This window comes from Geotrypetes seraphini, chromosome 10 (assembly GCF_902459505.1).
Source record: "Geotrypetes seraphini chromosome 10, aGeoSer1.1, whole genome shotgun sequence".
In the NCBI taxonomy this organism is placed as follows: domain Eukaryota; kingdom Metazoa; phylum Chordata; class Amphibia; order Gymnophiona; family Dermophiidae; genus Geotrypetes; species Geotrypetes seraphini.
Window position 1 is genome coordinate 121765211 of NC_047093.1, and position 54089 is coordinate 121819299.

General features: G+C 45.1%; 1 protein-coding gene across 5 annotated transcripts; it reads right to left on the reverse strand.

Annotated features, from left to right (window-relative positions):
* Positions 1 to 515: 515 nt before the first annotated feature.
* Positions 516 to 31727, reverse strand: LOC117368213 (sodium-dependent neutral amino acid transporter B(0)AT2-like). 5 transcript variants are annotated; one of them, XM_033961624.1, is made up of 12 exons: positions 31518 to 31727; positions 20119 to 20371; positions 18412 to 18569; positions 18205 to 18331; positions 17306 to 17481; positions 16358 to 16468; positions 15706 to 15947; positions 14542 to 14716; positions 14000 to 14201; positions 13736 to 13895; positions 11106 to 11268; positions 516 to 1626 (listed from the first exon to the last, which is right to left on the reverse strand). In XM_033961624.1, exons 2-12 carry the CDS (start codon positions 20309 to 20311, stop codon positions 1288 to 1290), a joined length of 2046 nt encoding a protein of 681 aa, XP_033817515.1. In that variant the 5' UTR covers positions 20312 to 20371; positions 31518 to 31727; the 3' UTR covers positions 516 to 1287. The 5 variants fall into 5 exon arrangements, with proteins under 5 accessions (XP_033817515.1, XP_033817513.1, XP_033817514.1 ...); XM_033961622.1 differs by lacking the exon at positions 31518 to 31727 and adding an exon at positions 23503 to 23799; XM_033961623.1 differs by lacking the exon at positions 31518 to 31727 and adding an exon at positions 22869 to 23064.
* Positions 31728 to 54089: the final 22362 nt, after the last annotated feature.

A 54089-nucleotide genomic window follows, 5' to 3' on the forward strand; every position in this document is an offset into this window, starting at 1 on the left:
GGTAGGGGGGTCTTCCTGGGCAGGAGGGGTTGGGCTCCCTCCTGCCCGATCGTGTAGGGGGGTGGGGGTGAGAGGCCAAGAGGGCTTGGGCTCCCTCCTGGCCTGATCGTAATCGGGGGGTGCCGCGGGGCAAAAGGGCTTGGGCTCCCTCTTGCCCCGATGTTGTGTGTGTGTGTGTGGGGGGGGTGATGTATCACGGTAGGAGAGATGCCTCATCTCCCCTAACGCGATGCCATCACTCCTCTACCCGAACTGCCGCGATCATTGCTGTAGGGGGTAGGCAGGTTGTTGGGGCCGCTGAGCCAGCATCAGCTCAGCAGCCCCTTTTTCGGCACTTAGACCTGTTTTGACTTTGTCTAAGTCAAAACGTATAAGTGCTGACTAGGCAACCTGCCTAAGGTTTTGGTTATACCTGCTGCACGCCTAGGTGTAGGTCGGCCCACCTCCCGCCCACCGCCCGCCCTTTCCCCTCCTCTAAACACGCCTCTTTTCTCTCTGTGCATTTAGTGGCAGGGGAAAGGCCTAAGCTGGTTTTAGATACGTCTAAAACCAGCTTGGTTATGGGTACTTGGATGATCAAGCTTTTTGATCATCCAAGTAGCCATTTAGGACACTTTTTAGATGTTTTTTTTTATTATGAATCCCTCATTGTGCCTGAATGGTCACTCCTTGCTAGACACTCTTTGTGCCTGAGCGGTCACTCCTCCCCACTAGACACTCTTTGTGTCTGAGTGGTCACTCCTTCCTGTTAGATGCTCTTTGTGCCTGAGTGGTCACTCTTCCCCACTATATACTCTTTATGTCTGAACGGTCACTCCTTCCCGCTAGACACTTTGTGCCTGAGTGGTTACTCCTCCACCACTAGACACTCTCTGTGCCTGAGAGGCATCTCAAGGCTCTGCTCTGTATGGGTTGAGCACATACTCCTGCTGGGCACAGCAGGGGTAATGAGGACAAGCTTATTATGGCTTTGGAGTTTGGCATTTTTTCACAGTCTGTTGTAGTTGGCAGAGAGCAGAAAGTGCTGTAGTACCTGTACCATGGCCAGTGTTCATTTACTGCCCTTTAGAAATCAGTCTGGAATGAGGGATGAGGATAACCCCTTTGATGCACAGGAGGACCAGATCTGTGCATTTTAAGTGCCCTTCAATGCAATGCCACCATCCTGAAGCAAACTTTCTTTTCTCCTAAGTGGACACAAAGCCAGCTTGGAATGGACCAGAGTCTCAGGCGGGGTTTCCTCCCACTATCCATCCAGATCAGAAAGCCTGCTTCCCTTGATCTGACTTAGCCAAACAATGTATCTTTGTCCTCTTCCACCTGTTCTCTGTTGTCTTCCGTAAGCAGCTTTCCCTTCTCTGCCAGTTCTTCAGTATCTGCTGGCACAGAGTCATTGGCTTGGCACTGAGAGTCTGCTGGACTTTGCCCCATGGGCACACACATGTCGTCAGTGGTTTCTCCTTGATGGTAGCTGCATTGTGCGAAAGTTTCCATGCTCTTCCCTTGCCAACGTTCCTTCAGGACCTGCTTGAAGAAGAGGACTGGGATGGGCAAGGAAGCCACAATGATAAGGCCTATGAGCAGTGCCAGGGCCCAGGGTGGGTACTCCAGATACATCTCCATAGCCTAGAGAACAAAAACAGAGAAGTCAGGGAGACACTGGTGCGGCCATTTCTACATCTGTATCCCCATCCATCCATCCCTCTTCTTACAGACACCTCTCTCTCTCTCTCTCATCACATTACATGTCACCTGTTAGGTAGGGTTACAGACATTCAGATATACCCGGACATGTCCTCTTTATGGAGGACCTGTCTGGGCGTCTGGACGGCTTTTCAAAACCTGGCACTTTGGGTTTTGAAAAGCTTCCAGCTTGGGACCACTTCGGGAGGACATCTGCACATGTGCGGATACAACGTGGTGACATCACTAGCATGCACATATGGGTGTGATGTCACATCACACCACACCTGTGCAAGCGCAGATGCCCTCCCAATCCCAATCCTGCCAATCTAACCTAATCAGCTTTTTCGACTGGGTTACTAGACAATTGGATGCCGGAGAGTCATTGGATGTGGTATATCTAGACTTCAGTAAAGCTTTTGATAGCGTCCCACACAGAAGGTTATTGAACAAGCTGAAGTCGATAGGATTAGGGGACACTCTAACTACATGGATTGAAGATTGGCTGAGTGGTAGACTTCAGAGGGTGGTGGTAAACGGTACCCCGTCCAAAATGTCAGGCGTGATCAGTGGAGTGCCGCAGGGGTCGGTCTTGGGCCCGATTCTATTCAACCTATTCATAAGAGATATGACCCAAGGACTTAGAGGAAGGGTATCACTGTTCGCCGACGACGCAAAACTTTGCAACATAGTAGGTAAAAACACCATGCCTGATAATATGACACAGGATCTACTGCTGCTGGAACGGTGGTCAGCAACATGGCAGCTAGGCTTCAATGCTAAAAAGTGTAAGGTAATGCACCTGGGAAAGAAAAACCCGCACAGAACTTACATACTAAATGGTGAGACCTTGGCCAGGACCACGACGGAACGAGATCTAGGGGTGATCATTAGTGATAACATGAAGGTTGCAAATCAAGTGGAGAAAGCTACCTCCAAGGCAAGGCAAATGATGGGTTGTATTCGTAGAGGTTTTGTCAGCAGGAGACCTGAAGTTATGATGCCGCTGTACAGGACCATGGTGAGGCCTCACTTGGAGTACTGCGTTCAATTCTGGAGACCTCACTACCGGAAGGATGTGCAGAGAATCGAGTCGGTTCAGCGAATGGCCACAAAGATGGTCTGGGGGCTCAAAGATATCACGTATGAAGAAAGACTGAATAAACTGAGGCTGTACTCACTTGAGGAACGAAGAGAGAGGAGTGATATGATTGAAACGTTTAAGTACATCACGGGCCGTATCGAGTCGGAAGAAGATATCTTCTACCTCATGGGACCCTCGAACACCAGGGGGCATCCGCTAAAAATCAGGGGAGGGAAGTTCCATAGCGACTCCAGAAAATACTTCTTCACTGAAAGAGTGGTGGATCATTGGAACAAACTCCCACTGCAGGTGATTGAGGCCAACAGCGTGTCGGACTTTAAGAGAAGGTGGGATATTCACAGGGGATCCCTAGGGGAGTGAAATCAGAGGGCGGGTATTTGGAGTGGGCAGACTTGGTGGGCTATAGCCCTTTTCTGCCGTCTTTTTCTATGTTTCTATGTTTCTATGTTAATGTGAATGAGGGGTTGGGGCGAGGCTAGGGCATGACGAGTGGAACAGGGCAGGCCTGGGGCGAAGCCATGGGTCCAGATTTTACAATAGGGCATGATGCATTAAGCAAGTTGCATACCCTTTCTGTGTTTACTATGAGTCTGTGAGCGCGATTGACAGAGAGGCCAAGTTACCCAGTTCCAAACTGGAGATTTTGGGACAATCCTGAATCTGAGCTTCTATCCCAAAACAGTGGGATTTGTAGTGTCTGATCCTGCTTATTGAAATCAGTGCTGTAAGTCCCATAATGCACCAGGGTGGGATGCTTGGAAATCCAGGACTGTCACAAAATCTCCAGCATGGAACTGGGAAAACTTGGCATTAGAGGCGGCCAATCAAAGGAGAAATTAGGTTCTTACCTGCTAATTTACTTTCTTTTAGCTTCTCCAGACCAGTAGAGGTTAACTTTACGAATGGGTATATATCTAATCATGACCAGCAGGTGGAGACTGAAAACAAAACTTTGGGACAGTATATCCTAGCCCCTCCTCTCTATTTCCCTCAGTCTGCCGAATAGCCAAGCAGAACCAAGAACTGGAAAACAACAGAGAGAAAAAACAATACTCCGAAAGGAGTAACAAATAACATACCCAAAAATGCTGTTGGAAAATGCAGAGGAGAAATTCCCGAAGGAAGAAGGTCCCCACAGCTCGCCAGCTAAGCCAGCCGAGCCACAGCCGCTGTTCTTCAATTCTCCCCGGCCCTAGAAAAATACTAGAACCCGCAGCAAAAACCAAAAAACTGCCCGCGCAACAGCCCCAACAACAACAACAACAGACAGGGTGGGGACCTCTACTGGTCTGGAGAAGCTAAAAGAAAGTAAATTAGCAGGTAAGAACCTAATTTCTCCTTCTTTAGCACTCTCCAGACCAGTAGAGGTTAACTTTACGAATGGGACGTACCAAAGCAGTCCCTCTCACGGGCGGGACCCCCGAAGGGCCGATACCAGAACACGCTCACCGAACACCGCGTCCCGACGCGCCTGAACATCTACCCGATAATGCCGAACAAATGAATGCAAGGAGGACCAGACCGCAGCCTTACAAATATCCACCGGAGGCACGAGCGACGACTCAGCCCAAGAAGCCGCCTGACCCCTAGTGGAATGAGCCTTGAGAAACTCCGGAACCGGCTTCTGACTCAAAAGATAAGCGGAAGCAATTGTCTCCTTGATCCAGCGCGCAATAGTAGCCTTAGAAGCGCCAGCCCCCCGACGAGGACCCGCCAGGAGCACAAAGAGATGATCGGAGCTCCGAAAATCCCGGGTCCGCTGCACATAAGCATGGAGGACCCGACCGACATCCAACTTGCGCAGCTGTCGTTGCTCAGAAGAACCCTCCCGACTACCCAAGACCGGGAGGACCACCGATTGATTGACATGAAAAGGAGAAACTACCTTCGGCAGAAAGGAAGGAACAGGCCGCAAAACAACCCGCTCCTTCGAAAACTCCAGGAAGGGAGCCCTACAAGAGAAAGCCTGTAGCTCAGACACCCGTCTAGCGGAAGTAATGGCCACCAAAAAGACCGACTTCAGCGTAAGGTCCTTCAACGAACAGCCATCCAACGGCTCGAAAGGAGGGCGCACTAGAACAGAGAGAACCAGATTGAGATCCCAAGAGGGAATCGAGGGCCTAATGGGAGGCCTGATCAACTTGGCCGCTCTAAGAAAGCGAATCACATCAGGAATGGCTGACAAACGCTGACCTGTCACCAGCCCCCGAAAAGCCGACAGGGCCGCCAGATGAACCCGGAGAGAAGACCAGGCCAGGCCCCTATCCAGGCCATCCTGCAAAAACTCTAGAATGTGAGGCAGAGAAGCGCGAAAAGAGACCACTCCCCGCGCTCGGCACCATTCCTCAAAAAGACGCCAAACCCGTACATAAGCCCGAGAGGTAGAGAGCCTCCGGGACCCCAAAAGTGTAGAGATCACCTTGTCGGAATATCCCTTCTTACTCAGGCGGCCCCTTTCAAGAGCCAAGCCGTAAGACAAAAGGGAGACGGGTCGAACATGGGAATGGGACCCTGCGTCAGAAGATCGCACTCGAGAGGCAGAGGAAGAGGATCCGCCACCAGATGCCTCACCAGATCCGCATACCACGGACGACGAGGCCAATCCGGAGCCACCAAGACCACCAGCCCCGGATGGCGAACAATGCGAAGCAGTACTCTGCCCACTAATGGCCAAGGAGGGAACACATACAACAGCCCCTCCGTTGGCCACGGTTGGACCAGAGCATCCAGACCCTCGGCCAGCCCGTCCCTGCGACGACTGAAGAAGCGGGGTACTTTGGCGTTGCCACTTGTAGCCATCAGATCCATCAGGGGCTGCCCCCAAGCACGCACTAGCAACTGAAACGCCTCGGCGCCGAGACACCACTCTCCCGGATCCAAGAAGTGACGACTGAGGAAGTCCACCTGAACGTTTTCTACCCCGGCAATGTGAGAGGCCGAGAGGTCCAGAAGATGCGACTCCGCCCAAACCATGAGCCGAGCCGCCTCCTGCGCCACCAGAGTGCTCTTGGTGCCCCCCTGACGATTGACATAAGCCACCGCCGTGGCATTGTCCGACAGGACTCTGACCGACTTGCCCAACAAAAGGGAGTGGAAAGCCAACAGCGCCAGCCGGACCGCCCTGGTCTCCAACACGTTGATCGACCAGGAGGCCTCCTCCGTGGACCAGGTTCCCTGAGCAGAGTGACCCAGACACTGGGCCCCCCAACCCAGGAGACTCGCATCCGTAAGGAGCACCGTCCACTGCGGAAGATCCAGACCCACCCCCTGAACAAGGTGAGGGGTCCGGAGCCACCAACGCAGACTGCAGCGCGCCAAGCCTCGCAGGGGAACCGGAACATCCATCCCGTGCCTTTGGGGAGACCACCTCCGGAGCAGAGCATACTGGAGAGGACGCATGTGGGCCCGCGCCCACCTCACCACGTCCAGGGACGCCGCCATCGACCCCAGGACCTGGAGGAAATCTCGCGCCCGAGGACACCGGGACGCCAAAAGCAGGCGAATCTGAGACTGCAATTTGCTCACCCGGGCCTCTGGGAGGAAGACCCTCCCCAAGGAGGTGTCGAACAGCACCCCGAGGTACTCCAGACGCTGAGCCGGAACCAACCGACTCTTGGAAAGGTTGACCACCCAGCCCAGCGACCGGAGAAACTCCACCACCCGAGCCGTAACCCGGGAGCTTTCCTGCAACGACTTGGCCCGAATTAACCAGTCGTCCAGGTAGGGGTGTACCAGAATGCCCTCCGACCGCAAGGCTGCCGCGACGACCACCATCACCTTGGTGAACGTCCGGGGAGCCGTGGCCAGCCCAAAGGGAAGCGCACAGAACTGATAGTGCCGACCCAAGATCGCAAAGCGCAGGAAACGCTGATGAGAGGTCCGAATAGGAACATGCAAGTAGGCCTCCGTCAGATCGAGAGAAGTGAGAAACTCCCCCGGCTGAACCGCCAGAATGACCGACCGCAGCGTTTCCATACGGAAAGAGGGAACCTTGAGAGCCCTGTTGACCCCTTTCAAATCGAGGATGGGCCGAAAAGTCCCCTCCTTCTTGGGCACCACAAAGTAAATGGAGTACCTGCCCGTGCCCCACTCCGAGGGGGGCACTGGAACCACTGCCCTGAGATCTAGCAAGCGCTGAAGGGTCTGGCGAAAAGCCTGCGTCTTCCCCGGAGTCTGACACGGAGAAGCGAGGAAAAAATCCGGCAGAGAGCGGGCGAACTCCAGGGCATAACCGTCCCGCACCACCTCCAGGACCCACTGATCGGACGTGATCTCGGCCCATTTGGGAAAAAAGTCGCGCAGCCGGGCCCCCACCGGAACCAAGGGGGGCGCCGGCAAGGCGTCATTGTGCAGGACGGGAAGCGGGGGAACCGGCGGAGGGGTTCCCTGCCCCCCGACGGGCCCCCCGAAAGGGCTGCATGCGCTGGAAGAACCGACCCCGGGAAAACCCCGGAGACTGGAAAGAAGCAGCCCCACGCCCAGGGCGATACTTGCGAAATTCCCGCAAACGCCCCCGGGCCGCACCACCCCGAGACGCCGGGCGGGCACGGTCCTCCGGCAAACGGGGAACTTTCGAGTCTGACAGAGTCTGAATCAGCTTATCCAAGTCCTCTCCAAATAAAAACGACCCCCGAAAGGGAAATTTAGTAAGCTTAGCTTTGGACGCAGCATCCGCCGCCCAAGCGCGCAGCCACAACACACGCCTTGCGGCCACGCCAAAAGCCATGGACTTAGCCGAGATCCGCACCAAGTCATACAGAGCATCCGAGAGGAATGAGGCAGCCATCTCAATCTTCGCTACCTCCTGATCCACCAGAGACTAGTCGTCAGACTCTCGATCCAAGACCCGCTCCGCCCACCGAAACACGGCGCGAGCGACCAGTCCCCCACAAATAGCCGCCTGGACCCCAAAGGCAGAGACTTGAAAATTTTGCTTAAGGATGGTCTCCAATTTGCGCTCCTCAGAGTCCCGCAAGGCAGAACCGCCCTCAACAGGCACGGTATGCCGCTTGGAAATAGCCGAGACCACCGCATCCACGACTGGCGAAGCTAACGTAGCCCGATCCCCTTCAGGAATGGGATACAGGCGAGCCATGCTGCGCGCCAGCCGAAACGGCGTCTCCGGCGTTTTCCACTGCTCAAGAATAATATCCCGAATATCCTGATGCATAGGAAAAGAGCGGGAAACGGAACGGATCCCTCGTAACAGAGGGTCCCCCACACGCGGAGTCTCCGGCGGCGCGTCCTCAAAACGCAAAGCCGAAGAAACCTGTTGAATAAGGTCAGGCAGCTCATCTCTCTGAAAAAGGCGCACCACGGACGCCTCGTCACTGGAGAACGGGAAACCCGACAACCCGCCGCCAGCTTCCGTCCCCTCCAGAGGGTCCTGGAATTCCTCAGAAGGGTCCAGGTCCTCCTCCAGACCGACACGTTCCTCCGACCACAAATCCTCGTCCCACGACACCCGCGGACGCTTGGACAAGAGAGGCGGCGGAGGGGACGTCACGTCAGACGAGAGAGGCACAGCCGCAGGGAGCGCGGAGGAAACCCCACCCCCCGAGACCCCCTGGGCGCAACCGGGACCCCCAGCCGCCTGAAAATAGGCTTTGCATAAAGAAAAGAAAAAATCAGGGGAAAAACCCCCCGAGGGTCCCAAGGGACTCCCTGCCACAGCAGGGGACCCAGCAGAAACCTGCCCCTGCTTAGACAAAACAGGGGGAAGGTCACCTGAGGTGGAAGACAAAATGGAGGGGCCAGACAGAGAAGATGGCGTCTTTCCCGCCAAAAAAGCTCCCTCCACAGCCTGCAGCGGCTGAGAGACCTGAATAGTCTCAGCCGCTAAAACAGGCAAGCCGGCATCAGCTGTCAAAATATCAGCTGAGAGGGAATCCTCTAAAACCCGACCGTCGGCGGCTCGGGGAATCCCTCCGTGGGCGGACGGAGAAGACCGGGCTTCTCCACCGTTCCCTGCCGACTCGCGAGGCACCATCGGCGGGGAGCTCTGGGCGCCTGCAGCCGCTGCCGACGGAGCTCCTCCACCGCACCGGCCTGAACACCGCTTGCACAGGCCGGCCGCGAGTGCCTCGCGTCTGGAGCACAATGAGCACTTTTTCCCTTTAGAAGTGCTCATTGCTCCATACGCGACCTAGCTGTAAAAAAGTGCCGGTTAGTTGAAAAAATACAGTAAAATACAGTTTTCTTAAAGGGATACAACCCTCCAGACCAGCACTACCTCAGGATTTTTTTTTTTTTTTTTTTTTACAGAACAGACTCCACAGGCTCTCGAAGCAATATGCCTTGCTTGATTTAGGGGGCAAGGCTTACTGCTGAGGCTCCTCTAAAAAAATATGGGGAGGTGGAGGAAGTGGGGGGAGGGACCCCGCTCGTGACCCGCCGGGTTTGACACCCCCGAGGTCGGACGAACCCCCAAACAGAGTCCGTCCAAGCTCCGTCCGGCTAAAAACAGGGACAATAAACCTCTAAACAAATTCCAACAGCCCTACCAAGGGAGATGGGTACAGATCACTCAACACCTGCTGGAGACTGAAAGAAGACTGAGGGAAATAGAGAGGAGGGGCTAGGATATACTGTCCCAAAGTTTTGTTTTCAGTCTCCACCTGCTGGTCATGATTAGATATATACCCATTCGTAAAGTTAACCTCTACTGGTCTGGAGAGTGCTAAAGAAACTGCTTTTTTTTCAGTTTTGGTCAAAACCAAAATTGACTAACCACTTTCGGCCAAAACTGCAGCCTAAACATATCACATGGTTTTGACTGAAACCAAAACCTAAAGTCTGGTTGCTTGAGTGGCCCACTGGAGATCATCAGAGCTTGCAGTCCTCTGCTAAATCCACAGGAGATTACCACCCTCCAGTCCCAGGAACTACAAATACAGGCTGAGAGCTAGGAGAAACATTTGAACAAAGAATTCTCAACAAGTCTGGCATGTTTAGGTTCCCAAGTCAATGCAGATGTCATTAAATATCCTGATAGGCAGGAACTTTGTGAGAACATGTGAAAAAAAATCATGATTACCAGCTTTTTATGCTTATTCAAACTGTTCACAAGTAACAAAAGAAAATAGCACTGACATGTTTCCCATTTTGTATTTAATCAAAGGAGAAGCATGATATAGATTCGTACAGACACTATACCAGCCTGATGAGCAATCCAGAATTAAAAAGCACATTGATATGTGAGGACTTATATGCTTTGAAAAATGACAAAGAGCAATACATATCTCACATAATGTTATAATATATAAATGTCATTTAATTGTAGTATTATTTCCCTAGTAACACTATAAGCTGACCAGTACTTGTGCTTGAAAACCAAATCCTCAGATTCCTTTCTCATAGAGTCTAGCTTCTTCATGCCACAAGTAGTGTGATGAAAACATTGCCTCTTCATCACGCCCAACAGAGCCTGGAAATTCTTTGGAATTTCCCAGCATTCAAGCCAGAATATATGTGCTAATTTCAATAGTGAAAACCATAGTTTACCTCTAAGCAAAATATCCTCTGCACACATGGACCTCGGTTAATGAAAACTGGAACTAAAAGCCACAGGGCTTTTGCAATGACTGACTTTACGCCATATTTAGAATGGACAGCTGATGTCAAAACTCCACTGAGAGGCTAATTCCTAAGGAACTTATCATCACAAAAGAATGCAAAGAGTAGCTTTCTTCCTCACCCAAACTAGCTTACAATCTCTTGTGGTCTAGTGGTGTAGTCAAGTCAAGAGTGATCCCCCAATGCTCTTGCCCATATCAGCTCTATTCTCAAAATGGCTGCCATGACCTCTTGTTGCAGTTTCACAACATTACCACTAGAAGTCACGGCAACCATTTTGAGAGCAATGCCCACACGGGCAGGAGTGCCTGGGGATCAGTGCTACTTTGACTACAGCCCTAGACTGCCTGAGATTGTAAGATAGACCTGATGCTCTTATGTTGTTTTTGATATTGTTTGCATCAATAAAAATTGTTTGAATCTAGACCTGACGGGGGAGAAGGAGGAAGACAAACAGGACAAAGCACAAATGTTTGACTCCCACTGAAAACACTCAGTCAGTTTCAGCCAAAACTGAAACCGTGGCCGTAGTGTTTTGGCCACAACCAAAACTAGGCAGAAAAAGGATTATGGGCCAGTTTTGGCACTGTAACCAAAACTGAAATTCATTTGGCATCTCTGGCTTGAGCCTTGCTCCTCTCTCTTGCACAAGGCACAGTAAGTGTTAGACAGGGTGGGGAGTTCCTCCTTCCCATACAGGACATAACATTGGGCGATGAGGACACAGTGAGAGAGGTCATACCTTTTCCATATTCCAGGCCCGGTAAGTGGGATATTTAATGCAAATGCGGATTAGACTGGCCAGCAGAAGTGTCAGCATACCTAGCAGACTGACATATTTCCATGTGTACTTGTAAATCAGCCAGGGGCGCCAGCCCAGCATCTCCTCTATGTCGTCCATGAACCTTCAGAACAGGGAAAGACACAAGCACAAGTGTCATCTGACAAATCCCAACACAGTAGATTACAGTAAAAAAGAGAGTGAGTGGTGCAGCCTGTCTGTCCAGTTATTCCTGTCCAAAGGCAGAGTGAGACAAGCCCAGGTGGTTGGTCAGCAGCACAGGGCACAGGCACTACCAACCTCACTTACTTCCTGCCAGCTCTGTTTTTCTATTATTACAGCTCCTCATTCACCCACCCCTTCCTAGAACATTCTTGTCACTGAACAAGGTTCATTTCTCATGTCTAATTCATACCTTGAGAGAGCAATTTGCACATTACATGGAAGGAGGCCTTACAGTTCTGCATATGCACCTTCTCAATGATAACATAAGAACATAAGAAACGCCTTCACCGGATCAGACCAAGGTCCATCTAGTCCGGCGATCCGCACACGCGGAGGCCCATTTAGATGCTCCTTTTTGGAGACCCAGTTTTCCCGTATCCCTCAATATGATCTGCAAGAAGGTGTCCACCCTCTTCCACCGCACCTTCCCCATCTCTTTCAGCTCCTTTGTTCCCTCTATGGGACCATGAGAGAAGGAGTACCCTCTGAAATTAAGGCCAGCTGCGGAAACAAGTTTGAATCTCAGCGGATTTATTTGCATACTCTGAGCTAGCCCTGCTCCTTTTTCTATAGAATGAAAGTAATCCTTATTGTAATGGGAGTTTTATTTAGGTAAAAGTTCGTCAACTATTCCATCAAGATCATTTTGCAGTATTGGTTTAAACCATTATCTTGGCATGGCTGGATTACTGTAATTTCATTTATGTGGGATTAAGCAAAGGAAATGAGAAACAGCTGCAATTGATTCAAAATGCTGCAGCTAGACTGATTTTTGAAAAGAAAAAAATTTGATCATGTGTTACCTCTGCTGAGGAAATTACATTGGCTTCCGTTTCAATTCAGAGTTTAATTTAAATGTGCCTGTACAGTCTTTACAATTTTACAGGGACTATTTGTTCCTTTGATGTCTTTATCTCTAAACACCATGAGATCTTCGGGCACGAGAACAACTCATATGTATAAGCTCTCTTTTTCATCATTAAGAGGAATCAAGTCCATTAGTAAAATTTCACGTATCAAAAAAAAAAACGTGAAATTTTACTAATGGACTTGATTCCTCTTAATGATGGAAAAGAGAGCTTATACATATGAGTTGTTCTCGTATATATTAAATGATTTACATATTATCTAAAACATTATAAAAATATGAATATAAATATGATATATTGTACTTAAAGTATTCATGAAGGAAAATCAAGTGTGTGTTTATAAGATTATATGTATTTTTCTGATACACTTGTTGTAATATGAAAAAATGAATAAAGAAATTTAAAAAAAAATAAAAAAATTTTCACGTATCACTAGATTTTTATGTAGTAGATATCAAAGTGCTATTGTGTAATAACTTGTTGAAATATATTATTTTGTGCACTTATTGTCAAATTTGAAAATGAATAAAGAAGGAGGAAAAAATAAAAATTTCACACTCCTTTCCATACTTACTGAGATTTGGAATGGACTACCTCCTCAAATTAGATCGTGTTTATCTCTTCAGATAAAACCACTGTTTCATCACTTTTTAGGCTCTAGCTCCATAATGAATGTTAATGGATCTTTCTTTGTGATCTAATTATGTAAACAAAATTGAGCTCCTATTTTTAGGAGATGATTCGATATATAAGACTAAGACTAAGAATTAAATTAGATTTATTTGTTTAAAATCCTTTGACAATTTCTTTGTGTGGTATTTGGAGGAGTGTGCAGCGCAGTGGTGGGCGCTACAGCCTCAGCACCCTGGGGTTGTGGGTTCAAACCCCACGCTGCTCCTTGTGACCCTGGGCAAGTCACTCAGTCCTCCATAGCCCCAGGTACGTTAGATAAATTATGAGCCCACCAGGACAGAGAGGGAAAAATACTCGAGTACCTGATTGTAAAACTGCTTAGATAACCTTGATAGGTAATAAACTTGAACTTGTATTTGAATGTCTCTATCATATATCTCTGCTGTCTCTCTACTCCTCTGGGAGTTACATGTGTAACTCTTTCAGTCTCATCTTGCATGTTCTTGGATTTTGATACTGTGCCATTTTGATAGCTCTTGTATGGTCTGCAGTTGGCATCAGACTCAGGAAGAGGCATGGTACAGTGATCAAATGGAAAGAAATAAGGGATATGAACTGACCTGCATGGCAGCCAAAGGGTGACAGAAGTTCAACATTGTCCCAAACATCAGGAAGAATCTTAGAGAAGGTAGGAGCAAGAGAGTTGTCCTTGAGATGAGAGAAGTATCACTTACCTACAAGACACTTCTACCAATGACCTACTAGGGTGATACAAGGAGAAAGAAAAAATCCTCAAGTGCCCCCCCACAGCTCTACTAGGCCCCGCACACCACTAACACACAACCTGTCAGCACAAAACAGTACCTGTCAGCTCCGTATATCCAGGCTACTGCCACGTTCTCAAAGATGACCACAATTATGAGCGGCAGCGTGGCCGAGTAGTCATCAAACATGGTCACAAAGTAGTTGCCAGAACGCTGCATGAAAATTAACCCAAGCAAGAATCCAACGATGCAGCAGACCACTGGGAAGGAGGAAAGGGAGAATGAAGTGTGGTTGCAGTGTAGAGCAAGAGAAACCCAGAATGCACTGTGGAGGGAGGGGGAAGGGTCAAGATTTGGGCCTCACCTGTGAAGAACAGCTTCCTCTTGCGTAGAGCGGTGAAGTTGTCTAGCAGCGGGGTGATGATACCTTGCATATTCCCCAGCATTGTGCTCAGCCCCAAGTTCTGGAGCATGAAGAAGAAGAGTACCGACCAAAAAGGCGAGGCCGGAAAAAGTGTCATGGCTTCAGTGAAGATGATAAACGCCAGTCCAGTGCCTTCTACACCCTATGGCAACCATACAGAGGTAAAGCAGAGCAAAATCAGACTTATTCATGTAACACAGGCAGATAGAGGCCAAAAGGCCCCTGGCACACAGCAGGAAAATCGGCTGTACTTCTGCTCCTCCCAGCCTGGCTTCTTCAGAAGGGGCACCCATGAAGAAGCAGAACTGAGGTGCTCTTCTTTCATCAAAGGTAATTAGACCCAGTGTTGGTAGCAGCAGAGACATGCTGCATTGTTCTGAAAACTAGCTCTACAAGAAAGCCATCACCAGAACGGAGACTTAGTCAAATACTCTGTTACTAAGTACAAGCATCTGCCGAGCTGGACCCAGAGAACAACCCACCTTGTTCATCTCATTCTCCACTCTGCAGTCTTCAATCTTGTACTGCTCCAAGGTGCCATTTACATTCATCTGCTGGTACCAGAGACTATAGTCTGTGCTACTCAGGTTCTTTGCTGGGAGGAAATCAGCTGAGAGGCTATCACCATCAATGAGACTTGTCAGCGCCTTCATGTTCCTGATAGCAGAAGGCAGAAGTTAGAAATGGTAAATATATGACTTGTTCATAATCTCTGAGTGCCAAATAATACAACCATGGGCACAAATTTCACAATGTTGTCACAAAGGGAAAAACCCCAGCCAGCCTGTCAGGCAATACAGTCCATCATCTTTCACTGCGATTTTCCCAATCTTCTTGAAAAGTCTGTTATCATGATACCTAAATATTTTATGTCAGTTAATTCCTCCCAACCTCAATCTAACCATTCATCTACTTCATTATCCACCTATCTCTATAGCCTTCTCCTATCCCTTCCATCTATCCATTCATTGACTCTATTATTCAGCCATCTCTGAATCCTTCTCCCCATCCATCGTTACCACCAATCGATTCATCCATTCCACCATTCACCCTTCGCTACACTCTTCTCCCCATCCATTCATCCCACCCTTCCAAACTCAGTCTACCCATTCATCCACTCCACTATTCACTCATTGTGCACCCTTCTTCCCACTCATCTCACCCAACCTCAATCTATTCATTCATCCTCTCCACTCTTCATCCATCTATGCACCATTCTCTCCTCCATCCCTCCCTAACCTTAATCTATCCATTAATCTATCCATTAACTTTACACCCTTTCCCCCGTCCATTTATGCTTCCTTTACAACCCAGTCTACCCATTCATCAACCTCATTATCTACACATCTCTAAATCCTTCTCCCCATCCATTCATCCCAACCCCAACATATGAATTTGTCTACCTATCCACTCCAGCAGTTCATATATCTCTATATCGGTCCACACTAGTATCCTATGATCTGTTCCAACCATCATTCATGCCAAGATGTGATTAAACACATATGATATTGGGGGAAGGGGGATGGAGGATAAGAAACAGAAGTTTAGTTCACACATAGACTGCTGCTAGGCATCCTGCTCCTGTCAGAGTGCTGAAGATGTCAGGAGAGTCAGGTTGGTGGGGATGGGGATGAAGTGGCACTCACTCAATGATGCACTGCTGGGTGATGATGTTTGCTCGGAATCCCAGCACGGCAAAGACAACTAATGTAGCCAGAATGGACGTCATGAAGTTGATGAAGGACACCAAGATGGCATCGAAGTGGCAGTTGTTAGTGCGGCTGTTGTAGCTGGAGTAGGCAATGATGCTGCCGAAGCCCAGGCCCAAGGCAAAGAAGACCTGGGTAGCAGCTTGACGCCACACTTGGACATCCTTCAGGATTTCCAACTATAGAAGCAGAAAGGAAATTTTAATACAGATCTATAAACATCCCAGAACAATCTCCTGAAGCACAGGACATGGGACTGACTGATGAGAGACAGATAGCAAAGCAAAGGTTATTGTACTGGCTGGGTGCACCTGATTCAGACAAGGGAGAGGCTGGTTAGGGGGTGAAATGGAAAAAGAAAAGAAAACCACAGGCAAATATGGGATTTGATAATTGCAAAGATGGTAAATGTTGTATTCGAAAGCCAGATACACAAATGATTCTTCTGCACTTACCATACCCGTGTGAAATCTGGTGCTGGCGTGGAGGAATTTATGGTTAAGATTTTGAAAACGATTCTCTCAACCTTGGGAAAGACATATGGAGAAGCTGTACTAGAGGCTAAGTGCGGAACGATTTTCACTCTTACCTTTGGTGTAAACATAATACGAATTCCATCAACAGCTCCTTCCAGCAAGAGGCCACGGATAAGGAAGCAGAGGAGAACCACATAGGGGAAAATGGAGCTGAAGTACATGACCTATGAAATGACGTGAGAGTTAAATTAGGGAAGGCAGACTACTGGTTTCTGTGTATCAGCCCCCTCATTTTATATCAGAGCATCTCCAGTTAGGTACTGGTGTATGCATACGTTATAGTATACCAGCAGATACATGCGAGCTCCACATTCATGACGTGAGTGCATGACTGCCTTAGAGCATAAATGCATGGGGCATACATGTTGGCAGGGGTAGGTCTCCCATGTAGGCATGTTCATAAGTACCAGATTTAAGCATGCTTATTTGCATCCACCATAGACCTGGTATAAGTGGGCATGCCTACATGAATGAGCATCGATGCCAGCTTACACTGGTATTTTATAATGAAATCTGGATGCCTAGATGCTATTAGATAATTATTGCTCAGTATGTGGCATTGAGGTGCCCCCTCCCCATAATTTCCACCTCATGGAATCTCCCCCAGAGCCTGCTGCACACGTCTCATGGATTTCCCAGTAACCTCCATTTAACCTGTGGTCCTGCAGGGTCATCCTCCTCATCAAGCTTAGATCTGCCTCTCAAATACCCTACTCTTCAAAGACTTTCTTACATGACCCTTCAGAAGTCTAGGTGGTTCCCATCCATCTGTAAGAGTTTCTTGCACTGTCCCATCTGAATCCAAATGTTTCCCATGTCCACTAATCAGCCAGCTTTTACCACTAGAGGTGAAGTCTGAATACAATGTTGTGGTTCTATCACACCCTGTGCAGTGGATCCACCAGCACTAGAAGAGGAGCACAGAATTTCCTTAAATAAGGAAGAAAGGATCGAGAGCATTTGGTCTCAGCAGAAACCCTTGCACAGGTTCCCAAACTTACCTTCCCAGACGATTTGATTCCTTTGATCATACTGAAGCACACCACCACCCAGGCTAAAAAGAGGCAGCCCACCAGGGCTCCATTCAGCCCCCCGCTCTCCTCAATCGAGTCTGTGATGTCCAGTGCCTTCCGGTACCAGAAATAGGTGGCTGGAGAGCCTCTGATGCACTCCCGTGCTACAGAAAAGACACAGAGAAAATAGGTAGGCCACCGATTTTCCTGCATCACAAGGAAGGATATCTGACATACAGCCTTCTAACAGCTTGATGGACACCAGAAGATGCTATGTCCTGATTAGGAAGGACACTGGCCTTATATACAATGCTGAAAGATGGAATGTGAACTGGCTGCAAAGGACACTGATCCTAATGCCAGATTGAGTGGGTCCTGAATATGGCTAGAGAAGGTAAGAATAGTCAATGACCGATTGCCTCTCATCTACAAGGTCAGCATCGTTCTACTGTGCTGGGTGCAAGAGTGCTAGGTGATGTACGAGCCCTGACTATGATGGACACTGCTGCTATTGTCATTTTGGATACTGGAAATTGGTTATGAAGGATAATGCATCCAGGAAAAAACAGTGTCCCATGCGAGATGGCACATGCCATGGTCATGAAGAGCCAGTTTCCCTAACACCATGTCATGGTTACCAGGGAACACAGATTGTGTCCTGGATATGAAGTATAGTACCCTGCCATTATGCTGATGTCCTGGGAAATGGAATACTGTCATTCCTAACCAGGACATAGTCTGATCTAGGTAATGTGGGTCTTATTTATTAAGGACAGTGCTTTGATGTGACTGCATTCTTCCCAACACCATTGTGCGAAGGGGAGCCATGGAGTGGGTCCTGATTGTGAAAGTCAGCACTAGAGTAACAGTCCAAGTTTGGCACAAACCTTCTTCAGTCTGATTGGGTGCAGTGGGACAAGATTCCCATGGCAGGGGATACTGGAAGGAGTGAAAGATGTAAAAGACACTCCATCCGATGATGACATTGTAGTAGAGAGCCACAAAGAAGCAGACCTGGAAAAAGCACAAAGATTCTCAGAAATTAAAGTTTCCATCAGGCGCCCACCCCATTGCTGCTTGTTCGAGGCACTCACCATACAGCTGGCAAAGCCAATGCCAGCAAGCCGAGGGTTGATGTGTTTCCAGACTCCAATGCTGCCCTGACGAATGCTCTGTCCTGCTGCCAACTCCAGGAAAAACAGAGGGATGCCAATGATCACCAGCAGCAGGAAATACAAGATGAGAAAGGCCCCTGCAAGCAGAGCAGCACACAAAATGAGTTACAGCTCTGGCACTCCAGCAACAGCTATATTCGGATCTGATGTCCAGGACAGAAAATATGAACAGAGAAAGAGAGGGGATCAGACCACTGATGTGTGCACAACTGGAGACAAAAGCAGCTCAGGACAGCAAATGTGCACACATAGAACAAGAGAGGGAGCAAACTGCTGATGTATGAACACCTGGAGACAGGAGCAGCCCAGGGCAGGAAGCATGCACAGAGAGAGACCCAAATGCTGATGTGTGTATATTTAAGTGTCAGTAAAAATTGCACATCTTTTAAATCTGCTTGCTTTGCCTCATTCTCAGCATGAAAGTATGTAAGCCTTTTCTCTTTTACATCTTTCCTCCTCTGAGCAGAACTGCTCCCAGGTAAAGCTCTCAGTGCAGTGCAATTGATGGGGAGCAATTCTCAGCAGCCGATTAATACCAGTACAATGCAGCTGTCTGGACTGTGGAACACAACTTTTTCTATCATGGCTTAAAATGGGTGTGAACATAAGAATTGCTGCTGCTGGGTCAGACCAGTGGTCCATCGTGCCCAGCAGTCTGCTCATGCGGCGGCCCTCTGGTCAAAGATCAGCGCCCTGAGACTAGCCCTACCTGCGTACGTTCTGGTTCAGCAGGAACTTATCTAACTGTCTATGTTAAGAGTTTTAAATAGCAGTCTGACAGCATTTCCAAAATGAGTGGTTAGGAAGGTTTCAGGAGGGATAGGCAGCAAAATGCCAAGCCTTGCCGGGAACTGAGAGCCATTGCAGGACTGGCAGGGCAAGGTTTACTGGTCTGTGAGTATGTGGAAATATGGGACAATCACTAAGTTGTAAATGATGATTTTTTAAATCAAATTAACCTAATTTATCTTTGACAAACTTTTGAAAGTTGTCCTCTCTTCATCAGGTCAGTGGAGAAGCAATGCAGTTACACTGGGTTTAAACAGGAAAATTATGGCTTGCTTGCTAATTTTCTTTCCTTTAGTCCCACCAGCCTGGTTCAGAACCTGTAGGTTATGTCTGTTGGCCATAGGTTCTGGTTTAGATTGGTATGGATGCTAAGGAAGGAAAATTATGACTTGCCTGCTAATTTTATTTCCTTTAGTTCCAACAGATCAGATCAGAACTTGTGGTTGATGTACATAACTTACAAGTTCTGGACTGATCTGATGTGGATGATAAGGAAAAGTACAATTCTCTGAACATGGAGAAAGAGTGTGATGTTTGCTCATGAGATTCAAGGAGAACAGGTGGAATCACATTGAGCAATAATTAGCAGCTTGCCCCAGGATCTTAGAGAGGTCATTATAAGGGCAGACTCTACAACCAGAGAGAGACAAGGGAGAGAAGCCTGCAGAGAGAAGAAAAGTGAGGGAAGGAAGGCAGGGAGATAAACACAAAGGCAAGAGGTGACAGACAGGGACAGAGAGCAGAGGAGGAGAGGCAGATTTGTACATGGTCTCATAGTGCTTGCATGAGGAAGATGACACTCTGGAGGACGTATGCATGCAAGCTCTTATAGCTTACCTCCTCCGTTCTGATGACAGAGGTAAGGAAACCTCCAGACATTGCCAAGTCCCACAGAAAAGCCAACCTGAGCGAGGATGTACTGCAATTTACTGCCCCAGGATGGGCGGGAGACAGGGTCTTCAGGCAGCAAGCCCAGGCTGGAATTCCCCACCGTCACCTCCTCCTCTAGCTCTGGCCTGCTCTTTTCCATTGGGTGTGTCGCAGGGCAGCTCCCAGTTCCAGAATCACAGTGGGATTTCTAAATTCAGCCCTACAAAAGAGAAGCATGGAGTTTATAGGAGAAGGGATAAAGTGTTCCCTGGAGCAAGGCACATACAGCCCGCTGGAGGAGGAGGTTAATAATAATAATAATAATTTTATTTCTTATATACCGCTATACCCTAAGTTCGAAGCGGTTTACAGTGAAAGTCGTGTCTGGAGAGAGTACAGTGTTAACAGTAGGATACAGGATAATACAAAATGAGTAGGTACTGAGGTGTTTACAATGGTACAAGATGTTAACAAGAGAACAGTTACAGGATGTTTACTCACAAACTGATAGCTGCAACTCATATGTGTAGGTAGCACTGTACAGGCACATAAGAATTGCTGCTGCTGGGTCAGACCAATGGTCCATCCTGCCCAGCAGTCCGCTCACGTGGCGGCCCCAAGGTCAAGCCCAGTGCTCCAAATGAGTCCAGTCTCACCAGTTTAGCATGAACTTGTCCAACTTTGTCTTGAATCCCTGGAGGGTTTTTTCCCCCTATAAATCCGGAAGAGCATTCCAGATTTCCACCACTCTCTGGGTGAAGAAGAACTTTCTTACGTTTGTACGGAATCTATCCCCTTTTAACTTCAGAGAGTGCCCTCTCGTTCTCCCTACCTTGGAGAGGGTGAAAAATCTGTCTTTCTCTACTAAGTCTATTCCCTTCAGTATTTTGAATGTTTCGATCATGTTCCTTCGTAGTCTCCTCTTTTCAAGGGAGAAGAGGCCCAGTTTCTCTAATCTCAAGTAAGAGATGCTGTAACACAGAGCCCAGGGTCACCTACAGGTGCTACTGCCCAGCCACAAAATAAAGATCCAGTAATATACATGGAAGAACTAGAAATCAGAGAGTATTAGTGGAGTTGAGGCCCTGAATAAGCCCATCCTAAAGAACATTTTAAAAGTTTCTGCTTTTTATCATCTCCCCATCTAGAACCAAAAAGCACCTCATTCCTTTCCAATGCATTCATATGACATGTCTACATGGCAATAGGGATGAGTGCTCTCTCTAGACTATAGAACATATGCATTAGAATGGATTAATAAGAGAAAGCCAACATGGATTTAGTCAAGGGAAATCTTGCCTCACCAATCTACTACATTTGTTTAAAGGGGTGAATAAACATGTGGATAAAGGTGAGCCAGTCAACACTGTGTTAGAGAGCTGCACGGGAACGGGGATGACGGGAATCCCGCAGGACCCGCGGGTTCCCCCTTCGGGTCATGGGGATTCCATGGGGATGCCCCCTAGGGTCTCGGAGATCCTGTGGGGTTCAATACAACTCAAGCCGCAAGGCTCATCATCTTTTCCTACCTGCCCTGCCGCAGCACACATAAACTTCTCCAGACCCCAATCTGAGAAAATACCAAAAACTTCCATAGTATCTCCAACCCGATCCCCTCACCCCCTCCCAGCAGAGACCCTTGGTTTTAGCAGTACAACCAGCTCTGATCTCCTTCCCCCCTCCCTCAGTACAAACACACGATTCAGCAGTGTCCTCAGCCTTGATTTCCTCACCCCCACTCCCAGAAGATCCCTTTCACCCTTCCTCACAAACCTCCAATTATTCATTCATGTATTTAGAACATAAGAATTGCCGCCGAGACCAGCCCTACCTACGTTCTAGTTCCGCAGGAACTTGTCTTTGTCTTGAATCCCTGGATATTAGATATTCTGCCTATAACTAAAATCATCTCCAGTTCCAAGTGTATGGCCCTTGCTGGTCTTCACCTGCCGTCAATTATCATGTTACTATGAAAAAGTTAATTTTGTTCTCTGTGGCTCTGATTACCAGCTTGATGGGCTAATCGAGCGCCATCTCATTGCGGGAAAAACAACTTTTCCAGCATGAGTAATCTTCCCACACAGTCCTTCCCTGGATCCTGGTTCTGGACCTCTCTAGCTGCCTTTAGCCACTCAGATTTCACATCCAGGAGGTGTGTCTGTGCACCCCTGGGAAGAATCTGAGAATAGTCTGACTGTGCAGTCACTCTCTGCATTTGGAGAAGAGATGGCTGTGAATGTTTTGGGAGCTGCAGTTTAGCAACCCTGCTCCTGGGGCTACTAGGGCTGTGGCAAAGGGGATCTTGGCATGAATCTCCAACCCACACAGTGCTGGGTGTTCACAGCAACCATGTGCCAGCCTCCCCGGCAAACACCTCCCAGGGTGGAGAAGAGCTACCTAAATGGAGCCACTCTGCGACACTCCTTTCTCCTAAATCAACAAGGAACATCTTATCGCTGAAAAGTTATGGAACACCTTCCCCTTATCTAATGCAGGCTTTCAGGAATGCAAGCAACAGTCTACCTTATTACTATACCAAAGCACCTCATTCCTGCACCCAGCAACCCCTCCCCTCACAACTCTGCTAACGCACCCCTTTCAACTCTGCCAATATACCTCATTCCTGCCTCAGCACCCTATCCTGCCCTAGAACTCAGATCCCTTCCCCTCCTCCCTCTTGACTATATGCCATTCCAGTCCTGAGACCTAACGCTTACTCTTCATGTGATGAGTGGCCAGACCAGCCTGCTTGCTTAATTCTGCAGTTCTCCATTTTGCAGAGATGGAGAAATCAGCTCTAAGTGTAGGAGGAAGCCAAGGTTTCTTCTCTGCTGACTGACTACGTGGCTCCTTCCCACAAAGCCAATGAGACTGCGCCTGGCAGTGTAAGGGCAGTCTGCTCACATGACTCCTCCTGGGTCCAGCCTTGTAATAATGTCCATGAAGCAGAGAGTGAGAAATAGGGGCATCTGTGGGCACAGGCAGAAGGTGGAAAGGAGCTTGATGTGGGGTCCAGACTGCCACATGCAACCCTTCGCTCCCTCCTTTCCCATTTCCCTGTTTCTGTGTAGGTGTCCTGTGTCCCTTCTTCAGATATCAGTATGTGCTGTCTCCCCTTCCTTCCTGTCTCAGAGGTCACTATCTTTTCTGGGTGCCCTCTGTCTCTCTGCTTCCTTCCTGTCTCTGTCTCTCAGTGTCCTTTGTTTCACTCCCTTCTTCTTATCTCAAAGCCCCCATCTCTCTCCCTGCCTTCTTTGTCCTCCCTGTCTCTCTCCCTCCTTCATTTGCAGCAGCCTTTAAGCTCTCTCTCTCTCTAAAGTGACTCTGCAAGCATTGCTGAAAAGATCTTACCCCTGAAGTCCAGGCTGCAGCTCCTCCAGCCCCAGAGATGTCCGGGCATTGCAAGGAGCCCGCTCTAAGACATGTGCCCTAGGAAATCCAGTTGGCAGATTGCATCAGCCGACTGGGGCGGATCTGTCCGACTTGCACCACCTCCTGTTCTACTACACCCACTTTTCAAATGACTTGGGCATCATGTGATGTGGAAGTTTTTGTTGTGCCTGGGGATCCAGACAGGTTCAGGTACTAGCTGTCCCCAGAGGAATGGGGATGCCTTTGCTTCTTTTCCTGCAGGAGGGTAAAAGGAGATCCCTGCTCTTTTGTCCCTGCAGGAGGGGGGCACTGGGGGTGCTGAAAAGTTCCCAGCCCAAGAAGAAAATGATGTAGAACCATGAAACTGACAAGTTATTCCACATGTTTCTTGATACTTTGTTTCACTGAGGCAAATGCATCTAGTAAACGGGCACAAGTATAGGACAATCAAGCCTTTGTGACATCACTGATGAGGATGGCTCTTAGGCACTGGTGGAATGAGGCATTATGACATCACAATATGAAAGGCTGTTGAAAAGTTCTCAGCCCAACCAAGAAGAGAATGATCTGGAGCCACAAAACTGACAAGTCATTCCACACTTTTCTTGATACTTTGTTTCAATGAGGCAAATGCATCTAGTAAATGAGCACAAGTATAGGACAATCAAGCCATTGTGACATCACCAATGAAGTTGGCTCAAGCCATTGTGACATCACCGATGAAGCTGGCTCTTAGGCATTGGTGGAATGAGGCATTATGACATCACAATAGTAGGGGCTGCTGAAAATTTCTCAGCCCAACCAAGAAGAGAATGATGTGGAGCCACGAAACTTACAAGTTGTTCCACACTTTTCTTGATACTTTTCGTTTCAATGATATGAAATTAAATTAAATGTAATGGGTCAAGAAATGTGTAGAATAACTTGTAAGTTTCATGGCTCCACATCATTCTCTTCTTGGTTGGGCTGAAACTTTTTATCATCCCCTCGTACATTGCTCCTTAGGTATTTGGGGAGCTGGCCGAATGTGGAAATGTTATAGCCTGAGTTCCTCAACTGGAAGCATGAGAACAGGATGGACTGGGTCAGGATCCTGGATTTTCACCAATACCTAGATCATTTGATAAGTCAGAAAAAGCTCTTTGATGGAATTGGAGAAAGTTTGTTAAGAAGTTAGAAATTTGTATTATTGTTAAGATTCTATGCAAATCATTGTGTTGGTTTCCATATGTTTACTCTAAAATGCTAATAAATGAAAAAGAAAAGAAAAAGCCCTTTAGTCAAGCTGCCAACCTTTCACAGATGGGCATCACAGGCTTTGAGCAGATAAAGAGCTGTTTCTCTAACAATATGGGGACATCTGCTGCCTCTCTGCAACTGGACACCACTGCTTTATTCATAGAGCAGGAGTGTCAGACTCCAAGTCTGTAAAAGAAACCAGGGAGCAGCTCAGTTCTAGCCAGACCTTAAAGAAGAGCCCAGGCCAATAAGCTGGGACATGGGCTCCAACATTTTAGAATGGTTGAGGATACAAACGCCGTGCAGATGACTCCTGTCTGGACATAAATTAAAGCCTAACAAAAGTGGCAAGTACTTATAGGAAATCTTTAATCCAGCCTAAAAATCTCCAATCTTACATCTGATATACATGCGATCTTAGTATATCTCTCATGAATTCAAAAGACGCCTCAGCCCCACCACTCCTCTGCTGTAATAGTTTGCACTGCGGGAAGCATAATGTGGTGCTTCATCATTGGCTGTCTATTGTTATTATCCTTTTTAACTGTTTTATAAAACTTTTTAACTGTTAAATATAAATAGTATTAATAAGTGTCTTCAATATTTGAAATTTTAAAGTATAATAAATACTTATCTCAGTCCCCCAGGATGAAGCGTTACAGATTATACGTGAGACACTTCAGGATAGGAATCCCCATCGCGTATCCATGGAATTCCTCATGCATTTGGCCTCTTGGGTCATCAAAAAGAATTATTTCCAGTACCAACAGCAGTTTTTTCAGCAGATCCAAGGGGTGGCGATGGGTGCCACTTTGGCTCCCTCAGTCGCCTCCCTCTACATGGCAAGATTTGAGGAAATTTGGGTTTATGCTTCTGTATGGCAATCCCATATTTGTTTTTGGGGTCGGTTTTTGGATGACATCTTTCTAATTTGGCAAAATACTAGACAAGAATTAGATCTCTTTATACAACATTTAAATTCCGTGGACCCCAATATAAAGTTCACTATGACATGCCATCAAACTTAGGACGAGTACGAAGAACCACCTTGTCATGATGAAATAACAAAATCCCTAGATAAGGCAAGGCTCTTCTAAATTGTAAATTGCATTGAACTCCTTCTGGAGCATAATAGCAAGCTATATATACTAATGTAATGTATTACGAGGGGCCACTGAAAAATTCTCAGCCCAACCAACAAAGTTGGGGGCAATTTCCATCGAGGACTATACACTTTGTCCAGTGATATTCCATTTCTTTTGTTCCATCGGAAAAATATGGAACAAAATAAGAATTGGTCTCCAGAAAATTTCATTTGCCAAATTATTATCAGTGCTTAATACAGTTGCAATAAAATCCAGTGTATGATCTTGCTCATGTATAATATAAGTAGCAACTAGACATAATGGTGTTTGTGCCCTGAACAGGTCTCTATTACACACCAGCAGGGGGACCTCCAGACCTTTCTTCCTTTGTCACTGCAAGTCCTAGATGTCACTTAGTTTTCAACGTCAGGCACCGGTAAAATTAGTCACAGCTCAAGATCCTGTATGCCCTGTGAGAAGATGCCTAGTCTCTGTGTTCAGACATATATTAAAGGCATTACAAAGCTGGGCTCATGTTTCCAGTTGTGATGAGCTCCCAGGCAGGTTGGAATTGCTGAGGAGAAAACACAGGAGCAGACCAAACAGAATCCAAATATCCAAGTCTTTATTTCAAAAACTCCCAGGAACAGAAGACATGCTCAATGTTTATTTATTTTATTTATTTAGATTTTTATCCCGTCCTCCCAGTAGCTCAGAACGGTCTACAAGTGAACATATACAATGGAGAGTAATTAGACATATAAGAAGTACAATAGGTTTAAATGTTTGGACATACAAGACTGTGTAGTAATTTAAATACAGGGAGTATACAGCAAATTAAGAGTAGAGTTTAAGTATAAGTAGTTTAGTTTAAGTACAAGTTAATTGAGTTTAGATACAATTTGTCAGAGTGAAATTTAGGGAGAAGATAGACAGGGGAGAGAGGTGGGGCTTAAGGGGGGGAGTAGACTGAGGGTGATCTTTAGTTGAAGAGGAGGGTCTTTACCATTTTACGGAATGTTAATAATGAGTTCTGTTGTCTGAGTTGAGGGGGGAGTTGGTTCCAGAGATGTGGAATGAAGTGGCTGTAGGATCGTTTGCGGGCAGTTTCTGGGAGGAGGGACCTTCCGGGGGGAGTGCATAGGCGTATCTCCGATTTTGAGCGGAGGGTGCGAGTGGGGGTGTAGATGGGAAGCTTGGATTTTATGTAGGAGGGGGTGGTGGAGTAAATTATCTTGTGGGCTATTGCCAGGGCCTTGAAAGCACAGCGCTGGCTAATTGGGAGCCAGTGTTCAGCACAGAGTGCTGGGGAGATGGGATCATGGTAGTTGAAGTTGTGTAGGAGGCGGATAGCTGCATTTTGGACCCGTTGGAGGCGTTTGAGATTATTTTTGGTTAGTCCATTAAATAGGGAGTTACAGTAATCAATGTGTCTGTGTTTCGCCTAAGTGGCTGCATCAGGGCAAACCAGCTGGTGAAATGCACACTCACAACATCAAAGTTAATTTTCAGGGACCCATGAACTTGCAGCTTTGGTGTTGTGAATGTGCATTTCACCATCTGATTTGCCCACAATGCAACCACATAAGGAAAATGTGGCCACGTCAGGCACATCTGATCCTGGGAGTTTTTGAAATAAAGATTTGGATATTTGGATTATGTTTGGTTTGCTTTGTTGTTTTTTCCTCACAGTGGATCTAGTGGAACAGTTGCCTTCTTGTTTTCTTACCCCTAAATTGACACTTCTGGAGCTGCAGAAGAGTTAGGAGAAAACACGTGGCTCTTTTAGAGGTGTCCTGTGGTGCTGTTCACTTTCCTTGACTTTCATCTCGAGCTATTCTCAACCCCCTCCAATCAGGCTTTCACCCTCTCCATTTTATGAAAACTGCCCTTGCTAAAAGTCTCATCCTTCTTGATCTATCTGTGGTATTTGTCACTGTAGATCACCTCCTACTCATCAATACGATGTCCTTACTTGGATTCCAGGGCTCTGCTATCTAATGATTTTCTTCCTATCTTTCCCATCGCACCTTTAGCATATGCTCTGTAGAATCTTTCTCCATTGCCATTCTGCTATCAATTGGCATACCGCAGGGCTCTGTCCTGTGATCTCTTCTTTTCTCCATCTACACTTCCTCCCTTGGCACTCTAATCTTCTACCACAGCTTCCAGTACTATTTCTATGCTGATGACTTGCAAATTTACCTCTGTACGCCCGAAATTTATATGGGAATCCAGGCTTGAGTCTAAGCCTGCCTGACTGACATTGAGAACATAAGAATTGCCGCTTCTGGGTCAAACCAGAGGTCCATCGTGCCCAGCAGTCCGCTAACGCGGCAGCCCTTAGGTCAAAGACCAGTTGCCCTAACTGAGACTAGCCTTATCTGCATACGTTCTGATTCAGCAGGAACTTGTTTAACTTAGTCTTGAATCCTTGGAGGGTGTTTTCCCCTATGACAGCCTCCGGAAGAGCCAGTTTTCTACCACTCTCTGAGTGAAGAAGAACTTCCTTACGTTTGTACGGAATCTATCCCCTTTTAACTTTAGAGAGTGCCCTCTCGTTCTTTCTACCTTGGAGAGGGTGAACAACCTGTCTTTATCTACTAAGTCTATTCCCTTCATTATCTTGAATTTTTCAATCATGTCCCCTCTCAGTCTCCTCCTCCTTGTCGCCATCTATAATTAAACATGGCCAAGACTGAACTCCTTATCTTTCCTCCTAAACCTGCCTCTCCCCTTCCTCTATTTTGGCGGATAATGCTCTCATCCTCCCTGTCTGCAACCTCAGGGTCATCTTTCACTTATCTCTTTCCTTCTCTTTGTATATCCAACAGATTGCCAAAACTTGCCACTTCTTTCTACATAACATTGCTAAAATCTGAACTTTCCTTTCTGAGCATGCTGCCAAGATCCTCATCCACACTTTCATCATCTCTCGTCTAGATTACTGCAATTCGCTTCTCACAGGTCTTCCGCTAAGCCATCTTTCTCCCCTTCAATCTGTTCAGAATTCTGCCGCATACCTCTTATTCTGCCAAGTGTCATTATGCTCACATTTCCCCTCTCCTCAAGTCTCTTCATTGGCTCCCTGTCTACTACTGCATACAGTTCAAACTCCTCTTACTAAACTACAAGTGTATTCACTCTGCAGCTCCTCAATATCTCTCCTCTCTCATCTCTCCCTATACTCTGTCCTGGGAACTCCCTTCAACAGGCGAGTCTCTTGTCTGTACCCCTCTCCTCTACTGCCAACTCCCGACTCCGTCCCTTACAGTTTACAGTTTATTTTAAAACTCTTATAAAACCTTCTAAGCGCTGTACAAATTAAATAGGGGTATAGAGCATACATAGAATTGTACATTAATACAAATATAATATTCAATGGGTACAAAAAGACTTACATAATATTCAATGGACAATGACTAATGAGGGAAAAAAAAGGGAAGAACTACAATGCTGTAAAGAAAGTTCACATTAAAGGGAAGGACAAAAAGAAGGGGACTTACCCGGATAAAAATATAATTTTAAGAGAATGGCTGAAAATATGATGAAATGCCTGATTGGTAAGATTCATATACTGTATGCCTAAACAAACTTGCCTGATTCAGTATGTCTAGCTCTGTCTCTGATGCTATTCAAATCCAGGCTGAAAGCCCACTTTTCAAAGCTGCATTTAAGTTCTAACCCTACCAACTTCTAAACCACCATATTTCTTTGACATTCCCTATGTAGTCCTCTACTCTTTCTATCTTTTAATTCCTTTGTATTTCCCTATATGAGCAGCAGATACTGATTCACCATTTTTGTTCAGTGTGCCTTTCATAATTAGATTTAGAAAATGACACAGTGACAGAATTCATCACCATTCCCATCCCCGTGGATAGCCGCGGGAAACCATCCTGTGTCATTCTTGAGTGTCTATCTCAACCTCAGTCCTTCTACACCAGCATGCTTCAATGCAAGGCTTGAGGGTCAGTGGCTGTGCCCAGTCATACTCATTCTTCCCTCTCTCCTTAAAGAATGACATGAGGATGGTTTCCCACATGTTTATCCGTGGAGACAGTGACAAATTCTGTCACCATATCATTATCTAATTAGATTGTAAGCTCTTTTGAGCAGGGGGCCGCCTCTTGTGTGTTTAATGTACAGTGTTGCGTGCGTCTGGTAATGCTACAGAAATAATAAATAGTAGTAGTAGAGTAGACTCAAGAGGTGAGCTATGCTAAGAGCCACCATAGTTAGTTTGGCCTAGGGAAAAAGCATAGGAAGGGTAAGCCAAGGGAAATAATCAGGCTCGAGGAATGGGCATCAACATGGAAAATGAGATTCAACATGGATAAGTGTAAAGTGATGCATGTCGGTGACAAAAATCTCATGCACGAATACAGGATGTCCGAGGTGGTACTTGGAGAGACCTCCCAGGAAAGAGACTTGGGAGTTATGATCGACAAGTCGATGAAGCCATCTGCGCAATGTGCGGTGGCGGTGAAAAGGGCAAACAGAATGCTAGGAATGATAAAGAAAGGGATCATGAACAGATCAGAGAAGGTTATCATGCCGCTGTACCGGGCTATGGTGCGCCCTCACCTGGAGTACTGCGTCCAGCACTGGTCACCGTACATGAAGAAGGACACAGTACTACTCGAAAGGGTCCAGAGAAGAGCAACTAGGATGGTTAAGGGGCTGGAGGAGTTGCTGTACAGTGAAAGTTTAGAGAAACTGGGCCTTTTCTCACTCGAACAGAGGAGATTGAGAGGAGACATGATTGAAACATTCAAGGTACTGAAGGGAATATACTTAGTAGATAAGGACAGGTTGTTCACCCTCTCCAAGCTAGGGAGAATGAGAGGGCACTCTCTACAATTGAAAGGGGATAGATTCCATACGAATGTAAGAAAGTTCTTCTTCACCCAGAGAGTGGTAGAAAACTGGAACACTCTTCCGGAGTCTGTCATAGGGGAAAACACCCTCCAGGGATTTAAGACAAAGTTAGACAAGTTCCTGCTGAACCGGAACGTACTCAGGTAGGGCTAGTCTCAATTAGGGTGCTGGTCTTTGACCAGAGGGCTGTCGCGTGAGCAGACTGCTGGGCACGATGGACCACTGGTCTGACCCAGCAGCTCAATTCGTATGTTCTTAGCATTTTTAATCATTGTAAACCGCATAGAACTTCACGGTCCTGTGGTATATAAACTGTTATTATTATTATTAGACAGCAAGTTCTGGGATGGTGATCTAAGACTTCTATGAGTGACTTAAGGAGTCAGCTGTTAGGAGAAGTAGGACGGCTTGTGATACATAAAATCTATAAATTAATATTAAAATTAAGAAAGCAATACCATTAAAATAGAAAATGGAAGAATATGAAGAGGAAAAATTATAATAGACTGCAGTTACATGGTGTTTTTCTATCTCTGGATTAATGAAACATTAATAAGGCAGCTGCAGTGTGATAACTTGAAACTATCACAGAAACACTGTGATGTCAGATAGGAGAATCTTAGACTTCATGAAAGGCAGAAGCTGGCAGGAATCCAACTTGGGACTTCCATGACATAGTGGGAGAAGTGTGATGCTTCCTGGCATCTGATAAATATTTTGTTTCAGACATTCTCTGCTCCAAACATATTATTTAAGGATGAATAGCTTCCTCTTCTGTTTATAGATTACCAGGGTCACAGGATGACAAATGACGATTCAACTCTGGGATGCAAGCCACTGTTTTTCCAGAATCCAGGATTCTGAGCTGTTTGCCTGTAAAGAAAAAGCTTTTGAAAAGCAAAGACTGATGAGTGAGGCAAAAGGAGAAAAGGCAGAAAACATGACACAGATGGAAGCTCCGGGGAAGAAAATGGGAATAAAGAAAGTGCTTCCTTGAAAGGAATGGGATGAAGTGGGTTTTTCTGGTACAGGAATGAGGGTAGAGATAGAGGTCTCCTGGGAAGAAAATTGAGGTAGATGGGGTCTTCTGGGAAAGAAATTGAAATAGAGATGGGGGCTCCTGGGAAGAGGAATGACAAGATAGCAAAACAAGTTTGAGATGAGGAAAGGTAAGGATCTTAGCATAGATAAGGACTAAGGCTGTTAGACATATGAGTAAACTATCTTTGGATTTGACCCTTAGTTTGTTTATTAAAATTTTCTGGCTGGCTTTTGATAGACAGACCTCAAAGTGGTTAGTATAACGTCCACTGTTCAAATGGTCAGAAAGGGAACTGCCTTTGAGAAATATGGACACATTGAAGCAAAAATAAGCGCTGTAACCTGCATCCCATCTCTGCCCATGTTACTCCCTGTGCAAAGCCACCCTAGATAAAATGAGTGATTGGCTATGTGAAAATATGCTCTCGCTCAGTATCTCCAAAACTTACTGTCTTCTCTTTCCTTGGAAAGACAATATTCAACTTGCAGCCCCTATCTCTATTAACAGCATACCTATTGTCTCTGTCGATTCAGTCAAAATCTTAGGAATAATAATTGACAGTAGATAGATATTCTCACACATGGGTGACGTCACCGACGGAGACCTGGTACGGACACTTGAAAAGTGAATCGCAACTTTAAGTTTAGAAAGTTCGTGATCAGCCCACACCATGCATGCGTGAGTACCTTCCAGCCCAGCATAGGTGCGCGGTCCCTTCTGTTAAGATAAGCCAGGTGGGTGGATAGGTTGTGAGAATATTTTCCTGCTGTCCATGGATAACACCTGTTATGTTAAATAACTGTGCTTTATCCCAGGATAAGCAAGCAGCATATTCTCACACATGGGTGACCTCCAAGCTAACTAGAAAGAGATGGAGGGAGAGTTGGCCTTTAAGAAAATAAATTTTGCAATACTGACTGACCGAAATGCTCATCCCTTCTGGAAAAAGTTTCCAGACAGTAATGTGAAGTGAATGTATGAACTGAGGACCAGGTAGCAGCTTTACAGATTTCCTTAACAGGAGTGGATCTGAGAGCAACAGAAGATACCATAGCTCAAAAAATCAGAAATCATTTTTTTCTCTTTTTCTATCACCCTACCCTCCCTTATGTACTTTCCCTATATGTCTCTCCAGACTTTTAATACAATGTAAATTCTCCCCTTAATTCCTTATGTTTCCAATTTTGTCGCATTTGTCTTAAGTTGAGTTTGTTTTATTTATTGTAGTAATAATTTTAACAATGTTATTTTATCAAAATGTAAATCGCTTTGAATCCAGATAAAGCGATTAATCAAATTTTTATTAAACTTGAAACTTGAAACATGACTCTCCAGAGGCAGTCCAGTCTGAGTGTAGCAGAAGAGTTATTTTGGAAACAGGATGCCCCAACTTGTTAGGATCAAATGAGAGGAACAGTTGGGGAGATATTCTATGTGGCTTTGCCCTGTCGATATAATAGGCCAAACCACGTTTACAGTCCAGAGTGTGTAGCGCAGTTTCTCCAGTATGAGAGTGTGGCTTGGGGAAAAAAACTGGGGGAACAATTGACTGATTGAGATGAAACTCCGTATCAACTTTCGGTAGAAACTTTGGACACGTTCAGAGAACCACTTTATCATGGTGAAAAACTGTGAAGGGTGGATCTGCGACCAACACGTGTAGCTCATTGACCCTCCTGGCAGAAGTGAGCAAGATAAGGAAAACAACTTTCCAGGTGAGAAACTTGAGAGAGCTGTGGCCATTGGTTTAAATGGAAGCTTCATTAACCTGGAAAGAACTACATTAAGGTCCCAGACAACAGAAGGTTCGAGACCCCCATTTTCCCCCAAAAAAGAGGAAATATGGTTGACTCGAATATAAATCGGATGGCTTAATATCCAAATGTCCTGCCCTTCCAGGTTCTGCACTCAGCCCCCCTCCCTCTCTGCCCTGCACTCAGTCCCATTCCCAATCCTTACCAGGCTGTGAACCAAGCCCCCCCCTGCCAGGCTCTGAACACTGTCCCACCTTCCTTCCCTGTACCCACTTCCCCCTAATAGAGCCAACCTCATCAGTGATGTCACAATGGCTTGATTGTCCCGTACTCCCATCTGCCCTCTAACCCAACCAGCAGATTAACCATTCCCCTTAACTTAAACCACCTAGAGGTAGGCCGGGACAGGAATGAAGGTTGGAATGAAGAGCTCCTTGATTCTGTGTAAGCAGAGTAGGAAACATTAGAAGAGGTGTGGGCTCCCTGGTGCTGAGCTGAAGTAGAAGGGAGAACCAATGCTGTCTGGGCCACCGAGGAGCTATGAGTATCTTGGTGGCTGATTCCTGCTTGAGTTTGAACAAAGTTTTCAAGGTGAGAGGAGTGGGAGGAAACGCATAGAGAAACATTTGTGTCCAATCCAGAATAAATGTATTTGCTTCCAGACGGTGAGGAGAGTAAAGTATGGAGCAGAACTGAGGAGTGCCCCATTGTGTGAAGACAGACTGAAGAGCTGTCGAACTGAGTGTCCATTCGTGTGGCTGAAGAATTCTGCTCGCCCTGTATGTAGACTGCCCTCAGGAAAAGGTTGTGGGTGGTCGCCCAAAGCCAAATCTTTTGAGCCTCTTGACATAGAGGACAAGAGCCTGTACCTCCTTGCTTGTTTATGTAGTCCATTGCTATTTGATTGTCTGTGCGAAGGAGGACTTGATCGTTCAGTGTGCACTTATAAATGCGTACACACTTGTAAGTACGTACTTACAAGTGCGTACTTATAAGTAGGTGCATTGGAGCCTATTTGTTGCAAGCTGGGGAGAGATTGTGTTTTCCCAGAGTCAATACAGCCCGTTTTGAAAGAAAGGGGGGATGGAGAGAGAACATAAGCAATGCCTCCGCTGGGTCAGACCTGAGGTCCATCATGCCCAGCAGTCCGCTCATGCGGCGGCCCAACAGGTCCAGGACCTGCGCAGTAATCCTCTATCTGTACCCCTCTATCCCCTTTTCCAGCAGGAAATTGTCCAATCCTTTCTTAAACCCCAGTACCGTACTCTGCCCTATTACGTCCTCTGGAAGTGGATTCCAGGTGTCCACCACACGTTGGTTAAAGAACTTCCTAGCATTAGAGAAAAAGTTCGATTCATGGAGGGACAGAGAGAGATGAGGAATGGAATGAGGTCTGGGGGAGATGAAGCATGCAGGAGGCAGAAAGAAAGATTGGATGCACAGTCAGAAGGAAGTGCAACCAGAGACTCATGAAATCAGCAGACAACAAAGGTAGGAAAAATGATGTTATTTTTAATTTAGTGATCAAAATGTGTCAGTTTTGAGAATTTATATCTGCTGTCTATATTTTGCATTATATTTGTCTATTTTTCTATAGTTACTAAGATGACATTGCATATTTTAAAGTCATCTGCCTTAACATCTTTGAAAAAACAACAACTCATAAATGATAATTAACATTTTCTCTGCGTATAGTGTGCTTTGTGGGTTTTTAAAAAAAATTTATGGTAACCATTATGAATTAATAAGATATTGCGTGTACATGAAAAATGAATGGAAGAAATTGGGGCGGGGTTGGGTGGGGCTAGGATGGGGTTGGGGGCAGGGTTAGGGGCGGGACTAAAATTAACAGATGTCCCGTTTTGATGAAAAAAAATAAATGGTCAGGTTAAATATATATCATAGGACAATCTCTAATTTGTTGTATTTTTTTGCTGGTAACCTTTCTTCTGACTCTTCCTGGCTGATAGCACACAGGTGGTTGACAGAAAAAGGTCAAAGCTTTAGGCCTCTCACTTCCTATTAACATTCTATGAACTTCCTGTATCTCAAGAGTCTCCTCTGGCTGGGACAAAGGCCATTCTTTGCTCCCAGAGGCAAAGTGTCCTGAAAGAATGCATCAGGGCAGGGGTTTCCTCTATACAAATTAACTCATGATTGCTTATCGGTCACTAGAAGCCAGACATACTATGCACCTTGTCCTTTAGTACATCTGGGTTTACTACTCAGCACATCTGGAGTGATGCCACCTTCGCAGGTCCCCCTCACTGAATACCCAAGTGCTGGGCAATTCTGGTAGAAAGCTGGGTACATTGCTACTGCTGCCACCCTTATGACTCTCGCTCACCGAATATACAGATCCTGACACTCAGCACACACACAGGATGTTGTGCACTATGATTTCTGGGAGCCCAAGAGACTGGGCTCCTGTTTTCACACCTGCAATATGCTCCCTGCGCTCTTTCCCGCCTCCGGCTGAGCTGTTTCCTGCTGTTGCTCTCTTCCTTCATTGTTTGCACTGCTGTGTATATTTCAGCCTTGCTGTTTTTTCCTGTCTAGTCCTCTACAGCTGCTGGTAAGGCAGAGCCCCAAGGTCACGGAGCAAAGCTCTTCAGGTAGGGTATGACCAGTCCCCAGGGGCAGCCGGAGGAGACTGTACCTTGAATAAATCCAGAATCAAAAGCCTAGTTTAAAGACATTCAGAGTGCCTAAGCTTTCTGTGTCTCAAAGGCACATGAATTACTCTTTCTCCCTTAAAGCAACCAGGGTGTCAAATGTAATGGCCCACCATGCCTGCAGTACTAGTCTAGGCATGATTTTTTCCCTCTCTCTCTGGATTCTCTACATCTACTACTGACTAGCAATGACTGGCATTTAACTTTTTATTTATATCACTTTTGACATAATAACATGATAAATCTTGAAGAATTCCAGAGTAGAGAAATCAAAATAGAAAATTACCATATATACTCGAAAATAAGTTGATTCGAATATAAGTCGAGACCCCCAATTTCCCCCAAAAAGGAGGAAAAATGGTTGACTCAAATAGAAATCGGATGGCTTAATATTCAAGTGTCCTGCCCTTCCAGGTTCTGCACTCAGCCCCCCTCCCTCTCTGCCCTGCACTCAGTCCCATTCCTTACCAGGCTGTGAACCAAGCCCCCCTCCCTGCCAGGCTATGAACACTGTCCCACCTTCCTTCCCTGTACCCTCTTCCCCCTAATAGAGCCAACCTCATCAGTGATGTCGCAATGGCTTGATTGTCCCGTACTCCCCTCTGCCCTCTAACCCAACCAGCAGATTAACCATTCCCCTTAACTTAAACCACCTAGTGGTAGGCCGGGACAGGAGGGATCCCTCCCATTTCCTGCCTCGGCCGACACTAATAATTACCACCCTCCCTCCTTTCCCCTTTGCTTACCTGTTCCCTGGTGGTCCAGCATATATCCCACGCTGTAATCCTCCCGATGATTGTAAATGTAGTAGCCAGTGGCGCACCTGGGCCAGCATGCAGCAGCAAGCTTTTCATTCTGCCGGCCGGTCCTGCACTGCTCCTTGATAGGCTGCTGTGAGAACCGCGAATCCCGCGAGAACTTGTGGCAGCCTATCAAGGAGCGGTGCAGGGCTAGCTGGCAGCACAAGCTCGCTACTGCATGCCAGCTCAGGTGCACCACTGGCTACTACATTTACAATCTTCAAGAGGATTTCAGTGCGGGATACACACTGGACCACCAGGGGACAGGTACATGAGGGAGGGAAGGAGGGAGGGTGATAATTATTAGTGTTGGTCAGGGCAGGAGACGGGAAGGATCCCTCCTGTCACGGCCTAAGGCATGCCTTCAGGAAGTCCAGGAGGGTTTCAGGTGGTCACTGTGGGATGACCTGAATATAAACCGGGACCCCAAAATCCCAGTTTATATTCGAGTATATACGGTAACACAAACACACACACACACACACACAGAGTTAAACACCACAACCCATCCATCCAAAATTAGAAAATAAAGAAATGTAGAAAAGACAATATCAGATAGAGAGAAAACAAAACAAAGATCTAAAAGCAGTGACTACTATACAATATTTTAAAACAAGAATTCTTTAAAGGGAAACATAAGAACATAAGCAGTGCCTCTGCTGGGTCAGACTAGAGGTCCATCATGTCCAGCAGTCCGCTCAAGCGGCGACCCATCAGGTCCAGGACCTGCATATTAATCCTCTATCTATACTCTTCAATCCCCTTTTCTTTCAGGAAAACATCTAATCCTTTCTTGAAACCCAATACCGTACTCTGTCCTACCATGCCCTCTGGAAGCGCATTCTGGGTGAAGAAGAACTTCCTAGTATTGGTTCTGAATCTGTCTCCTCTTAATTTATCCGAATGCCCTCTCATTCTTGTAGTCTTCGAAAGTTTGAAGAATCTGAACCTCTCCACTTTCTCTATGCCCTTCATTTTCTTGTAAGTCTCTATCATGTCCCCTCTAAGCCTCTGCTTTTCCAGGGAAAAAAGCCCCAGTTTTTCCAATCTTTCAGCATATGAAAGGTTTTCCATACCTTTTATCAATCTCGTCGCTCTTTTCTGAACCCTCTCGAGTATTGCCATATACTTCTTAAGGTACGGCAACCAATATTGGACACAGTATTCCAGATGCGGGCGCACCATCGCCCGATACAACGGCAGGATAACTTCTTTCGTTCTGGATGTAATACCTTTCTTGATAATACCTAGCATTCTGTTCGCCTTCTTAGAGGCCATTGCGCACTGTGCCAACGGTTTCATTGTCTTGTCTACCCCCAAGTCCTTCTCTAGGCTACCTTCTCCCATTACCAGCCCTCCCATCGTGTAGTTGTACCTCGGATTTCTGTTTCCTACATGCAAGACTTTACATTTCTCTACATTGAACTTCATCTGCCATCTCATTGCCACTCCCCTAGTTTGTTCAGGTCCCTTTGTAAATCTTTGCAGTCCTTTTTAGTCCTAGCCCCATTAAATAGTTTGGTTTTGTCTGCGAATTTTATTACTTCGCACTTCGTCCCTGTTTCTAGATCATTTATAAATACATTGAATAGCAGCAGTCCAAGCACTGACCCCTGCAGCACACCACTTGTGACCAGTGCTCCCTCTAAGCGGGCGGGTGTTGTGAGCAAACTTTTTTCGCTGTGAGCTAAAAATATCGGGCGCCAGCAAGTTATGAGCCAACTCGCCCGATTCTCCTCTCGCCGCTCTGCCATCTGCCGTACGCCGTGCGCTGTGACGAGAAACTTGTGCGCTGCGATGTAATATTTTGTGCGCCAGCGCACGCCAGCGCAGCTTAGCGGGAACACTGCTTGTGACCCTCCTTCAGTCCGAGTAGTGGCCCTTCACTCCTACCCTCTGCTTCCTACCCGCCAACCAATTCCTGATCCATCTGTGTACGTCTCCTTCCAACCCATGGTTCTTCAGTTTCCGAAGTAGGCGTTCATGGGGTACCTTGTCAAAGGCTTTTTGGAAGTCTAAGTATACGATGTCTATGGGGTCCCCTTTGTCCCTCCATTTGTTAATTCCTTCGAAGAAATGCAATAAGTTTGTCAGGCATGATCTTCCCTTGCAGAAGCCATGTTGGCTTGTTGTCATAAGTTTATTCCTTTCTAGATGCTCCTCGATGCTATCTTTTATCAGTGCTTCCGCCATTTTCCCCGGAATCGAGGTCAGTTTCCCGGGTCACCTTTTGATCCCTTTTTAAAGATGGGCATAACTTTGGCTATTTTCAAATCCTCCGGGATCACGCCTGTTTTCAGGGATAGATTACAGACTTGCTGTAGTAGTTCCTCTAGTTCCTCCTTTAGTTCTTTCAGTACCCTAGGGTGGAATCCGTCCGGGCCCGGTGATTTGTCAGTTTTTAATTTTTCTATCTGCCTGTGTACGTCTTCAAGGCTTACTTCCATGGATGTTCATTTTTCTGCCTGGTCTCCTTTGAAGATTTGTTCAGGTTCCGGTATGTTGGATGTGTCCTTTTTTGTAAATACTGACGAAAAGAACATGTTTAGTCTTTCCACAATCCAACAATGTAAGCAAAAAGCACTATCATATCAGTTAAATTAACAAACAAAATACCAAATTACCCTTTTATTATCAAAAACATTCCAGAGTTGTTAGGGGAGGGGGGGGGTCATAAAAATATACCTATTACTCTGAAATTTCATAACACATAATAAGATGTTACCTCCTATCCCATGACTCTAATTTCCTCAGAAGTCTTTCATGAGATACATTGTTCAATGCCTTTTGAAAATATAGATACACAATATCAACTGTCTCACCTTTATCTACAGTAGATTGGTGAGGCAAGATTTCCCCTGACTAAATCCATGTTGACTCTGTCTCATTAATTCATGCTTATGTATATGCTCTGCCATTTTGTTCTGTATAATAGAGTAGTCGCTACCATTTTATCTGGCATCAATGTCAGACTCACTGATCTAATTTCCCAGATCATCATGTTACATCAGTGAAACAAGCCAAATGCTAAAGACCAGAATCAACCTACACAGATCTCATATTAAGAATTGCAATACCAAGCAGGATGTCACCTCTGTCGGACAACCCTTTGGAAAACTGACCACTGCACCAATGATTTTATGGTGAGAATGCTAAAAGCAACTTTAAAACAATCCAAGAATGTAAAACTGGGGCTCTATGGATGACTTCACCTACATGTGAGAATATGCTGCCTGCTTGTCCTGGGATAAAAGTTTTTACTATGTGATTTTGCTTCCAGTGCAATCTTCGTTTCAAGATCTCTTTTTACCTTCTTTATCTGTGCCTGCATTTGATTTGCCATTCTGTGCTGTTTCTTAATATTTTCAGTTTGATCCTTCTTCCACTTTCTGAAAGATCATCTTTTAGCTCTAATAGGTTCCTTCACCTCACTCATTAACCACATCTGCTGCCATTTGGTCTTCCTTCCTCCTTTTTTAATACATGTGTTCCTTTTTGATGAAACACTATGCTCTGGACTTGTTGATAACTACAATCCTGCAAGTCTGCAATGTATGATATATCATTGTTAACTCCTAATGACGGCATAATATTGCCAAAATGGGGATCCATGCTTGGTTTTTGGGAAATTCAATATAAGTTCTGTGAAGACATATCCTCTGGCCAAGAATTGTCTTATTTATCCCTTGGCAAAGAGTCATCTAATTTACCCTACTATGTTTTGTTGTTTTGTATCCAAAGAAATAGCCACCTGCCTCTTAGTTAAGAATGATCTACGTCTCTCTTTAAAGGCCCTGGAGATATCAGGAAATACAACAATAGAGGCCCCCAGAAACTCACAGAAATTAATTTAAATAACATTCTTATTGTGTAAATCTTATTTTCAGTCATATGTATCCAGCAGAACCCCAAGCTTAGAAACTTTTGTCACCAATTCTTGTAATCATCTGGATACATCTAGGTTGTCCTGGGAGACATTGGAAATTAGGACCATCCTCAGCCTGAACTTCATTAATTCATCTCCCTTAGCTGTGAAATGGTAAAAAGTTCCCTCCATCACCAAAACCTTCTATGTCAAGGTGAATAGGAGGATCAAAGCATAGAATGAAATATTCTGCTCAACCAGTGGTCTGATTAGTTATGTGATGGTTTAATTTGATAGGCTGTGATGTAATAAGGATATAGATACCAGGCAATGATTGCAAAGTGGCCCTTAAATATTATTTTTTAGGGTGAAAGGGAGAGGTTCTTGTATACCAGTGCTCTACTCATCCATTTCCAAAGCCCCCAACAAGTTCTCTTATTTACCAAAAAAGTCACTATTTTTCACAGACACCGATAGAAAGGCATTCCATCTGTTAAGTACCAATATCTGTCTTATTGTTCCCTCTATAATTCCCCCACCTGAGCAGTGTATTGATACACCTTCTTGTCCAGTTTGTCTGTCTTGACCAGACTGTAAGCTCTTTAGAGCAGGGACTGCCTCTTCTATATTTTGGTGTACAGCGCTGCATATATCTAGTAGCACTACAGAAATGATTAGTAGTAGTAGGTGTTGCTTGTGTGTGGTGCTGTTTGTGAGAAGAACAGGAGAAGAAGACGCTGGCCACCATGCTGAAATGTCAGCCAAGACTGGGAAATGTGCTTTGTGAGCAGGGAAAATGCAGTCTATGAATAGCTGGACTTATGTTCTTTGCCTGCTGCTGTTTCCGTCAACAACCCAAGACCTTGAGAAGAACACAATTTATAGAGAAAGGTGCAGGAAAGGATTTGCACAGCTCAGACCCTTTCTGTAAATGTTCTCCATTTCCTGTTGACTAAAATATACCACTCAGTACTAGCGATACAAACTGCAACCAAGGTTAATCATGAAGGGCAGAGAAAGCTGGCAAACCACAGATCTTCCTTTGGTGGGGTACTAGAAAACAAGTTGTTGCTTCCAGCGCCTCATCCCAAACCAGCAAAGTGATGGACATATCCAGGCTGACTGCAATACTCTTTAAACAGCTGAAATTACTGAAAATACATTTTTTAAAAATTGGCTAAAGTATTTCCTACCCATTCCCATAAGTGAAAGATTGGAATTCCCTGGGCCCAATGCCAGTCAATGGGCCCAATACTACAGAGAGAAGAAGAGTTCCTGGTACTGCACTGGGCACTTAAGGGACCTTGACATGAACAATTCCAGTCAGGCTCTAATATGTTATATTATATACCAAGCTTCTATTCCACATTGGTCTTAACAGTTCCATACGGATAACAATAATTTCAATAAAGCAGGATCAACAAAGACTTTCTGTGAGTTACAATACAACATTCAACACAATCTCCTCTCATTTTTACACAAATGACATTCTACTCCTGTATCCTGTCTCCTTTCTCCAGATTTTAGATCATTACAAGCATGTCTAAATTCAATGGCATTTTGGTTCCATAATAACAAATTGGTTTTGAATCGAGTGAAAACTACTGCCTGTTGGATAACGGGTTGTTCTATTTGCCCTGAAATCACTTTAACACTTTGACTTTCCAGTCACTACAGTTGAAAGCTTCTGATATCTTGGGGGTGATAATAGTGTTGAGGAGAGTATATCCTGGAGCAGAACTGAGGCAGTTTGTGGTTGTGGGGAGACGCAAAGAGATTTATCTGAGGTGTTCTCCACTGAGAAAAAATGTGATGGAGAGGCAAGAAATTGAGTGTTCATTCGTGAGGTTGCAGAAGACGACTCAATTTGTCCGCCAGACAGTTTTTCTCTCCTTGAATGTAGACTACTTTCAAGAAGGTGTTGTGATGGATCGCTCAGTCCCACACCCTTTGAGCTTCTTGACAAAGAGAGAGAGATCCTGTTCCTCCCTGCTTGCTGATTGTCTGTCCGAATAAAGACTACCTGGTCGTGAAGATGTTGAAAAGCTTTGAGAGCACTGAAGATCACTCTGAGTTCCAACAGATTGATATGACACTGATGATCTGTGCTGGACCAGTGGCCTTGAGCACGGAGACTGTCGAGATAAGCCTCCCAAGCGTAGGTCGAGGAATCTGTCATGAGGACCTTCTGATGAGGGGGGTGTGAAACAGTAAACCTCTGGAGAGATTGGAAGAGAGCATCCACCAGTGGAGAGACTGTCTCAATGAAGAAATGACTGTAATGTGTTGAGAGAGTGGGTCGCAAGCCTTCGCCCACTGAGATGCCAGGGTCCACTGAGGAATTCTGAGGTGAAGTCTGGAAAAAGGAGTCACGTGAACGGTCGAGGCCATGTGACAGAGTAATACCATCATGTGTCTCGCTGAGAGTAGAGAAAGGGAAGACACTTTGTGGCAAAGCTGAAGAAGAGCATCCAGACGTTGCTGAGGAAGGAATGCTCTGAGACACCATACAATAAGTACATCCATAGTGGACAATAAAAGGGTTTCAACCCCATGGCCTTTTCTAAACCCATATTGATGTTTATCGGACCAATTATTCTTCTCAACAAATTATTCTAACTCTTCCAATACTACTCATTCTATATATTAAATGTCATTCTTTTTTGCTGTTTCTATGATCAAGATCATTAGATCTAAAGAATATTTGTTCAGAATTGAACACCATTGATTAAGAAAATCTGAATCTAAAAACAAAAGTTCTTTCATAATTCTTAGTCCCTTAGGGATCTTAACACAACAAAATTGTAAAATGGTCCATTCACTGCTAGTGCTGCCTGCCTCCCACTTCAATTCTGAAGACGAATCCTCCAGTGAACATGGCGGCTCTCCAAGCCCATTTCCCTACCACCCTTGTCAATCATCTTAGCCCTTACACTCCGTCCTATTAACACTATAATCCTCTCCTGCCATTTACCCTTTCCCTTGGTTCTATAATCCCCCATTTCCAATTCCTCCATCTCCACTGACTATATAAATCCATACTGCCACCAACCCTACTATCAACCACTGTAACCCATTTGCCTTTATCCCTCCCAAATAGCCCTGTACTCTCCTGGTGCCATTCATTCATCCTCCCCTTGCTCTATAATGCCTTCCTCCACATCACCCTGTATTTTCCTACAGTTCCTCAACCTCTCTGGGTCCTATTATATGTGTTCTACTCCATTCATTCTCATCAGCTAAGTAATCCTCTGCTTCTCCTGCCCCCACTGTTGGCCTTGTAGCTCCTGCCTTGCCCTCCCCTCTGTTCATTGGCCTTTAATCCTCTAGTGACCTTCATACCTTCTTTTCAATGGTTCTTTAATCCCCACCTGCTCCCAAACACCCCCTCTGTAAACTTTGTAATCCACACCTCAACCCTTGTCCCCCTTTGTCCTGAAGTACTCAAATCTTCCTGGCTTTCTTCCATTCCAATAGACAAAGAAAGAATACATTTTTTTTCTTCTGGAACCTCTGGCCTCCACTGAAGGGGATTTTTGATTAGAAGACCTTTAGCCTCACCCAGCCTGCAGCAGCCAGTATCTCTCCCAGCTTTTACTGTCTGAGAAATCAGTCAGAGGAATGACAGAGGAAGCTGAGTGGAAATGAGAGGGAGGATGAGAGCAAGATCATAATGAGAGATTCTGGTAAGTGGGACTTATGCTCCCTTAAAATGTGCTAATAATAAGGTCAAACAATTCAGAAACTGAGCCAGGGAAATTCAGGCAACAATTTAAGAGAGTCCCACAATCAGTCATAAGGAGAACAGATCAAAGCTATGCTGAGATGCCCCAATAATATAGGCCCCATGTGTATGAGGGTATATTTGAGGTGACTATGGATGTCCATAGCCTTAGAATAATATAAGGCAACAAAAACATGAAGTGGGCATGCAGTAGGAAGGAAGGATGAAGATCAGGATATAATAATGAAAAGAGGAAGGATGAAGAGCAGGAGGTAGGCATGCAATGAGATGGGAATGCAGTGAGGAAAAATGAAGAGCAGGAATGGAGAGTGAATGTGGAAAAGGAGACCCCACTTCTGGTAGCTGCATCTTTCAAACTACAAACACAGCTCTGCCAGTGAAGCTCTACTGCAACTGCCAAGAGCTGCAGCCCTGCAATCTCTAGTGTGTGAGACTTTTTGTTTCGGCACCACAACCCCATCATAAGAACATAACATAAGAAATGCCTCTGTTGGGTCAGACCAGAGGTCAATCATGCCCAGCAGTCCGCTCACGCGGGGGCCCACCAGGTCCAGGACCTGTATAGTAACCCTCTATCTATACCCTTCTATCCCCCTTTTCCTTCAGAAAATTGCCCAAACCCTTCTTGAACTCTAATACCGTAGCTTGTCCTATCACGCTCTCTGGAAGTGCATTCCAGGTGTCCACCACCCGTTGGATGAAGAAGAACTTCCTAGCATTGGTTCTGAATCTGTCCCCTCTTAATTTTTCCGAATGGCCTCTCGTTCTTGTAGTTTTCAAAATTTGAAGAATCTGTCCCTCTCCACTTTCTCTATGCCCTTCAAGATCTTGTAAGTCTCTATCATGTCCCCTTTATCATGAATAGAAGAGAGAATGGCAAACTCTGCTATAGGTGGAGGAAAGGTCACTGAAAGTGCAATATATCCTTAGCTATAAAGTCTAATTATAGGTCTTAGAAACATGATGGCAGATAAATGCCAAATAGCCCATCTAGTCTGCCCATCCGCAGTAACCATTATCTTATCTTTACACTAAATTTCAGCCGTTCTTGCAGTTTACACAGTTCAGTGCCAAACCCATTGGATCTAAGAAAGACTGATTATTATTATTATTATTTTTTTAAATATCAGATGTGACTGATCCTTCTCCATAAGCATAATTGTCCTGTTTCAGTGCCATGCTAGCCCCAGGGAATGTCCTTCTAAAGACTGAAACCTTCTTTGGAACATCAAGCCCAGACAGGCCCTGTGATTTGAGAGTGACCCGAGCTAGCATGGGTCTCAGATTTTATAGCATAATAGGGTAGACTCAGGCCTGGGATTATGTGCCTTCCTTGGGGGATGCTGCTGTTATTGACTCAAGTTCTGGCCAATGATGCAGCTGCATGTTACTGGATGACCAGGATGCCCTTCTAATAACACCATACTCAAGAGTTCCCAAGTTACCCAGCTCCAAGCTAGAGATTTGGAACAGTCCTGGACTTCTGACTACCTTATCCTGGTGTATTATAGGACTAGCAGCACAGATGTCAATGGCACTAGAAATCCCACAATGCTCTGGTTGGTTCAAATGTTGGTTCAAAACCAGGACTGACCAAAATGTCTTCACCAGCGTGTGTAGAGTGCTGCAGACGCTGCTGGAATCGGAAGGTTTCAGGATCTGCAGCCCTTGCCGGACCCGAAGCGAACTCTGGGGGGTTTTAAGTCCGTTGGGGGAGGGGAGGAGGGAGGAGAGCAGCTCCTCTCCCTTCCAGCTCCGTGCTTCTTGGCTTTATCCTTCAGATGGCAAGAGCCGCCGCGGCCGACAGGCTCCACCTGCCGTTCGCATGCGCACTCCTACCTGCGGGTCCCTATAGCGCACGGAAAATGGGAGCACGCAGGTGGGAATGCGCATGCGCGCTTAGGGCTTTATTATATTAGTTGTCTGTGTGGAACACTGTCAAAAGCTTTGCTAAAATCTAAATACATCACATCTAGCGCACTCCCTCTATCCAATTCTCTGGTCACCCAGTCAAAGAAATTGATCATATTTGTCTGACAAGACCTATCTCTAGCGAATCCTTGTTGCCTCTGGGCTGTAATCCACAGGATTCCAGAAACTTCACCATTCTCTGTTTTAAATGTGTTTCCATTAATTTGCTTACCAAAGAAGTCAGACTTATTGGCCTATAATTTCCTACTTCTTCTTTGCTTCCACTTTTGTAGAGAGGGACCACATCTGCCACCACTCCCGACTCTAGAGGTTCATTGAAAAGGTCAGTCAGCGGAGCCACCAGAACTTCCCTAAGTTCCTTCAGTACCCTCAGATGTACACCATCCGGCCCCATTGCTTTGTCTATCTTTATTTTAGTTAGCAACTCATGAACACAGCAAGAATACAATTTAAATTCTACTGCCTACTATTTAAGACTTTATACGGAGACAGTCCAAACTACCTGAATAACCGCCTCATCCACAACACCACAACCAGACATAGGAAAACTCACACCCCATTCTCATACCCCCCAATTAAGGAGGTCAAATGGAAAAAACTATATGATGGCCTCCTGGCCACTCAAGCAGCCAAACTAGACAACCTAATCGCCAATCTACTGATGGCATCCCTCGACTAGAAGACTTTTAGAAAAGAAATAAAGACCATACTCTTCAAGAAAACTCTGAAAAAAGAAATAATACCGCAAGTCTCAAACTCCACCCATTTCTTACTCTTTTTGAAAATTACCATTTTTTTTTTTTTGTAAGTTCTTGTTGTAATACATCTTGGATAATTCTTTTGTAATCCGCCTTGAACTGCAAGGTAATGGCGGAATAGAAATCCCTAATGTAATGTAACTCTCTGAAAATCAATCATGGTCTACCACTCCTCCATCCCTATTCACCTTTGTCTTCAGTGGTCCCGCTCCTGGCACTTCAGCTGTGAACACAGAACAGTAACATTTGTAAAGCAATTCAGCCTTTTCTTTATCAGCTTCTACATATTTCTCCCCTTCACCTTTGAGTCTCACAATGACACTTTTGCACTTCTTCCTATCACTAATATATCTAAAAAATGTCTTGTCTCCCTGTTTTACCTTGTCAGCTATTTATTCTTCCATTTGCATCTTTACTTTCCTAACTACACGACCAGCTTCTCTTAACTTTTCCAGATATTTTTGCCTGTCTTCCTCTTTCTGTGATCTTTTGTAGTTTATGAAAGCTAACCTCTTATTCCTTACCTTCTCAGATACTACTTTTGAGAACCAAAGCTGCCTTCTTTTCCTCTTACTTTTACTTACTTGCCTCACAAAAAGGTTTGTCACTCTTACAATTACTCCTTTCAGTTTTGCCCACTGGATTTCCACTCCTTCTAGACGTTCCTATCCAGACAATTCCTTGACGTAATCCCCAATCCGAACAATGTTAGTTTTTTTTAAAGCCTAGAACCTTTGCTTTTGAACGAGCCCTTTCTATACCCATCTTAATATTAAACTGTACCATGCAGTGATCACTGGATGCTAGAAGATAACGCACTGTAACATCAGAAACACTTTCCCTGTTTGTAAGCACTAAGTCCAGCATGACCCCATCCCGTGCGGGTTCCATTACCAACTGCTGGAACAGTTCTCCTTGTAGAGAATCCAGGATCTCCCTACTTCTAGAAGACCCTGCAATAGGGATACCCCAATCAACATCCAGCATATTAAAATCACCTATTAGTAAAATTTCCCCATTTTTAGATATATTCTGAATGTCTACTATTAAATCTCTGTCCACTTCTTCCGTCTCTGAAGGAGGCCTGTATATCAATGTACATATATTCACCATTCCCTCTTTCCAAATTGATCCACAGTGCCTCTTCCTTGCCCTGCAGATCCTGCAATTGTGTGGCTTTAATATGATCTTTAACATATAACGCTACTCCCCCCTCCTTTTATTCCTACCCTATCTTTTCTGAACAGATTGTAAACTGGTCTAACTACATCCCAGTCATGGTTCTCCGTGAAACACATCTTCGTGATCGCCACTATATCCAACTCATCTTCTTCCATCACAGCTTCTAGATCCAGAACCTTGTTTCCTATACTTTGAGCATTAGTATATACTGCTTTCCAGACATTGCTCTCTTTTCCCATCCATGTAGAGGTATTCAGTAATTTACTTACCTGAGGGCTTATACTCACCCAGAGGCTTTGACCACCTTGCCCCATCACTTCCAGTTTAAAGCCCTCTTCAGTGGATTAGCCAGCCTGCTGCCAAAGACACTTCTTCCCTTCTTTGATAGATGCACACCATCCCTACTCAGCAGCCCTTGGAAAATCATTTCATGATCCAGGTAGCCAAAACACTGTCGACGATACCATCCAGGTAGCCATGCATTCATCTCCAGGATGCGAGCTTCTCTGACCTGGCCTTAACCCTCGATATGGAGGATGGACGAGGATACCAACTGTGCTCCTGACTGCTTCACCTTCTCTCCCAGAGCCACAAAGTTGCTTTTGATACGTTTGCAGGGGTACCTGGCAGTATCGTTAGTGCCAACGTGGATGAACAGCATCGGATAATAGTCATCAGGCATGATAAGTTTATAAGTTTTATAAGTTTATAAGTTTTATAAGTTTATTATAACATTTGATTAATCGCTTATTCCGAATTCTAAGCGATGTACAAAGTGATAAAATTACAAAATATAGGAAGACAAACATAAAAGAGATGTACTATAACTACTAATACATTGTAGTAAATAAAATTACAAACATAAACGACAAGTTTCATAACTACAAATACATAATAATAAATTAAATTACACATACATTAATAAAAACATAGGGAAAACTCGGGATGAAATACAATCTAGTTATAAAAGTAGAACAATTAAGGTTAAAAACAATAGGAAGGGAGAATAAAAAACAATCAAAGTAGTTAAAATGGATTAAGAGCCAAAAGCAGTTCAATTAAACATTGAATGCATCTTGAAAAAGAAAACTCTTTAGTTTGCTCTTAAATTTTTCAAGATTCTTTTCATCTCTCAGATGAATTGGAAGAGAATTCCAGGATTGGGGAGCACTCCATAACATCTTGGATTTTGGTACCAGGCAGACAGCATACCTCTCGTGACATCATGTCTGATCTGCAGATGGATGCTTCTGTATCCCTCAGAAGGGAATTGCCAACTACCACTACCTTACACCTCCTAGTGGTCACAGATCCAGTAATTTTTGGGATTTCAAGCTTTGGTCCGTCCTCTCCCTGGGATGCTCTATTCTCCTCCACTTCCAGGACAGAAGAGCTGATACTTTTACCGTCGCCGGCCCACAAAGGTGGAATAAACTTCCTCAATTTATTAGATCAGAAAAAAATATCTCAACATTTAAAAAACTATTAAAAACATATCTATTCAATGATGCCTTCGACCTTTAGTAGTTTTTTTTTTTTTTTTTTTTTTCTTTATTATTTATTTTTTTATTTTTTTTTTTAAATTATTTATGATCTGGTTTTATTGTTAAAGATGTTAACGAAGTTTGCTTGAGCCATTTTGTTCTATCTTTTTACCCTACCTTTTGTACTTTCCCTTTTTTCTTATATAACCCGAAATTGTAACTTTTTAATTTTCCCTTGCCCCTCAAGTACGTTTTAAATGTTTTTAGTTTATGTTACGTAATTAATTATTATGTTAAGTTTCTTATCTCTTTTTATTACTATATGTACATCGCTTAGTAATTGTTATAGGCGATCCATCAAAAGATTGAATAAACTTGAAACTTGAAACTTGACAGCATACTGGTTCTTCAGTTCAAGGGCGGGGGGATTCACAGTACCAATCTTGCAGTGTTCTGTAATCTGAGTCCAGCCTCTTCGTCCCCACTGCTAGAAATCTTTGATGCCTCATGAACCATTTCATCGATGTACCTTTCATTCTCACGGATGCTTTTCAGTTTTGTCACCTCCTCTCTCAGTTCCTTTACTTCCTTCATAAGAGATTCAAGCTGAAGACAGCTTGCACATGAAACCACTCCCTTTGCCTGGGTAACATTTTCTGTCTGCACAGAGACAGAAGTTGTAACCTCTGAGAAGCAGTTTTGGTGATACAATGTTTCCTAGCTATACTGAGGTGCAGAAGTACTTACACCTGGAAGAATAAAGAAAGGGCAGAAAAATCCTACCAAATTAATGCCATGTTCCTAGTTGGCTGAAGAGCCTATAAATCAAAAAGCTTTGCCTTAGGGTTGACGAGAGGGAATTAAATTAAAACCAGAGCCTTTCCTCAACAGCTATTTGTGCCCCAATCTGATATTATGCCCTGAAATGCAACCTAAAACACTAGTCTAGGCTAAAACACTGTTTTGTATTACACTCTAACAGAGACTCTAAAGGCCTAACTGATTTTGTTGAGCTAAAAAAGAGAAGTACAATGATATAACCTACTGAAACCCAAGTTTGAACGCTAGCTGGCAAGATATTCCAATGAATGTTTTTTTCTACTTAGCAGAGCAGATCCTTCCTCAGTACCTTTTATTTTTTTTAAACTAAGAATAACAAAAGTAATGAAAAGTTGAAGAAAAAATGGTCAAAGGCCACTTGGTAGAAAAACATTTATGGGTTGAAGGCAATGCAGACTGGATGAAGTCCATTAAAAGCACTTCTTTGCTCTGTGGAAAACGAAGAACTGTGAGCCGACATCAGGTGGGAAGGCACTCACCCATGTGTGGTATAGGCAGTCGCGAAGTTTCTTAAAATTTAAAGTGACAGTTCACTTTTAACACTGTCTGTACCGGGCTCCATGGATGACATCACCCACATGTGAGAATATGCTGCCTGCTTGTTCTAGGATAATAAATGCTTTGACTCCCCCCCTAAAAAAAAACCAAACACAAGAAATCCTGGCAGCTCTAATAAGATGATTTGTTTTACACACTGGATTGACTGTGATCAGAAGTATAAATGAGAGACTGAAGTAAGGGTCAAGCCCAACACTATATGTCTCTACTACTTCTTAATCATAGCACATTATTGAAAATGCCTCAGTCCAAAACAATAATATATTCTTAGCATTTCACCCTAATAAGTATTTCACTTATCTGTGCTTCATTTTTGGGTTCTAACGTGTTTCGCCAACGCTGCTTCAGAAAACCCAAATCCTGAATAATTCTTCAAAAGAACCCTCCCACCAGTCTGTAAAACACAAAAAAATACCTTGTCAGCTGCTTAATATGAAAAAACATCAGTGATTCAATAATGCTAGCGACAGTATACTAGTATGTTTAATTTGGTTATTTTCTGAAAGTCAGTCCTGAAATCTAGGACCCTTGTAATATGCTTTGGTTCTGATCCAATAGGCTAAACAGCATAACTGGGTGATCACCAGACCTAAACATACTGTAACTTCCATTTATTAAGTCCACTGTCCATGGACTCGTAAACTGTATACACATGGGTCTCTAAGAACTAAGCCAGTTTGACTGGCTTAGTTATCTGATTTGTGACCCTCATGGAACACAGCAGAATGGCTCAGCAGTTTGCTATTGCATTCACTGTACGTTCCTTGGGATGAGTTGGCTCAGATGAGGAAAACAAAAGAATGTAATGGGGCATGGACCAACCATTCAGTAGGTGACCTTCCTAAGGGAAGAATATTTGATCCTGTTTTAGGGACTCCACCTCCACTTCTCTCACATGACTGCATGAGTCAAGCTTCTGGCTCTGTGCAAGCATCTAAATCTGCACGTCTCAAATTCCTCTCTATTGTCTTCTGCCTTTTCATGTACCACAGATATTTATACCCAAATTTCTTTTCCTTTTTCTCTCAGGGTTATTTCGGTCTAGTCTTTGTCCAAAAGGCAGTCATAGCTGCCTGTAAGGAATTTTCCATCTCCATGTGAAGGTAGCAGGAAAAGCTTCCTATAAAATGTGTAAGTGGATTGTGCAGTTTATGTGTGACAAAAGTGAAAGGGACTGCAGTGGGAAAAAAGAGAGCTTTACCCATTACTCCCATTCCCAATCTCCTCTTAAATCAATCCAGAATCAAAGTACATTAGGCTTTACAAGAATTTGAACTAATAAGTGGATTATTTTCAACATGTGAATTGTGGAGGATAGCAGGCAGGGAGTGGCATATGCAGAAAGGCTAGCAGGTAGGGAGTGACAGGTATGGGAGGAAGTAGGCACAGAGTGGCATATGCAGCGGAAAGGACTGCAGTCAAACAGTGGTATATACTGAGCAAGGGACAGAGGGGTGTATACAGACAGGGAAACAGTAGCCATACAGTGCTATGTACAGGGAGAGGGGATACAGACACAAGATGGCTGGAGAGGGACAGCAGTCACAGAGTGGCATGTAGAGGGGGAGGGACAGCACACACAGAGGCCCAGACGCTCTATAATCGCCATTAAAATCCCGTGGGTTGCTGTGGTGCCAGTACATTGCCTGATTTTGAAAAAGACGATCAATATTCAAACAACTTCGCATGCAAATGAGGTTTGCAGAGGCCCACAGGAATCCCATCTGATCAGTCGTTGGAGAAAGTGACTGGCACATGCGCAGAATTGTGCACAGAAAGAGGCTTTGATGTGTGTATGAGCATCAATCATAGGCGTGCCTTATAGCAGGAGCACTTCATAGATCATACACCTATGCATGTCATAAGGGGAGGGACAAAATGTGAAAACATGTTTTTTACACTGTTTTGGCGGGCCAAGGGCTCCTCTCATGCTAATTGGCAGCCCCATTCCAAATATGAACTTCTACATCGCATGCAATAGGCAACCTAAGCTTTGATGCAAATGGCTCAGATGCACCTTCAACACATGTGCCTGAGCTGCATTTTTAACACTACTGAAACTCCACAGAGCCAGTAATTTTAGAGCGTTAATAGCTGGTGCTTCATTTTGTGTATCAACAGGTGATGTCAGAGCATCGCTTGGAAAGCTAGTTTTAATATTAATGACCTTGTTGTACCACATTTACATAGCAAAGTCGGAGGCTACAAGGAAGCATGGAAAGATCTGGTTTAGCGTCAATCATTAAAGCCATGGAGAGTTTAGAGCGTCCGTGCTAGAGTGGCATATGTAAAGAGAGAGCACAAAAGCAAGGAATAACGTGTACAGGGGAAGGATATCGATCACACAGTGGTATGTAGAGGAAAAGCTCACACACAAGTGACCTGTAAGAGGGAGGACAGTCAAGGGAGGGAGGCATGTGCAAAAGGAGGGACAACTGGCAAGGAGTGGCATGTGCAGAGTAGAGGACAGCAAGCACAGAGTGGTGTGTTCAGGGAGCAGTGGTGTACACAGGTATAGACAATAATCACATCGTGATGGCATGTACAACGGGAGGGACAGTGGTCACAGTGCTCAGTTCTGTATCACTCATGGAAGACAAGTCTACGCCTGTAGTCAGTGAGTCAGCACTCCTGTGTGAACCCATTTCCTGCTGTTGTTAGCTAGATAAAACAGGCCATTTGAGTTTTCTGTATCTCTCTCTCACTGGAAGTGAGTGCAGTAAGAT

Excerpts from the sequence above, each read along its gene's own strand:
- LOC117368213 (XM_033961624.1), bottom strand. The coding sequence starts at position 20,311 with ATGGAAAAGAGCAGGCCAGAGCTAGAGGAGGAGGTGACGGTGGGGAAT. Across the intron at positions 16,469-17,305 it reads GAATCAAATCGTCTGGGAAG|GTCATGTACTTCAGCTCCAT; the intron begins GTAAGTTTGGGA and ends GTCATTTCATAG. Across the intron at positions 11,269-13,735 it reads TGGATATACGGAGCTGACAG|GTTCATGGACGACATAGAGG; the intron begins GTACTGTTTTGT and ends CCTGTTCTGAAG.